At 44.9% G+C, this 72,089-nt stretch overlaps 3 protein-coding genes across 6 annotated transcripts in view; 1 reads left to right on the top strand and 2 right to left on the bottom strand.

Moving 5' to 3' along the window:
* CHST15 (carbohydrate sulfotransferase 15) overlaps window positions 1–11,508 on the top strand; it is a 17,820-nt gene extending 6,312 nt beyond the window's left edge. For all 3 annotated transcript variants that reach the window (XM_061553020.1, XM_061553021.1, XM_061553022.1), the window contains 7 exons: window positions 1,010–1,606; window positions 1,768–2,131; window positions 3,701–3,844; window positions 4,402–4,558; window positions 7,105–7,261; window positions 8,101–8,248; window positions 10,367–11,508. In XM_061553020.1, coding sequence (XP_061409004.1) covers window positions 1,208–1,606; window positions 1,768–2,131; window positions 3,701–3,844; window positions 4,402–4,558; window positions 7,105–7,261; window positions 8,101–8,248; window positions 10,367–10,554 — 1,557 coding nt within the window. In that variant the 5' untranslated portion in view covers window positions 1,010–1,207 and the 3' untranslated portion in view covers window positions 10,555–11,508. The remainder of the gene's footprint in view (window positions 1–1,009; window positions 1,607–1,767; window positions 2,132–3,700; window positions 3,845–4,401; window positions 4,559–7,104; window positions 7,262–8,100; window positions 8,249–10,366) is intronic.
* A 3,313-nt stretch (window positions 11,509–14,821) lies between these two features.
* Window positions 14,822–35,631, bottom strand: LOC133343426 (inactive carboxypeptidase-like protein X2). 2 transcript variants are annotated; one of them, XM_061553018.1, is made up of 14 exons: window positions 35,130–35,631; window positions 34,695–34,745; window positions 34,143–34,252; window positions 31,964–32,103; window positions 28,979–29,063; window positions 26,162–26,306; window positions 25,088–25,176; window positions 24,663–24,786; window positions 23,391–23,587; window positions 21,315–21,494; window positions 18,498–18,798; window positions 17,979–18,118; window positions 16,857–16,956; window positions 14,822–16,538 (listed from the first exon to the last, which is right to left on the bottom strand). In XM_061553018.1, the coding sequence occupies exons 1-14, from the start codon at window positions 35,611–35,613 to the stop codon at window positions 16,288–16,290; spliced, it is 2,397 nt and encodes a 798-aa protein (XP_061409002.1). In that variant the 5' UTR covers window positions 35,614–35,631; the 3' UTR covers window positions 14,822–16,287. The 2 variants fall into 2 exon arrangements, with proteins under 2 accessions (XP_061409002.1, XP_061409003.1); XM_061553019.1 differs by having other exon boundaries at window positions 18,498–18,795.
* A 4,746-nt stretch (window positions 35,632–40,377) lies between these two features.
* LOC133343425 (G-protein coupled receptor 26-like) lies at window positions 40,378–48,604 on the bottom strand. The gene is made up of 3 exons (XM_061553014.1): window positions 47,392–48,604; window positions 45,777–45,890; window positions 40,378–43,387 (listed from the first exon to the last, which is right to left on the bottom strand). Exons 1-3 carry the CDS (start codon window positions 48,054–48,056, stop codon window positions 43,150–43,152), a joined length of 1,017 nt encoding a protein of 338 aa, XP_061408998.1. The 5' UTR covers window positions 48,057–48,604; the 3' UTR covers window positions 40,378–43,149.
* Window positions 48,605–72,089: the final 23,485 nt, after the last annotated feature.

The following is a 72,089-nucleotide window of genomic DNA, read 5'->3' as shown; positions in this document are numbered from 1 at the left end:
TCTACACGTCACGATCATTTTAACGTATCCTTGCACCACAAGTAACTTGGAATGACCGTTGTTCACTTTTAATTAAATTGTGCATGGTGGGACTTGGCTATTCCCTGCCATGAGTGTCCTCGGTTTGTAATAACGCGTTAAAGGACATCAAACAAACCACTGTAGTAGTCAGTGCATGCAAATCACCATCTCCTAATAACATATTACACCCTCATATGACAATATTAATACCATGGCTGGAGTGCAGTGGTTAGCACACTGCGCTTTGAACATGGTGATCTTGCCTTGATTCCCTGCCACGGTGAACATCAGTGACGAGTGATATTCTGAGTTCTCCATTGCCCCCACTCCCCCTTGCAGCTTACCTTCACTAGCCACACTGACCAGCATAGTCCAACAACCCCTCTGCTTTGCCATGTGTATCATACACGCAGTGTATACTTTGGCAAAATCAGGCGATTATGTAGTCACATCAGGGTTAAAATTTGCAAAATGTAATAATGATTACCTGTAAATTACTTAATGGGGATTATGCATGACAATCATCGCCCCTCGCTACTTGCAGGCCGTGTTCTGAGTTACCTTGTGCCTAACACAGGGAGAGCTGCCACCGGGGGTGCCCTGTGATGTAAAGCGCTTTGAGACGCCCCGCTGTATATACGGCTCTGTATCAAAAACAAATCATTATTATTTGAATGAATATTATGAATTATTATTCCCGCAATAATTTCGTTAGGGGTCATATGTGTGCTTCGTATAATAAATTGTGAACGTTACAAAAAGTTGCGATGTTGCGGACACGCTGATGGAACTCTAGAATTGACTTAATAGCACTATAGTGAACAGAGATTAAAATTACACTTTCCTCTAATGGGTTTCTCAAAGCAAGCACTTATTAGTAAACTTTGTTGCTGTGGTGTCAGATACTTCTAGAGATAATGATGTCTGCAATGTCTCCTTTTTTAAAAACGTTGTTTATTCCTGTCCCTTCTCGTTTTTTGTCTTGCAGATCATGCAACAATGAATTTCATCAACGTAACGAGGATGAATCGAGATGACGAATGTTGATGAGAACAATCCAATTCCCAATCGCAAAGTATTAGTGGCATTTACACATGTCGTACACATTTAATGCTAATTGCTGGTGTGTCACAGTGGCTGCGCAGGCCCATGCGAGCATTAACCAATTACCCTTCTAGCAGAATTGATGGAATCATATGTGCAGTGTCCGTCACAAAATGGAAACAGCATCGCGATGCGTGGAAACCTCTGCATAAAACGAGTATGCTTCATGTTGTCAGCGCTCGTGTGCATCTGGATTTTGTTGGCATCATACCCTCTCAGTGGGAAGAACGGATTGTCCATTTTCTCTCTCCTAAATCAAAATCGACATTTTGTAATCAACGAACACCACAGCGACACCACCGTCCCACCGTGCTCTTTAGCAGCTGATCAACAACAGGGTGCCCCTGCTGCTGGCAACAGCCGGCGGATTAACTTCAAAGACATTCATTTTGTCGTGACCTTTGATAATTATACTCAGGATATTGTTTATACTGCACGAAATCTGCCGAATAAGGAAGAACTCTTGAGATACGCGAGGAAGGTAATTTTCCAAACAACAACAGCAGCATCATCATCATCATACCCAAACCTGTAGATTTACAGCCTTGGTGGCTTAAATTTGAGCCTTTGTATTTGGCTTCATTTCACATTTTTTGTGTGTGTTTTTAAATATATATAACATTTTGAACCTTCCCTCTGCAGACATTTTCTTCCGCCCCCAGCGACTTCCTGCTGAACTTCAAAAACCCGTGCTGGTGGCAGCCGTACGATAGGAGCACGGGCAGTGGCAGTGGCGGCGGTGGCAGCAAGAACCCGTACATCACCAATGTCTACTACGTCCTCGCCGTTCACCTGCGACCGTTCTTCCGCCAGCTCTTTCAGACATTCGACAGGCACCTGCTGCAGCAGGGCAAGCGCCTGTACAGGATGCGCTGCCTGCCTTACTTCTACATCATCGGGCAGCCCAAATGCGGGACGACGGACCTCTACGAGCGCCTCAAGATGCACCCAGAGGTGACGTTTGCGATACGGAAGGAGCCACACTGGTGGTCGAGAAACCAATACGGTGAGCACGTGCTTTCGTTACCTCCTTTTTTCTCCTGTTGTAGTTGTCGAGGGTGCGATTGACCGGTTGTGCCGGACTTGTAATCGCGGGGTCGCTGGTTCGATTTGATTTGATGTTCCGGTTGCGGCAGTTGAAACAACGGGTGAGTTTCTTAAATCCTGTCCGCTTCCGGGGTGAAATGTGGGCATGCTTGTGTGTGTTTTGAACTTCTTTTGCACCGTATGTAGTCAACCGTGCTAATCGGAGGTGCAGGGGAAGTAAAACAAATATAAGCACAAAAAGCAGTTCTGAAGAAACGAGTTTTAAAATACATTTTGTAATCAACAAAATGGATACTCCTACCTCGCCAAAGACATCTGGCCAGGGTGAAATAATAGGCCAATTACCTCCTACATAGGCTCTGTTGAGTACCATCTCTGTGGTGGCCCTTTTGGCAGAGGTGATTTGACCGATAAGTTGCAGGGCTGCATCTTTACCGTTTACGTCGAGGCTACTGCAAGTATCCCTGAGCCAGATAATCACTTTTTACGTCAAACGCTCTGACATGTAGTCATTTTAATGTCTTCCTCGCATTCCTTCCTGTCTCCGAGTGCATTGCTGCGCCTCGAGACGTCACTACGTTGCGGGCGCGTTGCATATCCTCGTTGTTGTTACAGCGAGAAGAGTGGCAACAGGGGGGCTGCCACACTTTGTAAGTTGGCGTTGTGCGATGAGTGAGGGAATGGTTCCCGGTGGTTAGTGGTTCGATTACAGATATGATCCGCCGAGCTCTTCCCCCCACTTCGTTTGTGTGTTAAACTTCTTTTGCACCCTACATAGCCAACCGTGCTAATCGGAGGTGCGAGGGAATGGCAACAAACTAAACACAGAAAGCAGCTCGAGAGAAATGAGCTTTCATTCTAGATTTAAAAGTGCATAGCTCCAGTGGCTTTCTCATATCGGAAGGAAGAGCGTTCTAGATGACCACAGAAGGCCATCTGAAAGCGTGCGATGCAGTGACCGTCTGTGTTTTGATGGCTACTTTGTTGTGGATAAGAGACAGCTGAATGAACACCTCCCCAATCCGACACCACCCCTCGCGATAACGATATACAAAAATCTGCTTGCAACTGACTCAGTAATGACCCGGCTGTTGGTTCGTGCGATTACGGTGCATTTAAAGGATTCGTCATCAGCATAATCAGCTATTACATCCCCTTGCCGACGGGAGAAAAATGTGGACTAACAAAAGAACTGCACGGTGAATATTTTGTCCCACATTTTGTGGGACCCTCTAGGCCTTATTAAGAAATGTTGGGGGTGTTACCCCCACGACTCCCACTGTGGCTGCAGCCCCAGGCTGGCAGAGCTGTAATATAAACCACGGCAGGAGCGGTGGCAGCAACCATTCTTTTTGAATTCACGAGAAGTGTCACACCTATACTTTATTAAGTGTACGTTTGCATCGTCATGTGCGAAACTTGCTTGTAAGGGTTTTGTTCGATCGCATAAATGTGTCGCTTTTATCGGTGCTGTCTTTTTCGAATAATTTTATGTATGTGTGCGTGCGTGCGTATGTGCTTCTTACAGGGTACGTAAATAAGCACGATCTTCCAAACATGCAGTACAAGTGCACATTTGAAGATTACTTGGATCTGTTTGACAATGCAACGCGCCGAATCAAAGACACTTTTACCGAAGAAAACGGATATACGTACCACAGAATCATTAATGGTAAAGCCACGCTCATAGTAGCAATGCATTGCAATTGAGACGCCTTGCAGGGTCATTTTAACATACCACTCGCACATAATTTTTTATGACCGAAAAGTCAATATGAGTTTTATTCTAACCTAAGTGATTCTTTACATCTATGCGACATATGTGGATCACATTCTCGAGACACCTACATTATAATAGTGATCATTTACATTTGTAAGGTGCATTAAATCCGTAGCTCCCAATGCACTAAGTTACATTCCAAGATTGGGATACCATTTCTTTTTTACTTTATTCGTGTGCGTATATATATGTAAAAAAAATATCTCAATTCTATCTCGATTGTGCTATCAGCATCATGTCACGTGTTTGAGAACAGCCCACAGAATAGAATATTACAGAACTTCCTCCGAGATCTGCGCATTTTGATGCTCTCCATATTTTGTCGAAAGCAACCGGAGATTTTCTCTGTTCATCTACACAAATGTATCGTTTTTTTTTCATGATAATCTCCAGATGTATTTTCTGCTACCAAGAATGCAGAAATAAACGCTAACGTTTGGCTATTCCAGGGGAAGCCAGTGCTTCTACAATGTGGGATAACAATGCATGGGAAACTGCATTTGGAAACACATCAGATGGAGAACCGCCGTTTCTGGTCCAGGATTTCATCCATGCGGTGCAGCCCGAAGCCAAACTCATAGTAATGCTGAGGAATCCCACGGAAAGGTAATTCCTTGCAGCTGAGAGATCATTACTCCAATGTGTGCCGCTAGTTACCATCATGTCCCATGTATGTGTGTGTGTATGTACGTGTTGAACTTCTTTCGAAGCGTACATAGCCAACCGTGCTCGTCGAAGGTGCGGGGAAAGGAGAACAAACTGAACACAAAAAGCAGTTCTAAAGAAATGTAGTCTTCAATCTTGATGCTTTAAAAGTGCATAGCTATAGTGGCTTCCTAATATCGGAAGAAGAGCGTTCCAGACGGCCGCAGAAGTGCATCTGAAAGAACGCAATGCAGTACGTGTCTTTGTTCGATTGCTAGCCATGATCTATACACTGCTGGATTAAGGCATTACCAACCGTTTGTCATCTCTCACAATCTCAGCATGCAATTATCTATCTGTATTTTGCACGCATGTTTATTCAATAGAAGTGCCCTGCCCAAGCAAACTTACTATTCTTAACAGGCAAACATTATTTATTTAATGTGTATGCGCTTTAATCCACGTGTTCATCTTCCTCCGTTTCGGTGTAGCTCCAAGCATCCGGCTATTCATGCAGAGCTGTTTCTTACCATCACACGTAATATGGGAACATTAATCACAGCTCCTTGTAAATGACCATCCACTACTAAAGACCTCCCCACACCGTTGGTCATGGGGGTTGTTTGACCAAGGGTGGCGAAATGTTAACCACCTCGCCTGGTATACAGGAGGTCGTGGGATCTATCTCGACCCTGACACCTGTATATTTGGAGTTTGCATGTTCTCCCCGTGGTCGCGTGGATTTTCTCCGGGTCCTCCGGTTTTTACCTCCACATTTAGAAACGTGAGTTTAGAGTACTTGGCTGCTATGCGTTTTCACGTGATAAGCCACTTTATTGAGCTATCATTTGTACTCTTTGGTTCTTTCGGTAAAGTCATGTAGGTAGAAAGAAAATAAAACAAATCACGACCTTTCGATCGCAACACGAGCAATCCTCATCAGTTGGAACAACCACAGCAAGACAAATGCTGAAGTAGGCGAGAGAGCTACCGTGGCAAGAGGTTATATAGGTAAGAAAGGGGGAGGAGCAAGGGGGGGGAGAAAGAGAGGGGGGGATAGGGGGCTGCGTGAGCGCTTGGGGGAGAAGAAGTGAGGCTGGGGGAGTAGGCGGGGCTAGAAGTGGGAAGCTGAGCGTGGGACACGGGGGGAAAGTCACTCGGAAAACTCTACTATGATGGAAACAACCACAACCAGTTCAGGCTTTAGCTGGTTAATAACATCCTTCCAAAGATTGCTCAATTTGTATCATTTGTAGCCAGTTCACTTCTGAAAAAAGAGCTGCATAGCTCAGTGGGCCTTACCTGGTAAAATGGAACATTGTTAGTGATAGTATATTTCATGACACTGGTCAGTGTGGGCTGATGAATTAGTGTGGGGAGGCTCCCAGGACCAGTTCAGATATCACTTATCATTGATGTTAACCGTGGCTGGGAATCAACTTCAGGAAATTGTGTTGACAGTGTAGGCACTGACCACTATATCACCGTTCCATTTCCTTACCAGTAATTGGTTTTAATGTGTGATTCTTCCAGACTGTGTTCTCTGTGATTGTTGCTCAGGCTGTATCTCGTACACTTATATTTCAATTACAAAACAGTGCATGCAATGGCGAAGCCAGAATTTTCAGGTAGGGGAACTCCTCCAGCAATGAAAAATGATGAGTTGTTAGTAAGTAAGGACTTGTCCCTTGCTTTTTATTCGACGCGTGTGCGGCGATGGCGCAGCCATCGATCGAGGGTCGAATTCGAACCGCGTTGTGTGATCGGCATCGCGCTCGCTGGAGGTGTTGATGCCTTCAGGGAAGTCGTGTACTGTATACGCAACTGCGCACAATTATGTGAGTCACTAATAACTGCTTTGCCGTTACTTATTGCCAATTATGAACTCAGAGTATTGTCCTATCATCTCATAGAGTCCCTGCTACACAGTGACAGTGGGGGCCGCAAAATTCCAATTTATCAATAATAAACACCAATGATCCGATGTAAATTCGGGATTTAGATCGAATCATTGGGGGGGGGGGCACGTGCCGTTACGCTTCATGTATACTCCATCATACACATGTATGTACAGTATATGAGTGCAATGTTTATGACCAGACCACCACCCAGAATGCCCCTATCTCGTCGGATCTCAGACGCTATGTAGGATTCAGCCTCGATAGTTCATGGATGGGCGATCAACATGCATTCACATTCTTACAGGCTATGGGGCTATGCGGTGAGCATCGGAGGGCAATGCACAAACTTCCATTGTTCTACTATACTTCTATGTTCCTGTGTCTATACACACCACCGTCACCGACCCGTTGTGACTAGCGTGGGTAAGTATGGCCAAAATAGACCCCACGACCCTCACAGAGTGGGGAGGCCTCCTGTGCAGCAGTAGTTGTTAGCGACTGAGTGTTGCGCGTTGTTACACATTGACGTGAACGCTATACTAATGGCGTTTATTATGATGTTTGCGGGGTATAATCACGTGTAATGGGTTTGTTTGTCCCTTGCAGGCTGTATTCAGATTACTTATACTTCATGGAGACGAACAAGTCAGCGGAGGCATTCCATGAGAAAGTCGTGGAGTCTGTGGAGCTATTTTTGGCATGTGCACAATCTATCTCGTTCAGGGCGTGCTTATACAACTATGACCTCAGCCTCGCCATGCCGGTACCTGCAATTTCTCTACAGATTCCACGAATGTGTTTTAATTTTTAGCACGATATGTTGGTCCTTGCCAAACTTAAAATGTTTTCAAAAATAAACTTTAAAATAGCCAAAGGATTTTGTTTTCTCCCACATTGCTGCAATGATGTGTAATTATTAGTATGCTAATTTTATTACATTTACAATCGTGTTCATTGCACTGATTTTTTATGGCCTCTCAAAAAGCTACGGTTCTAAATGTCCCCGAATTTTTCTCCCCTAATATATTTTGCTTATCCTCGTGCGTGCACGTGCAGTTCTGCAGTCAGAATCACCATTAATGTCATTCCAGTGAGTGTGATAATAAGGTGCACTGTCCCATCGGTCCGCAGAAAGCCAACTCCCATGTGGCACTCTTTACAAGACCAGGCTGTCGAATGCTGTCATGGACACATTAATTTATTAAAATAATTATTTGAAGTGATTTGTCAGTCCACTGCTGAATGGTCGCCTCTCCATGCCATGTTGCTCACGGGGTTTTGTTTCGTCATATTTAACCGCACTGGTCAGTGCAGATTGGTGAAGTGGGAGGAAAATGGCTTAGGATGATTTCAGATATCATTCGCCAATGATGTTAGCCATGGTCGGTATTTGAACTCAAGACGCAGAGTTCATAGCGCAGTGCACAAACTGCTGCACCACCACTCCCCCTTATGAATGCATTAAAAAAACATACAAAACAGCACAATAAAAACACGTACTCTATTATACTGCACACAGCATAATAGAGTATGCTGCAGCCTGGAATGCAGGGTTCTGCAGGGAGCATTGTGAACGGGACGCGATTGTGTGTGCCTTTACAGGTGCGGCTGAGGATAGGCTTCTACGTGGTGTACCTGCTGGAGTGGCTGAGCGTTTTCAGGCAGGACCAGATCCTCATCCTCAAGCTGGAGGACCACGCTCGGCATCCGAGCGTCACGATGGAGAAGGTCTTCTCTTTCCTGGGGCTCGGTGAGTCCACCCCCATGTTCATGTGGGCGCTGAGAATGATTTGCTTGTACAACAACGACGATCGTGACCAACTGAGTTACGTACACTTACAGGCATTGGTCAATCCACTGCTGGATGAGGGCCCCCTCCGCACATGCAGTGCGGGACGTAGAGGTGGTTTTGACTACATTTCACGGCGCCGGTCAGCGCCGGTCGGTAAGGGAGGAACCATGAGCGGTTCGGATGTCGCTCGCTACTGTTACTCGTAACCAGGAATCACACGTAGGTATACAGGTTTAAAGCGTGATTATTGTGCTCACCGCTACACCACCGCTACATCTTGGCTGAGTGAGTGATTGATGTAAATTATAATGATGCTCTGCAAGGATTTTTAAGGTGAAATTTGGCCCAAATGTATATTTGAGTCTTCTTATAACTAAAAATGTCCGAAAGCCAACATTTTCAATTTGGTTGCCCAAAAATGATGGTCCAGAGGTTAGTTGTTTCATTCATTGGGCAGCGTCAGGTTAATGTCCTACTTTACTTGACTGCACACGCTAAACACTTAATAATATATTATCCCCATCTTCGGTGAACCAAGTAATTTGCCTTTTATGAGATGTGATACTTAAGCAAATGGAATGCAAGCAAAGTTTTTATTCAAATGTTTTATCTCCGTGATGTGATTGTGTAAATGCGTGCATGAGAGGTTTGGGTCGAGTGGATATTGCACTGTGGCCCGAGTTCAATTCTCGGTCACGGTTAACAGTAGTGGTGAGCAATATCAGAACTGGTCTTGAGCCTACTCAGCCTTAAATGAGTACTTGGTGTGGACCATATAACATCAGCACTGGGGAGACAAAGGCTTTGTACATGCTGCCCCCATGACCCCCTCGTGTGTTGTGCTGGCCTTAATGGCTATCCTGTAACAGCACTTGCCGTAACAGCACTTGCCGTAACAGTCTGCTGAAGGCTATACGGGAGATCTTTATTTTTGCCTTTTAGGCATAAGACTGATCAAATGCGCCGTCATTATTTTTTTGGCACTAACGATGCTAAGCAATTCATCGCAGCACATTTAAACATTGCACGCATGTCCTAACTAACAGAGGCATGCAGCTGAACCGAAAACACATAAAATGTGAAATTGAAAATAAAGATTATAAATAATGCGAGAATTATTTTCTTCTTGTTCGCTCTGGATCTTCAGGTGATTAAACATGATTTCAGAGAATGTGCTGTTCTTTTGCCATCACAGCCTATTTCTGGAGTGTTACAAATGAGCTTGCTTGGTCCATTGTTTATGCATCGTCAGTGGATGCTGCCGTGGTTGTAATGGTTACCACACTGCATTTGGAATCTTAGAGTGCACCGGTTCGATTTCATACCCAGGTGTGGCAGGTGAAAAAACAAGTTCATCAAATCTCCACCACCACCCTTCCATCCATCCTCGAGTATAAATGGGTACATCACACTGAGTCAATCGGCAGTCTGCTTGTGGTGGGGTGAAGCGTGGGTACTCCCACTTGTGTGCACGTATGTTGTCCTTATTTTGCACCGTACGTAGCCAACCGAGTTAATCAGAGCTGCGGGGGAAGGACAATAAACTAAATACAAAAAGCAGTTCTAAAGAATTTCGATTTAAAGCTTTCGTGACTGCAGGGATTCATCTTCTTGGTTCTTTCGGTAAAGTCACGTGACTTTACCGAAAGAACCAAGAAGACAGTTCTAAAGAAATTTTTTTTCAACCCTGATTTCAAATGTGCGTAGCTCCAGCAACTTCCTAATACTGGAAGGAGCATTCGAGACGGTCGCAGACATGCATCTGAAAGTGCCACGCGACGCAGTAACCATCTTTGTTCAATGGCTAGCCGTGATCTATACACTCGTGGATGAAGGCATTCCCAAACCTTCGTCAATCTCTCACAATCTTCCAAGATTTCTGGCAAGCGTGGAAGACGAGGCCAAATACCTCCTGGAGAAGACCTCTGGAATTCCCTTAGTGGAGGCACTTCTTACTGACGGCAGTGATGGGGGGGCATTAATTGCGCAGCTGCACCTTTGCCTTTGACGTGTTGTCGCAATGTTTGATGTTTCTTCCTCCTCCTCCTCCTCCCTCCTCCCTCCTCCCTCCTCCAGGGGCAGTACCCAAGCACATCGAGGCAGCAATGTTCGCGAGCCCGCCGTACAACTCGAGGCGTCTGTCTGACAAAATCCTGGGTCCCATGCTGCCAGCCACGAGGCTGATCCTTAATGCCGTGTATGCCCCCTTCAACAAGAAACTGGCAGAGCTCCAAAACGATAACTCTTTCCTATGGGAAAACTGATGTGAAAAAAAAACTTTAGCTTTTTTGAGCTAAACGATGGTTTAATGGTTATTGAATTTTTTTTCTTTATTTTAAATGATTACGAAAAAAACACTTCTCTCGCAAGTCTACTGTGCAGTGGCGTAGCTGACGAGTGTGCAGGCAGTGCAGCAGCATCGGGGACCATTGGCCTGAGGGGCCCACATGTCAGGCTGCCAAGAGAGGGTGGAGGGCAGTTGCATCGGGCTCCCAATTTCTAAAACTATACGAAACATTTTTTTTTATATTACCACATAAGGCCCGCTGAGCTATATAGCTCTTTTTCAGAAGTGAGCCGACCACAAATTAAAGCTCAATGAATTGGCCTATCACTACGTGGAAATATACCGCAGCCACATACTAATAAACGCATGTCGATTTTAAATGTGGAGGGAAAACCCGGAGGACGTGGAGAAAATCTACTGCCACCACGGTGAGAAGATGCAAACTCCAAATAGAACAGCAGGCATCAGGGGTCAGGATCGAACCCACGAACTCATGACCTCCTGCTTATCATGCGAGGTAGTGAACATCATGCCAACTGCGCTACACTTCTGCTACTGTGTAAATACAGCATGGTTCATCGGTCATTAACTTTTGTTACCTGTTGGGATATGTTCTTATTCTTTATTACACTTGTGCTTGCACTATTGGAACACGATTCCTTTGAAATGCTTTTTTGTTCAAGTTGTTAGAAGAAATTAATGCAATGTTGATAATTGGCGAGTGCAAAAAGGAGAAGTATTCTCTTCATTGTTTGACAGTTGAGGTTGATTGTTTTGTATTGAGATGTATTTATTGTGGGATCGTGAGCCTGCAGTGCCTTTTGGGGGATTGTTGTGTACTTGTTGACCACGAGAAGCAGGCTTGTAATGCGACGTGGCTTGTCCAAATCCCTGTGCCACCAACTGTGTAACATTCAGCTCTTCAAATAAATCGTCCCTTGCCTATTTCATTGCATGTGCTCACATTCAACGATTCATCATCACCAACATCATTGATAATATACAACCCTTTTACAATTCACTGATGGATGAAGGCCTCCCGACGTCGAATCGGTCGTGGAGGTTACGTGACAACTCTCACCGCGCTGAACAACAAGGGGTGGGGGGGGGGAGTGGGGGGAGTGGGGGCTCATGGATGGTTCAGGTTCAGATAAAACTCGCTACTGATGTGAGCTGTGGATGGGAATTAAACACTGGTCGCTGGATGCATAGCTCAGCGAACTACCCATCGCATCACCACCACTCCACCAATCATCATCATTCCTGTGTTATAAAAAATAATCAGTGAATATTTTATTAATGTTTCATCCCGTTCGCAACTGTTAATGATATTTCCCTTCCCCTGCACTTCAAACCTGTCCCACGTGACCGAACTTTCGAATCACCAACCAGAAAAAATACTGCAGTGTTCCTTCAGCTTCAGCTGTCCATAACGCCTCTTCGATCGCTTTGCGTGTCGAACCCTGCACACTGTGGCGTAGCTACAGAGGGTGGAGGGGGTGAAACTGCACCGGGGACCATGGACCAGAGGGCCACACCTCAGGCAATGCGCTATGAAGAGGAGGGGAGGTGAAATTTGATCGCAAGCCCCCATTTCATTCATTAAACTAAACCTTTAAATTAAACATTTTTATTTCTACTGGTAGGAACCTCCTGGTTACACCAGCCCACAGGGGATTATTGTGTCCGTCGTGCAGGGAGGGGCTGGGTGGGGATGGGAGGGTGGGGAGGGGCTGGGTGGGGAGGGGCTGGGTGGGGAGGGTGGGGCTGGGTGGGGCTGGGTGGGGGGTGGGAGGGGTGGGGCTGGGTGGGGAGGGGCTGGTCACCCCGTGGTGTCCTTATAAAACTCAACGTTTAACCGACTCACGCCGGCTTGTGCCCGCCCTCTCAGTCGGGCATATTTGCGGAATACACCACGCCGCCGTTTACCCTGGCCATTGACCGAGCAACCCAACGTTCCTACCAGCTCCCTCCGCAGGAGGAATGTGTTTTAACCAGCTTAAGGCTCACTGAGCTATGTGGCTCTTTTTCAAAAGCGACCTGGTCAAAAATTCTAGTTCAACGAAGTGGCTTATGTGGAAATGTATTGCAGCCAAATACTCTAAACGCATGTCTCTAAATGAGGGAACAACCGGTGGACCCGGAGAAAAATCCACGCGACCACAGGGAGAACATGCGAACAGGCGTTAGGGTCAGGATCGAACCCACAACCTCCTGTACACCAGGTGAGCTAGTTAACATCTCGCTACCGTGTCAATATGTTATTTGCACAATGGCTCGTGCCAACCACATTGCACCACTGGGCTGTGCGTGGTCTTGTTTTGTTTTTGTTGATCATCTGAAAGGTCAGGATGTCCCCGCTTGTGTGCCTGCGAAGTGTACCAACATGCACGGAGGACACATGGGAAATGTGCTGATGAAATGGTTACTGTGATTTGTTTTAATCAGGGAGGATAAATGAATTTAATTACTGTGGTTTCATTACCTTGCGTGACACGCTCCATAAAGTACCGGCACACTGTGGAATGCAGCAGCGTGATAAAATCTGAAAAGTAAAATATTCGTTTTCCTTCATTTCATTAAAAATTAAACTTTCTTTACTTCCTGATACAAAACATAATGCATTGGAAGGTGTACATAGGAGACAATATCCTGCTTTGAGAACAGGATATTAAAAGTTTGAGCAGATTTGTAGTTATTTATTTTCAATATAGAATCCCCCGCAACTTCCATGCACATATTTTATGTTTAATGCATGAGAATGAGGCTTCTAAGTAAAACCTTACGGTGCATCTGAGCGACTTTTAATAACATTTCTAAAGCCTGTATGCTCTCCTTATTCTTGCCGAATTGAAAAGAAACACACATTGTATTACTTATGTTTTTTTTGAAAAGCTTAATGAACACAATATCTCAGCCAGCCATTGTATCATCAGCATATCAATCACCTCCGGTGAAAGCTGTAGGAAGCCAATTGTAATTAGCATTTGTTTTATTCCTTGGCAATATAGTAGAAGATAACTTGCCAATAATACCCGAGTAGGCGTTTGGCTCCATGCCTGATCTGAGCCCTGAGTTCTGCTGTCAGAGTGCTAAGCAGGCTGGAGGACGATGAGACTCATTGTAGCAGCAGCGTCTCCTCCCAATGCACGGAATGGAAAGCCAAGGTCGAGGTGAACCCATTTATGAACGTGAAAATTTGCCTTGGAACACGCTGCACTCAAAAGAGAATGGCTCTCGGCTTTGTTCTCGTCAATGATGTGGACAATAAACAGCCCCTTTTGTCAAACCACTTCTGGAGGAGGATCTATCTGCCTCAAGCTGCGTGGGTCGTGGGTGTCATACGAACACAGCTCGCTGGTCAGTCCAACGTTGAGATTTGTCCTCTGCTCAAAACCACGTAGGACAGTCCCACAGCCTATGACAGATATGATGATTTCGATTTAAAGCTTTCGTGACTGCAGGGATTCATCTCCTTGGTTCTTTCGGTAAAGTCACGTAGAAGGGAAGTAATAACATAATAAAAATAAAACATAATAAAACAATTCTCACGACGTTTCGGCCACAACGCAACCAGCCGTCCTCAGGTGAAAACCAGGTCTGTCGAGGCGACGCTGGCCAAAACGTCGTGAGAATAATTTTATTATGTTTTATTTTTATTATTTTATTGCTTCCCTTCTACGTGACTTTACCGAAAGAACCAAGAAGAGATATGTTGATGACAATGATGATTATACTGGAGGATCAGTTTAACATGTAGGTTTTCGCGACCAATATTATCAATAAGATAGATTTTGGGTTATATTGTGTCGTTAAACCCACCACTTCCCGACATAGCCAATGGCTTTCGCACCTGTTTCGCTTACAAGTGTCGACATCACATGTGTCCCTCTATTTAAGACCGAAACAGGAGGTTTTCTCTACAACTCTGGCTGTCGCCTGATGATGCTCGTTGTAATTCCTGGCGAAATGTCGTACTCGATTTGTAAATGTTGTGGGTTTACTCTCCAACACACCGGTGTGCTGTACTAGTAACGATTTGACACGTTTTGTTAACGTGACAAACCTTACTAATTGGCTGTGTTGGGTGATGGTGGGTTGAACGACACATATTGTTCGCTATTATGGATACTTGAGGATGTCACTCGGTACTAAGTGAGAGTAATTATGTTAAGCGCTGTGGTGCATTAACGAATGTGAAAGAGAAAATCTCGCGCTGTGCACTTTTGCTTTCTTTTCATTGGCTCCTTAGTGCCCATTTCGTTTTTAAGAGGCCTCGTTAATCGCGGAAGAGAGGATACACGTTTAACAAGTGGGATATATATTGCGGCGTATTCACAAACACAACAGTTTTATACTTCGCTTTTGCACTATGTAAAAAAAAAAACTGTTAGCAGTCAGAATAAGTTTCGTACATCCTAAAAACACACAATGCGAGAAATAACAGTCTGCCTGATAGAGACATGTTGGAGTAAGTGTTCCACCAGCGGAACATATATCCTTTTATTGTTGCTTTTCTTCAAAACAAGGCATCAGGGTACAATTGGCTCATCAACATGGAAGGTGTTTTGTAAAAGCCCTCTGTTGCTGTGCGCTTAGTAGAATGTGGACAATTAACTCGGCTAGTTCATAAAATACAGTATCAAATGCCAACCGGGACTGGTTAATAAAGTGAAAAACAACCGTGCTCTGCATCTTCGTGTTGCCTGCTGCTGCTGCTGCTGTGTGTGCTGAGCTCAGGTGTTTCCTTGTTCCAGATCTATGTGCAAGTGAAACGATAGAAATCCCGTTGCTGGTGTAATGGAGATTTATGTCTGAGATAAAATATTGATGTAAAAAACACCATCAATCATCTCCTATGCATTTATTTGAATTATTTATAATAGGCGGCATTATACCGATATCTTGGTTGTTGTTGTGTTGTTGTGTGTTTTATTCTGACAAACTCCTGTTCTGTTCTACCCAATGTGTGTGCGTGTGTGCATGGTGCTGGCCTCTCATCCCTTCGTGTGCCGTACCAGCCTTCATTGCTGCTCGCTAACAGCACTTGCCCTAAAAGTCTGTTAAGGCTATACGGAGCATATTTGTCTTGCTTGTTTGTATATATACACACACACAGAGGGTGATCCAATTATCCAATTATAGATACCCCACTGAGATATAAATTGACCTCAGCTTACACATCATTGGATGCTGTGAGCATATCACATCGGCTGTGTTGGACAATGTATGCCAGGCAAGAGTTAAATTACTTAATAAGTGGATTGGGATTGGTGGGAGACAAGAAGATGCTTTAAATTTTAAATGTTTTTTGTATGATGTCTCCCTGTTAGTAAAGCAGGGCATCTATAAATATATCACCCAGGGTATACATATAGTATGCTATTTGGTAGTATATGCATTATATATGCACACATTTAAATACCAGGATTTTAAAACAAGGATAAAGAGGAGGATTTTAATCTTAATTTGAAGGATTTTCATTCATAGAACGCCGGCAACTAACAGACACAGCAAGAAGCAAGCAAATCTCTCCGTACAGACGCTGTCCCGATCCTTCCTACCTCCGAGCTACAACTTGGCTTGCTTCACCTTGTATACCCGGAGCAGCCAAACTTGTTCAAAGGAGGGGCCCCCCCACCCTAGCCGGCCACAGCGGGGAAGCGAGCAACTGTATTGTCGTTTTTGTTTGACGTAATGCCAACCGTGTTTACGTTCGCGACGTCCGTTTTACTTGCGAGCTGAACCTTCTGTTGGGGCCGCGTGGCGACGATTTCCCGAAGAGCTCGGCCAGGTCGCGAATGCGCTGCCGGTTGGTCTTGTGCAGCGTGAAGTTGCAGCGAGTGGCGCCCATGTCGTACCCCACTTGGCAGTTCTGTGCGGCTGGCACGAAACCCTCTTTACGCGCCGTCACGCGGTACTCCCCTGGGTTCAGTAGCCGCCAGTAATCCCCTCCGCTCGCTTCGAGTTTCAGTTGAAAGATTCGGTTTTGGCGGTTTTAGGAGAGAGGGAGAGAAAAAAGAATTACGACTATTAAAAAATATTACGTTGAATTAATAAAACAAAAAAATCTGGGCTCTTTCATTGTCATGCCCATAAATGTTATCTCTGGAGCTTTAACCGTTGTGGTGCACAGGAAGATATATATATGAAAAGCTGCTCGCACACTATTGACATGCATCCCATGAGAATACAGATGCAATATTTAATGACTTGCTCAAAGCGAATGTGTGATATCTCAATGGAGTGAATAAGATATTAATGTCGTGCCCTCACTACCTGTTGTCACATCATGGTTGATTTCGTCCACCGAGATGATGGCATTGGGGATTCCTTCACCATCGGCATCTGTGACGATCCCCTTGATTCCCCGGTGGACCTTGCGTGCAGAGAAAAACAAACAGCTTCACGAGCAAGACCGAAATCGGAGCTCGGGTTCGCTGTGCATCGACGGGGCATTGGGCATTGTCTAAGCAAGACAGCACCAGAGAGGGGCAAAACGCATTGCATGTGCTGCTTTTTGTTACAACATATAATACAACATAGCATATCCGTTCTAGATTTGAAGCTTTCGTGACTGTAAGGATTCATATTCTTAGGTTTTTTCGGTAAAGTCACGTAAGTAAAATTTTTTTAATAAAAGTAAAATAAAAATAAAATACCTACGTGACTTTACCGAAAAAAAAAAACCCTAAGAATATGTAGTATATCCGACCATCGCACATTTGCCTTGACCAATGGACCACTGCAGTGTTTGTGAATGGAGTAACTGACAATTTAAATATACGTTCCCACCTTGCCTACACCTCAGTCCCCAACGAGTTCGATATGCGACGTCGTGTTGTATTGTTAAGTGGTGCAGTGGTTCGTGCACCGAACAATGCACTTGGCACCCTGAGTTCGATTCCCGGCCAAGGCTAACATACAGTGGTGAGGTATATATGAATCGGTCCTGGGTCTCACCCACCTCCCTCTTAGCCAACATGCACTGACCAGTGTGGTATATTGTAGTCTAGTGTGGTATGGTCAAACAGCTCCCCGCTGGCTGTCAGCACGGCGTAGAGAGGCCTTACATCCGGCAGTGGATTGGCAAACGTCTATAAATTGTGAAATTAGGGGGTGGCTTTGTCCATTGACGCAATTGGCAGTTTTCTTCATGCCTTTAGTTTGGCAGACAGAGTGTGAGCTACTCTGCGGCCTTGTTGGCACGTTCAGGGCATAATGGACAATGCACAGGGGGGGGGGGGGGGAGGAGGATCAGCTTCTGTCACTCAGCGCACATTTTGCACCACTGATTTTATGTCACGGTCTGGATGGCGTGCGTCGACGGTTAAACGTGTTCATGGGCGGAATGCAAATGTCAAGAATTGACTGTGTGGGAGGCACGAACAAAGCTTGTACCTGCTCTAAGAATACAAGAAGGGCCTCGCGGTTGTTCTCCCATTCCTGGGGCAGTTCCGTCTCGTGGGGGAACTTGTCACAACTCAGCTCCATCGTGACCTCAAAACAGTTGGTGTGCAAGTAACTAAAGTCGCCCATACCTGTTAAAAACACGATACAACATTTCAGACTCGTGAGAATAAAAAATACATCACATTGACACCATTTTCTACGACCACTTTTTCTACAAGGGCATCATTTCAGCTGGGCGCGTCCGGGTTGGCAAACCGTAAAATTAATTCCATCCCCGGCACACCCCATTCAGTATGCCTCTCGCTACGGCTGTGGCTACTAGTCACGGGCCACACACTCGATTCTATCAACGGGCCCATAAAATATCCAGTGGAAGAAATTAAGCCCACGGCAGTCAGTAGCAGCACGTTGTGAAAAATCGGTCCTTGGGTTAAAAACTATGAGACACGGCAGCCCGACCGAGTTGCCGCCCTTTGGTGGGTGACATTAACGTCGTGAGCGACTCACTGCCGGTGACGGCGTGCCAATTGGCCCCATTGACAACGCCCTCGTCCTTGGTGAAGTCCTGGCCGTGGCAGACGCGGCGGTTGGCGTCGGTCATAGTGCGGTGCGTGGACGCGTAGAGGAAGGCGAGCCAGCGGAAGATCTGCTCGTCGGGAGTGGCGCTGGGCTCGCGCGCGCGCCACGGCGAACGCGCTGCGTCGAAGGGGTACGTGACGACCAGCTCGCCGCCGTGCAGGTTCCCGCCGAGGACAAACGGGATCTTCTCCATCCAGGAAACAACCGCTCGCGTTTCCACAGCCACCTGCTGCGGCAGGACCGAGACGTCGCACCTCTCCTTGAGCGAGTTCCGCCACGCGCTCGCTTTTACCCGACATCTGTGAGTCTCGATTTAAAGCTTTCGTGACTGCAGGGATTCATCTTCTTGGTTCTTTCGGTAAAGTCACGTAGAATGGAGTAGATTGACTCTGTCTACTCGACAGACCTGCTCTCCACCTGAGGACGGCTGCTTGCGTTGTGGCCGAAACGTCGTGAGAATTATTTTATTATGTTTTACTTTTATTATTTTATTATTTCCATTCTACGTGACTTTACCGAAAGAACCAAGAAGATCTGTGAGTCTATTCAACTGCATACTCCAGGGCAGTTATTGAATGCGGAAATCAAGAGGCAGACGAGAACTGGTTGGAGTGCTTTTGGAAATCATGGCCGACGGTTCGAGACTGATGATGGAGTGGCAGCCAAAGAAGGCGTTGGCGAGTTTCTCAAGGAGCTGCATCATTTAAAGTAAACGTGACACCAGATAAATGGCCGTTGCTTAGTGAGGCTTTCATCCAGCAGTGGAGAGGTCATGGCTGATGATAACGATGATTGGTGAGCAACTCATTCTCCCAATATCATGGTAATTTTAGAAAACACCTGATTAACTGAAATCAGAAAAAACCCTTTATATTTTAGTGTTTCCAATTATACTACCAGTACTTTTATAGAGGTGGTTGTTTTATTGCAGTTGCACATACAGTAGCTGCCACACTAAGTTAAACCGATAAAAATACAATGTTTTAATTTTGCATCATAAATACAGATTGAGCAATGTGCCGAGATTGTGTTGCTAAGTTCGCTTAATTACACAAAATGCATATATTGTCATATATATCACGAGTGCAAATTTTATGCAAACAGATAGACACGGTGACATCACAACATATATACTCACCGGTTATATTTTGCTAATAAATTCGCACAATGTAAGAGCATCTCCAAGGATCCCCATGCACCTATTTCGGAAGGCAACTCCAAGGATCACCGGTAATTGATTATATTAATGTCTTTAATATCTGTTTATCCTAATGGCCACTTAATTTTGCATCCATATTATGGGATGTAATTGCTTTCTCATTAGCTGTCCAAGGTGCAAGGACGACATGGCGCTGAAGTAATGTATGTTTAAAATGCATACCTTAACTTTGATGCATCGTTCATCCTGCTGAGTGTCTGGATAATATGTATGCGTGTTTTGCACGTTAGTGGCTTAAATTAAAATACTGTCGTTCACTTGTGCAATAACATAGTAAATTAAGTCTCAATTTGAGTAAATGGTTACATCTGTAAAATACATGATAATTTAATTGACAGGACTGGCTAATTAGCAGCGCTTCGACATTTATCGTTGCGAATTAAAAGGGAAATATACGAATGAAACGATTGATGATGATGATGATGATGGACAATGATTGATGATTGTTTACTAATGGCGATTGTCAGTTGATGATTATTGATGGTGACCATGATTGATGTTGGTGATTGATGACTGGACAATGATTCATGATTATGTATTCATGGTGATTGATGATGATGATTATGCTTCCAAATACAAGTATTTGAGGAGTTGACAAATGTGTGGTGAACAGAGATCGACAATTAAAAACACAATGAGCCAAAACGCCTAAATATGTCTCTGTGATATTGCCGCTAGTTAATTGGATCGTGTCGAATGGGGCTCATTGTCTTCTTCCAGCCCGGGCTCATCACGGCAAGTAGCAGACATCGGTGCGCTGTGGACCCCCCTGGAAAGCCGAGTTCTGTCTCATGCATTTATCAAGATAATACAGGACTCTCTAATACTCATCATTTCATCGCTCCATCTCCTCGGTGGACGTTCTCTCTGAGGAAATCAAGCGATGAAATCGGTTCGCGTGCAGGTGCTAGGTGGATTGTTACATCGCTGGATCGTAAGAGGTGGCGGCGGGTTGGAGAGGATTTCGTCCAGCAGTGGATTTTTCAAGGCTGATGATGATAATGGCAGGATGGATAGAATTAGTTTTTAACATTTTCCAACAAAGGTTCAAAGCAGACATGCATTAGTTCTGTCTGTCTGGATATATAGGTACCTACTGGGCGGGAGGGCACGATAACCTTCTTAAATCTAACCCAATATGAAATAAGCCAGAGTATAAAGTTGTGTTGCTATTAGGGACTTGCCCTATTTAAAAACGGTCAAATTGATAAAAGGTTTGCGAGAGAACTTGGAGACACAAACCAGAGCTAAAAACCCCCCACTGTTTTCAGATATGCAAATGAATAATTCGTTTCATACAGCGAATGAAACATATCCAAAAATAAATGCATTTCGGGATTAATTACATAATCCACGCAAATTCACAACTATTCCTAATGTATTTAAATATAACATATCTTTCCTAAAAAAAAGAAGGACCATTTCCCAAAACGTCACCCAATGTTTATTTTGTAGTGCTCGTGCACGGCTGCAAAATGCAGTGCCATGGTTGTTTTGCGTTCTTTATCTGCACGTTGATATCCCACCGTGGCGTTGCGGCGATGGAACCAGTCCGGCAGAGGAAGGTGATGATTCGTCACCCTGCGCGCCACGTGCCCTCGCTTCTCTGCGTCCCAGAGCACCGAGTTCAGATCCGGAAAGTTGTGGTTGAGATCGATCCCATTGCGAGTCCAACGGCCGAAGGTCCAGCCGGAGAGCTCGGAGCCCTGGTTGGGGGCGACGGCGCACATCGCACGCTGGCGTCACGCACCGCTACACATCCCATCGTTGCTCAACGGAGCGCGATGCCACGCGCCGTATATCACGCACCACGTGTCACACACTGATCGTAAGTGCGCACCAGCCCGCCTAGGCAATTGATTAAAGGTGGGAAAGGTGAATTTCTTACAGAATTAAATATTTGACTTTTTTTTTTACTCATGGATTTATTGATTTCAAATTTAATACAATTTACAGCCCTTTGTCAAATCACGGTGAGATGAAGGCTACCTCCAAAGCTATGTAAGTCATGGGGGATGCTGGACCAACACTTCACTGCACTGACAAGGGGTCCAGGACCAGTGCGGATGTCACTCATCGCTAATGATAGCCGTGGCTGGGAATCAATCCAAATTGCTGGGGGTTTTTTAGCATTGTTGGAGGTTGTTTGACCATACTTCACTCTGCTGGTCAGTGCTCTTTGTATTTCTATTGCTTTACCATTAGTACTTACAGCATATCATCAGAAATAGAAAAATTATCCAGAATCGGGGGAGAGCGATAGTTCAGCTGTTCGCACACTGCGACACTACCGAGTTCGATTCCTGGGCACGGCTCGCATCAGTGGCGAGGGATATTAGAATCGGTCTCGAGCCGGTACGCTACCAACTCGCACTGACCAGATTGATCGTTTTCGGTGAACCGCCCCCAACGACTGGCACGGCATAGTAGGAACCCCTTCACCCCGCTATGAACCGATAATGGATTGTAAATTATTAAGTATAATCTATAATGCAGCACATTGTTGTGAAATGTATGTGTATATATAAATAGGCTGACAAGTTTACACAGGGACACACGTTATAATGGAAAAAAACCCCACTTCCTTTTATCTAGTTTTAACTAAATTGGACCAGTTCAATGATTGTAGCTGTTGTATTCAATGAGTTCAGAAAATAAAACAATGGCTTCAGCCACATTTGAAAACCTCACTAAAAACGTTTGCGCTGCCGGATGTTCAATCTTTGATTTGAAGGGGGTGTTCTTTTTTACATACATTTCTTGGAGATGGCTGGGAGGATCAGGGGATCAGACAAGTGGGGCGATCCTGTGTTCGAATGGAGGCAGCCTCTCATGGTTAGATAAGGTTCGCAGGTGAAGCGAGTTGATCGTCTCATCCCGGTTCACCAATGACACGAATAAAATCATACTAAATTTTTTTTTTCTCTCTCCAATTCATTTGGCCTATGTCAGCAACAGTCTTTGCGCGTGACACTACAATGTATGGACACTAGTGCAGATAAGGAGGCCGATTGAAAATATTTCAGACCTATTTCTGTCACATCTTTTGGGGGCAATTATTTAATTCTAGATTTGAAGCTTTTTATTTCTATTATTTCTTCTATTATTTTTATGATGTATCTTTCATTATTTATTTATTTTACCTACGTGACTTTACCGAAAAAACCTAAGAGTATGGCAATTCTTTACTCTAACACAGGGTGATGCACTACCCTCTGCAAGAGTTAAAATAACAAATAATGAAATGACAGCACAATTGGAGTATAGTTGGGCGTGGGGGGGGGGGAAGCATAACATGCAATAAAATACAATGCTGACCAGTCACATAGCGGGCTCGGCATGAGCCCTCTGGCGCAGGAAATAAAATCCCCACTCGCCAAATGTTCTCTCCTCTTCGTTGCCCAGCACCTGGGCTTCTCGGTCCTGTCACCGCCTGTACACTCGATAGCCAAGCCACCGATGACGACTTCTGTCGACGTTTTAAATACACGCGTTTGGAGGAGTACGCAGTGTGCTTAATTTCAGCCAGGTCTGCCCGGGTTTGGCGACCTGGAATGCCACATCGAGTACACCTCTCATCGCGACTGCCATTTCGTACGCACCGCTTCGTACGCCTTCTCATAGCCATCGGGGTTAACCGACGGCAGGAGGTGAATCCGGGTCTCTTCCACGAGCCTCCTGATGCGTGGATTGCCCCTGTTGTACTCGTGGCAGAGGAACTCCATAAGGAAGAGGGTGAGCTCCCTCCCGAGGGCCTCGTTGCCGTGTAGACCCGCCACGTAGCGGAACTCCGGCTCGCCTGCGGATTTCCACGGAGGGCGATAAACGAGTGGCGGAGGGCTCGCGACGCCCGTTCGCAGATGCGCTTCCTCCTAGTTTAGTGCAGGTTGTGCAGGTGGCGTGCTTAATTGAATTCAATAAAGGAACTGATTGATTGGAATACGATGGCGGTGGCTCCGCCAGCGCTGGCTGTTTCGTACGTGCCTCATTTAGCGGTTGGGGCAGCCGTCCAAACGAACAGGCTTTCTTTGTGGGAGCCCAAGCTACAGTGCATGATATATCACCATCACTGTCCAATTAAGCAATTAACCTGTGTATCCCACCGACCATTGAAAATGGGAAAATTGTGAGCAGAGTCACGGCATTGGCGCTGCAATTTTATAACGGGCAGTGTCCTAAAATATTTTCTTAAGCTTTGCAAGTGCCCCTCAAAAGCCATCATCCAAAGGGCTTCGCCAAAAAAAAAGAATGTCACTGCACGCAACCGTCCTATCTCCTTGAGCACAACAAATGAATATCGACTTCATGCTTGGTGGGGCTTGGCTGTCACTTTTCTTCAGCTCGAGAAGCATAAATTATTCGGCCTAATGGTTACAGTGCAAGCCGGGCGGGGCGCATTGAGCTCAGCGCTCAGCCACTTACGCAGAAGCTCCGTCGGCACGCACACCTCACCAACAGCTCCACCGCACTGATTATAATATTCACTTAATTCTAGATTTGAAGCTTTCGTGACTGCAAGGATTCATACTCCTAGGTTTTTTCGGTAAAGTCACGTAGGTAAAACATCAAAATTAATAAAGATAAAATAAAATAAAGATAACGACTTGTGTTGCCTCCGAAACGTCGTAATCTTTATTTTATTTTTATTAATTTTGATGTTTTACCTACGTGACTTTAACGAAAAAACCTAGGAGTATAATATTCACGTTCACGCGGTGAAATGGCCTCTCAAGGAATGCGGCCACCACCGGCCCTTTTGTGATGCACTACCGGCCCTTTTGTGATGCACTACCGGCCCTTTTGTGATGCACTACCGGCCCTTTTGTGATGCACTACCGGCGGCGTTGCACGTTTCGCGTGGCGTGAACTCGTACCGAGCTCGTGTGTGCCCGGGTTGTCCGATATCTCCATGGCGTACAGCTTGAGTCCCTCGTAGCTCTTTCCGATGTTGTAAATTCTGGTGACGTTGGGGCATTTCTCGTTGACGATCTTCATCAACTAATGCAAGACAAGGGCGCAATTTATTAGACGGGTGCATTAGCGGTGTTTTATTTTTCAAAGTTATCGCGCCCGTGGTTTTTTATTATTATTATTAAATACAGTGATTTAATGAGAAACGTCTTTTATTTATTAATCTAATATTCTATCGAGTAATTAATGTGGCAAATTAAAGATCGTTCGTGACAAACGATGTTTAATGGATCACGCACGCATTATCAGCATTTGTTTTACAATTTTCTATGTGATTGAATTACTGAAACAATTCGTAATTTTAATTACTCTTTGGCAAGCAACTCACAAGCCTCATATCTTTATAGTTGTGGTGTCTGAAGTCAAGGTTATCTGTGGTGGTGACTTCATTTCTTCGGTGGTAATAATTGTTGGGATCTGTTGCACACATGTCAGAACACATTACATTTATAGAGTGTATACTTTGCCTAATGCACAAATTAATTTAATATGGTTCAGCCAAAAACATTATTTCTTCGAGCTAATGTTCTTGTTGAAGCCTATCCAATAAACATGTTATAATCCCCACTGAAAATTGGTCTGAAAGGGGGTATTCAACCCATTTAGCATAACTCCTCCATTCAAGTCAGTATGCCAAAGTCATAAACTCACAACATTTGTAAAAAAAAAGTATTTGCATCTGGCAATATAATATAAAGCATTCACTTTCATGGAGAATTTTAAGGCATTTCAAGGGAATCGTTATTTCCAGTTTTTTTCTTGGATTTAAGTTTTTTCCATTTTGAAATATGTCTGGGCGCGCTGCAGGTATTTTCATAGCAACGAATGGCACACATTATAATTTGTAATACTACAAATCCCCCAGACACCTTTTCCACATTATTCCATGTTTCCTTTTAGCGATTTTGAGACTTTACATGTCACGAAGAATTTGCAATAATTTATGTCTCAATTGTTTAAAATATGCAATACAATGTTTTTTTGTTATATAAATGTACTGTGGTGTACGACCCGATTGCCTGCAATGCGTACTATTCAGGTCTTAGCCTGGATAGTACTTGGATGGGTAACCACTATGCACAAAAAGGTTGTTATCGGCTGTGGGGACTACATTTTGGCAGCCAAGTTGGGGATTGCATTAACATCGCTTGTGGCAACGTACTACTGTTCTCCAATGTTCCAATGTGTATGTTCCCCACAATCTGCACTGCCCAGCGTATTGAAGAACGGTCAAATAACTCCCATGGTCCCAAACAGTGTGGGGAGGTGATTACCCATCAGTGAATTGATAAAAGAGCTGAACATGTAAATATATACGTGGTTCAATCGGTACTACACTCCCATAATGAATATAGAAAAAGGAGAGATTTTTTTTCAAAAGTGAAATGTGTGCAAACATCACCTTTCATGGGGCAGCCTAATACCTCCAGCCTCATACAGATGTCTCCGTGCCATGTAATGGGATTGATGCGGATGTACCTGGCCACCACAGCTATCTCCAGCTCATTCACCACTGGCGTCTCCTGGTCATGGTTGGCTTCAAAGAGCTAAAAAAAAAGCACAAAAACATTAACATGCTCAGACCTCGTACAGACCTTAGCAAGTTTAACACGTAGGCTTTCGCGACCAATATTATTCATAATAAAGGTTTTTTTGCTGGGTGTAATTACCAGCGAAACGTCGTACTCAAATTATTAATGTTGTGGATTTACTCTCCAACACACCGGTGGGCTAAAGTAGTAACTATTTTGCGTCTTGTTTACGTGACAAATCCCTTACTAATTGGCTGTGTCGGATGGTGGAGGGTTTCGACGCATTTATACTTACGCAATTAAACCAAAAAACCTTTATTATGTAGACCTTAGCAATTTTTTTGCTCATAAAATAGATCTCTATTTCATTTCACTCTCGGAGCAGACGAAGGAGAGGCACAATTGTTCCCTCTCGGCCAGCGTTTCTCAAACTTGTTTGCCCGTGGACCACTCAGCCGATGCAAACATTTCCACGGACCCCCCCCCCCCCGCCCCAACCCTGGTGACAAAAGGCATTCGCCTATCTCTAAATACCAGCTATACAAAATTATTAATGTTACCGGAACATAGAAAAGGTTTTGTCGTAAACGCAGCGAAAAGGTTATTTTTTTCAGGGGTGGCCTCTAGATGTTAGGCTCAGGGTAGTTTATCTGACTTATTTTGTTGAATTATATATCATCGTAGGTAAAATATTAATTAATGTCCGAAACAAAAGGTATAATAAAGGTTGTCAGCATTGTCCGGATCAACCTTCATTTGCATCACAGTCCCGTGGACCACCTGGTGGTCACAGGTCCCACACTCTGACAACCACTGCCCTCGATAATGCATGACCTTGACTCAAGTCATGCTTCGATTTAAAGCTTTCGTGACTGCAGGGATTCATCTTCTTGGTTTTTTCGGTAAAGTCGTCACGTAGAAGGGAAGTAATAAAATAATAAAAATAAAACATAATAAAATAATTCTCACGACGTTTCGGCCACAACGCAAGCAGCCGTCCTCAGGTGAAGACCAGGTTTGTCGGGGAGACAGCTTCATTCATTCATGAATGAAGCATTCAGACGCTGTCATGAATAAATGAAGCATTCAGACGCTGTCTCCCCGACATACCTGGTCTTCACCTGAGGACGGCTGCTTGCGCTGTGGCCGAAACGTCGTGAGAATTATTTTATTATGTTTTATTTTTATTATTTTATTACTTCCCTTCTACGTGACTTTACCGAAAGAACCAAGAAGATCAAGTCATGCTCTCATTTTCTATCACAATCTGGAGAGAAAAAATACGTTAGTTCAGCTTATATAACATCTGTGGACTGTATTTCTTCTGTGGAATATTTCTGTGTTTGGGCATACATATGCAGAGAGATTGCATGGATAGGAAATAATACAAGTAGAAAAAAAACATTTTTAGCGGTGTTATTTATGAAACAGCGTGTGACCTTATAAATCAGAGCTCTCATTGCGGCAGCACACTATTTTAGAACAGATGTGACGTGTCGGTCTTCAAGGTCTGCGATTGGCACTGTCCAGCGACTGAACTGTATTTTTTTGAGTTTCACGAAAAAGTTATGGAAATATTTATGCAGTGGAATTTACAGCACGGCGTCGTGGCAGGCATGGCGATTTTTTTTATTTTTCTATTTGCCACAAAAAACATGCACACGCGCCTGATTTGCATTTGCCATTTTGCAGATATAACCTCTTGAGAATGTAAATTTTCATACACTGTGTCATTTTGTCTCAGCCAGTCTAAGCAAATACGGCATAATGATGGAGCACACATAAAGAGCCAGCGCTGAAGTTTGTTTTTTAAGAGATAAAAAAAACATAAATACTGGCTACTGAAGCAAATGCACGGACAGTATTGCACTCAGGCACATGGGAGAGTGGATATGTTGTTTAAAATTCGTGTTATGTACTTTTGAGTGAAGTTGTGAAATGGATATGCTGATTGCTGGCGATTGAACGAAAAGGGATCTTTTTAAAATTCATGTTGATATTGCAGGTGATGTGGCAGTTGATGTTGTGCAGGAATAACCGTGATGCATGCATGATTTGAATGTATAATTATTCTATTCACTGAACGCATTTGCATATCAATGCCAGGCATCTCATACCTGCCAACATGGATTCAAGAGCAGTTGAACCATATGCAGTGCCTGATATTATTTCTGATATAATAATCATCATCATCATCAGCAGCCATCATGTATCCATTGCTCGATGAAGGCATCTCCAAGCCACTGTCATTCTTCACAGTCTAACGATGCAACAATCTATCTTGCGTATGCGCTACGCGTGGATTCTATCGCTCCATCTCTTTGCACGATGTCCTCTCGGGCAAGTTTATTCCTTTGTCTGCCACTCCGCAGTTCGCCTCAACGACTGTCCAACAACGCTTGGAGCGACGTGTCCTGCCCAGGAACACTCACCCTGATTTACACTCAATATTGATGTCTCTAACTTGTGTCTGCTGTCTGATGTACACGTGCCTCATTCCGTCTGCAATTCCAAGCACGCCACCTTCTCTGATGTAACAGCAGCAAGTGTTGGAGCGTGCGTGAATCCGTGTATTCGGAGACAATACAATGATAGTTCCGTTTGGAAATGTGTCAAAAGCGAAGTCTAAATGACTGCCACTTTTTTGCATTAATGCGGTGGGTGTCAAAAAGGTTCAATACCCTTACCCTTTCGTCTGTGCCGTTCTGGTATGTGATCCACGAGTGACTGTCATTGCTGAACATCACTTTATAGGACGTGATCCAAGCGTGCCTGATTATAATTGGGGGGGAAGAATTGGCATAACATACATACACTGCACAACAACGATTGATGATTACTAAAATAGCAATGCACAGCCCTTCATCCTGTCCCCTAACGAGGGTTGTTTGACCATACTTCACCACCACGATGGTCAGTGCGGGTTGTCAGCTGTAGCCTCCATACGCTATATAAGCCACTGTAGAATACATGTGTCAAAATGCATTCGTCAACAACACGGCCTTAAAAGGAATAATTATATTAGGCGACGTTTCAGTCATATGACCTCTTCATAGCGCATACATTATATATAGTGTATACAGTTAAGCATGCGATGCACACCACGTGACAATCCTTAAGAAATGTGCATATGTGAATGTAAACAGCACATTGTAAATATGCATCGTCAACTGGCCTTAAATATCCACGGGATTAATACAATAACCACTGTTCAAAGTGCCACTATACGCAAAGTGAAAATACGATTTATGTTAACAGTAACGGTGATTTAAAAAAAATAATAATGCAAGCGAAGCATTGACAGCAGTGGGATGGCACTCTGAGGAGGTATTGATTTACATAGACTCCTACAATTTTTAACGACGTAGAAATTAACCTAACGCGCTACTAAAACAAACGTCGTTAGGACGCGCTCCCGTTTTATTGGCGTGGTAGGATTCATGAACTCCAGTGGCCACGTTATCCACAAGGGCAGCAGCGCCACGTGGTGGTTACATCGCTTCACTGCATACAGCTGCAAGCAATTTAATTTGCCCATAATACAGTTTTTTTGGGTGGGGGTTAGATCGCGTAAATATATAAATGTGTCGTTAAACCCGCCAATTAGTAAGGTTTGTCACGTAAATAGAACATGCCAATTCGTTACGAGTACAGCACTGACCGGTGTGTTGGAGAGCAAACCTGTAGTGTGGAGGATATTGGTCGCGAAAGCCTACGCGTTAAAGCAATCTAATTTGCTTTACAGCGTCTTCCCAACTCCGGTGTCGGGCGTAGAACGTCGTTCTGACCATACTTCACCATTTCTGGTCAGTGTGGGTTGCAGCCAAAATCAATCAACCCTTCATTGAATGTCGAGCTCGTCACAATAAAATTGTCTTCACGAGTAAGCACATCGCATTACATCAATACAATTTAAGTCACACAACAGAAAATGTATACACATTAGTTGAAATTCACGAGAATAGATTTCACGAATGCACGTACACCCCATCGCCAACACGCACGATTTGCCACGTGCATAGTTTCGTGAATCAGCGAGTGAAAGCAATAAAGTGACTTTTAAGTAATAGGTCATCTGATTGATATATATAAACAAATTGAAACCAAGTTGAACCAATTTAAAAGCAGAAGATGTGAACCCGGGTCAAATTCACGGCCACGGATAAGATCGGTGGATCAGAGCGATATCTCTGTACCGGTCATGCCCTCACCCCCGTCCTTCTTGGTATCAATCGCCACGGTCCCACGTGGTGACAGATGGCAACATCCTCACGACTGAATGCGGTCACGGCAGAGGGAGGCTCTCTTGCCGAATTGTATTGACAAATAATTGCATTGTTATAATGTATAGACGTGTAATTTGTTAATGGCATACATTTAAATGAGCTAAAGAAGATTAACCAGCTATTTTTTCTCCCCCGGTATAATATGCTCATTAAACGAGACAAAAAATACCCGTGGTTAATCCTGAAGGTTTTAGTGAATTCCGTGAAATTCCAAATACGTTTCACTGCCAAGTGCATAGCACACACACAAGCCAATTAAATAACGAATGGTAATGCAGGGAGCACCCCCCCTCCCCTCTCTCTCTTTGAAACTGCTCCTGGGTGAAGGCTTCTCCACCCAACCACCCACCCATGTGTCTGTCAAGTCATGTATATTATGGCTGGTTTTTTTTGCCATACTTTTTCACGCACGTCTATCTGGGTTGGTGAAAAGGGGGTGGCAGACACGAGACAGGACAGGTTCAGGTGTCACTCGCCACTGATGCTGGCCGGATCGTGGGTGTTTAATGCGCCGTGAGCAGTATGCACTTCATGTATGGAATTTACAAGGTTACCATTAAGGTATAGACAACGTTGAAGTCTAAATTTCGATTTAAAGCTTTCGTGACTGCAGGGATTCATCTTCTTGGTTCTTTCGGTAAAGTCACGTAGAATGTCTTCTCGACAGACATGTTCTACACCTGAGGACGGCTGCTTGCGTTGTGGCCGAAACGTCGTGAGAATTATTTTATTATGTTTTATTTTTATTATTTTATTATTTCCATTCTACGTGACTTTACCGAAAGAATCAATAAAACGTTGAAGTGTGTATAAAATGCGTGTAAAATGAGCATGATGGGCGTATGACCAGTAATTATATTCGATGACCTGGCACGCTTAGGGGTAACGATTCAATTCACACATTGATTCGTTTGGTTGGCGTGTACTGCATGGACCGTGTCTCGCATGTACTGTCTGTACTGTGTCTCGCGTGTACTGTCTGTACTGTGTCTCGCGTGTACTGTTTGTACTGTGTCTCGCGTGTACTGTCTGTACTGTGTCTCGCGTGTACTGTCTGTACTGTGTCTCGCGTGTACTGCCTGTACTGTGTCTCGTGTGTACTGTCTGTACTGTGTCTCGCGTGTACTGTCTGTACTGTGTCTCGCGTGTACTGTTTGTACTGTGTCTCGCGTGTACTGTCTGTACTGTGTCTCGCGTGTACTGTCTGTACTGTGTCTCGCGTGTACTGCCTGTACTGTGTCTCGCGTGTACTGCCTGTACTCTGTCTCGCGTGTACTGTCTGTACTGTGTCTCGCGTGTACTGCCTGTACTGTGTCTCGCGTGTACTGCCTGTACTGTGTCTCGCGTGTACTGTCTGTACTGTGTCTCGGGCAGTGCTGTCCTCACGTCTGCTGGGAGTTGCGTCCCTGCGTAATGATGCCAGTGAAGTTGGTGATGCGACGCGCGTCCACCTCCATCCACTGCTGCGCGTCGTGGCGACCCGCGCACCAAGCCCCGTCGTACTGATCATCCTCCAGCATGCCAGCCTGCGCATCAGCAGCAGCAGCACGCCAGCGATGAGGATCATGATGATGATGATGTGCATGATGATGATGATGCCCGTGACCAGGATGATCATTCGTGGCGATGTGCGTGATGATGTCAGCGATGAGGATCATGATGATGATGATGTGCATGATGATGATGCCCGTGACCAGGATGATCATTCGTGGCGATGTGCATGATGATGTCAGCGATGAGGATCATGATGATGATAATGTGCATGATGATGATGATGCCCGTGACCAGGATGATCATTCGTGTCGATGTGCATGATGATGTCAGCGATGAGGATCATGATGATGATGATGCCCGTGACCAGGATGATTATTCGTGTCGATGTGCATAATGATGTCAGCGATGAGGATGATGGTGATGTGCGTGATTATGGTTTCAGCGACGAGGATGTTGATGATGTTGGGGGTGGTGGCGACGATGAGCATGATGAAGATGTCATACGCATCGTGGTGGTGGTGATGATGTGGATGATGATGCTAGCGACGAAGATTAAAATGATGGTGTGCATGATAATGATGTGATATGCATGATGATGGTGGTTGTGGTGGTGATGTTCATGATGACGCCAGCGACGAGGATGATCATGATGGTCATGTGCATGATGATGATGATGATCTATTTGTCATTAGTACAATAATGATCATACCAACAATTTACAGTTCCTTGTCACATCGCAGCGGTGTCGCTATTGATCATACTTCCCCATACGTTCTCCACACCGATCAGTGTGGGTTGTTGGTGGGGAGGGGCAAGGACTTTGTTGAGTATTGTCAGGGCCGGTCAGTCGCCACTGATGTTAGCCGTGACAAAGAATTGAACTCCTCAAGGCGGGCCGGGGTTCGTAGTGCAGTGCGCTAACTGCACCCACCCTCCCCGTTGTCATTCTTAACGGTGCATACAAATATTTAAATCATTTTGATGAGCAATATCATTTCTGACGTGACCCAAGAAAATCACCAATGATGCTGTATTTCTCTTCGTCATCGTCATGAAGCGTGATTATTATGTGCATCATCATGCACGGCACATCGCCATAACGTGAGATGGATAGCTTACAATCAAATTCAAGTCCTTATTCCTCAACCGTGCAATTTTGCCACTCATTGCATAAAACATCACCATACGTTACATTGAAGTGTCATTTATAGGAATAAAAGTACAATGTTAATATTTAAAAACGATCACTGCAAGTTGACTTACGCAACTGATACATTGCGTCACGTGAATAACATTTAAACACTAACACATGCATATATTCTCAATATCAATACACACGCTCTTCCACTGCCTCATAATCTGGACTCCCTTCCCCAACCACCCGTGCTGTCGACTCCCTGTCAATGTCCAAATCCAGATTTAAACGCGGTTATATTCAGACGCCATACGTATAAATCCAACTAGTTAATCGCGACCTAGTCCAGAGTGCTAGGGCATGATACTTTGAGGCAATCCTCACGGAGGAGTCATGGACTCGCTCGCGATGAACACATTCCTCCTGCGGAGGGAGCTGGTAGGAACATTGGGTCAACGGCGGCGTGGTGTATTCCGCAAATATGCCCGACTGTGAGGGCGGGCACAAGCCGGCGTGAGTAGGTTAAACGTTGAGTTTTATAAGGGCACCACGAGGTGACCAGCCCCTCCCCACCCAGCCCCACCCCTCCCACCGCTCCCACCCCCCACCCAGCCCCACCCTCTACCACCCAACCCCTCCCCACCCTCCCCATCCAGCCCCTCCCCACCAGCCCCACCCTCACCACCCATCCTCTCCCCACCCTCCCCTCCCCACCCAGCCCCTCCCTCCCCACCCGGCCCCTCCCCACCCTCTCCACCCAGCCCCACCCCTCCCATTTTTGGATGCACGACGGACGGACACAATAATCCCCTGTGGGCTGGTGGAACCAGGAGGTTCCTACCAGCAATATTCCCACCCATTGAAATCGTGGCCACATCACCCTCCCCCCACCGTGAGCACGTGTGCGCCCAGTGCCGGTGGTGCGAGAGGGCGCACCTGGATATTGAGCCTGCCTCTGTGAGCCCCCAGGCCGTAACGACTGATGGTTGACGCGTGGATCTGGAAATCATCAATCCGCATGGACTCCATCCCGAGCGGCGGGCACGCTTCAGTCGGAAGAGAAGAGAGAGAGAGATCAATGGGAGATATACACACATTATATATATAGTGTAGGAGTTATAATATAATGTTTTCTTCCCGCTACGTACTTTATTTGACGATAAGCAGCAGGACAAAAATAACTCGGTGTTAAAATGTTTTTTTTTTGCAGGGGTATATATATATATTAAAAAAATAATGTTTAATAGAGATTAAATATCGTGTCACGCTTGCATAGAGACACGTACAAGGCGGGCAGGCTATTTTTGAAGACGGTACAAGCCATTACAATCTTGTGATTCATTGTCATGTTAAGTGATTTTGGTGAAGGCGTACCACGGCTTTCATAAATAAGTAAGTACGAGCACGAATATAATGGGTCATATCTTCTCACTATAAATACAATGGAGAGTGTGGGCTGCACGTGTGTGTGTGTTTTGCATCACTTACAGGTGGGTGGTGCAGGTTTCGAAGTCGTTTGCCTTTTAGCCGCATCTTTCCCTACGAACAAACAATTGTCATTTGCACTTTAAAACAATGCTAACTTTCTATAAACGCTCTCAACTGCAGCGTCTAACCCCTGAGCACACACGGCCACATTATGATGTGGTAACACTTTGCCAAAGACGCACGGTGAATTGTTGCATCGCGGGACGTGCAAGTGGTGGCAATGGCTTGGGGAAGAGATCCACTCAGCAGGAGATTGATGCATGTATGTTAAACTATCTTTCGCACCGTACGTAGCCAAATCGTGCTACGTAGCAGCCAGCCATTGATCACGGCAGCTAATGCTGTTTACGATGATGATGCTGCGAATATCTAAACAAAACGAGCACAACAACTGAAATGGCTTATCCGCACCGCACGCCACGCTCCTCCACCTACCCTTCTTGATGGCTTTCACAACCTCCACTCCCAGGGCGCCCGCGCGCCGCCTGGCCGGACTTTCTGCCGCAGGACGCGCCGCTTTAATTGTGTACAGATCGTGCCGCTCTCTGGCCACGTTGGCACCACCGATCACGGCGCTTTGCCGCGCCTCTGCGGGCCAACGCGAGGCGCCGTCTCGGATCCCCGTGGATGTGGCAGCCGCGGTAATGAGATCCTCCTGGCCGGAGCTGATTGCGCCCCGGGAGGCCGCGCGTCCTCGCAGGGAGTTGTCACTTGTCTCCCGCACGGGCGCGTAGTAATGCTCCCTGTTGCGGATCTCCTGCAGGTAGTAGTCAAAGTGCTCGTCCGCGGGGGAAGCAACGGCGAGGTGCGGCAGCAGCAGGAGCAGCTGCAGTGGCAGAAGGAGCAGAGCTCGGGTCGCGCTGCAGGCCGCGTTCGCGTTAAGGGGCAGCAGGCTCGTGGTGATGGCCCGTTTGGGCATCTTGTGCTCGCCTCTCTCGGTGTCCTGTAAGCTAATGCCCGTTTCGAACAGCTTGGAACAGAAGCCACCACCGTATTCATGCAAACCACCGCGGTCATATGGCACTAATAGGCTATTGTGCGGCACGTAAGCAGTGTCACACATTGCCAAGAACCAAACCTTATTTTTTTTACGTTCCATTAAGACACTTGGCTCGGCGCAAGACCTAACGTGCTTCATATGTTAATGGCCCATTTTGCTTTGATGTTGCACGTGCGCCTGCCCATTGCATTCTACCCGCGGATTGGGTTTAATCAAAGCCGTGCGTTGGAAATTACACGCATCGTTTTCAGGAGGGTATGCGGATTTTTTTTTTAAAGCGGAATTTTTTTTTCTCCATACAGGAACCGTTTCAAAGTGTCAAACGCACAATGCAAACTTTGACTTTTATTCGCCTTAACGTTTCACGGCTGGCCAGGTTCAGAAGGCGTGCTGATGAAAGACTTTCCCCCCTAAGGCAATTCACCCTATCATCTGCAATATTAAAGTGTGTAAAGCGTGGCTCTCCACCGAACCCTCAAAGGTCAAGGCTGTCGAGTAACACATGTCAATCCACTGCTGGATGAAGTCCTCCCAACACCGCGCCGTTTGTGTGTGCTGGTTATTTGACCATACTTCACCACGCCGGTTAACACAGATTGGTCAAGATGGGGGGGGCATAGACGGGAGAGGATAGAGTTACCGTACAACATTTTTTATTCTTGAATTGTCCCCTGTTGATCACCACGTCGCATAACCCCGCGAACCAGGAGCCGCCTATGACAACTTGGCATGCATTGCGCTCACACATCTACACACCGCACAGGCATCAGCCTGCTTAGCTGTCGAGCTCGGGTGAATTATGGCTCGTTTGGTCATAAACGTAGCGGTAGAATACAGAACAAATAAATGTGCCCTCTTAGTCGTGATTACTCACAGACCCTATGATCGTGGAGGAGGCTCGGTTCGTTTTGGAAACACGTTGTTTGTGTTGTAGAGCCACGGTGACTGTTTTAGCCATTATGTTAAATTACACTGAATTGCAAGCAATTAAACCGCGAGAAAATAGGTGGTGCAGAATAAGTATTATAATACGTTTCTGTGCTGTAATGTTTAAGATTAATAAGCTGAACATGGAATATCACGGGATGTGCACCAATATTTTAAAACCTGTGGTTGTTTACATAAAGCGACACACTGGACAGCTTTACTCGATTTCCAAGCATGTCCTGCTCATGTGAAAAATATTGTTTTTAATTACAAAAATCACAGCTCGTTGTCAGTAGACTGTTGGTTGAAAACCTCCCTAGGTCAAGCAACCAGTTGCTTGACCGAGGGAGGTTTTCAACCAACAACCAGTTGCTTGACCTCCCTAGGTCAAGCAACTGGTTACCATTCTGATCAGTGCGCTTAGTGAAGTGGCGGGAGGGGGAGCAAAATATCGATTCAGATGTCACTCACTCCTGATATTAGCCGTGGCCGGGTTAACGAGTTCAGGTTGCCTGGTTTATTAGCTTGTAAACCACCGGGCCGCGTACAATCTGCATACTCTATCTTTCAGATTTGATACTATAACGAGATCCAGCCCTTTTCCATTACGAATCCCCGTTCAGATCCGAACAAGATAAACCGTTGTCTGTCGGGCCGCTTCTCATCCGACCACAACAAGCTGTGTGAACGTCCCCTGCTGCAATGCAGCCGTTCAATTGGATCGTCTCTACACATTATTGGGTGTCAAAGTAACCTGATAATGAAGCGCACGTGCCACCTGTGGGAGCCGCAGCGTATTTATGCGTCTATTTAAATCCATCGAAAACCATTTCAGCTCAAAACTTCCATGTGTGGTTGGGGGGAGGGGTCGCGTATTGAGCCGCCTGCTCCGCTTCGAGAAATCGAGCGGTTTCGTGCCGTTGCGATGGGGCGCCGCGGGTTTGGTGGGCGACACATTTCGCCGTTATCCGTACGACGGACACCATTCGTTGCTGCTCCTGTAGATAAGCCTGACGATGGGGGTCTATTCCCGATGAGTTCTGCTGCATGATGTTTCCTTGCAGGTGCCGTGTGGGGAGTGATAGAGCGGTAGTGCAGCGGTTAGCGCTACGAACCCGTCGAGCCGAGTTCAATTCCCGCTCACGGCCAACACCAGTGACGATTATCTGAGCCGGTCCTGGGTCATCCACAGGTCTACTCGGCCTCGTGCTGTATGAGTACTACGTTTTGCCAGTGATTATAACTCGCTTGGTGTATGCTGGACTAGTAATGAATTGGCATGTTCTGTTTACGTGACAACCCTTAATAATTTACTTTTGTCGGGTGGTGGTGGGTTTAACGACACATATTTACGGGATCTAACCCCAAAATAAACCTGTATTATGGATGCTATTGTTCGGGAAAGGCTATGCGTAAAACTGGGATTTGCCGTTTTTTACGTTGGTGTAACATCACCCTTCGACCTTTTTGCTTTGGCTCCTGGGACCAACTGCAGAAGTGACGCTGGTCTCCCAAACAGCTGCGTTACGAGTCTCAACTCTGGTGCCATCGTCGTGAAACCGGGCAGAGAAAGGGGGGTTTGGGGGGGGTCACGACACAACGACCGGGTTCACCCCCCCACCCAGCACCACTTAACACGTGAGCCCGTTCGCGACCCAAGAACCAACAGGGTTAGTTGGAAGGTATCGCCCTGGGGTAATGCGCACCATTGACAGTGTCCAGTGGGCAGCAATCTTTACGTATATTCCAATATATACGCAATACTTTCAGTTTGTATATGCACACTTTTCAACATTATACTCCACATGTTTTTTTTATACAAGGTAATTCTTTTTGTTCAAAAACCATATTCTTTCAATGCCATTTGTGTTTTTTTTATCACAAAGCAGCTGTCATGATGACCTTGCTATCGTACATGGTTGTGATCTAGAGGTACAATTTTTTTTTTAAAGAGAATCACTGTAAGCATTCGTCACTCTGGGTTCTACCCATAATCCTGTTATTGGGCCAATGGCTCGAGGATTTAAGAGCAGCACTGCGAGCTTGTCTGCAGACGATCGTGTGCACTTGCAGCATACGGGAACGATTAGGCACGCGTCAAGAGGGGGGCCCTCTGGTTGTGAATGGCTGTGCGGGTGAAACACACGGGCCTTCCGGCGCTGCGGCCATTCCAAACATATAACAGCACCACGACCAAGAAGCGAAACCCTTTTGAATGCCTTCATTTGGCTACTGCGGGATGTTGCCGTGGTGTCACGGCTGGCGCACTGGGCTCGCAATTGCCGGAGAAATATCCTGGCGAGCTCGTTGAAACGATGGGCACGTTACCCCCCTCCCTCCTCCTTTCTCCCCCTCTCATCCTTCCCCCCCCCCACTATCCTGACCAGCCCACCTCCCCGCCAGTAAGTCAATCTGGTCGCGAGTGGGAGCTGGTAGAATAAAGTGTGGGTACTGGAGTGGGAGCTGTTGGGGTGAAGTGTGGGTATTGGAGTGGGAGCTGGTAGGGTAAAGTGTGGGTACTGGCACCTACCCAATGTCTGCCTATACTATAGGTGAGCTCTAGACGGCCCCTTTATTTATATGCTGCCTACGAGTGTTTCTTAGGCAGAGAAGCACTTTTGATCTGACGTGTTCTGGCATGCAGTGAATTTTACATGTCGAGTTTAACACTGTGTGACGTCGCTGAGAGCTGGCTTTAAAATGTCCTCCCTGTGAACCGTGTAGGATTTGTTTTTTTTTCCCCCCTTCTTTTTGGCGACCGCTCTTCTAAGCCCCCTGCTGTGCATTGCGTGTCAAGTCCAAGTATTCGCGAGAGGTTGTGTCCATGCCATCGCGAAGGATTCCTACTCCGTCGGCCGTCCGTCCGTCTGCGACGGGTGGAAATATGTCGAGCAATGGCATATCAATGTCTAGACAAGTCTTGTCTGCGTCCAATGAATAAACAACGGTATGCCATTAGCGCGTCGGACTTCGTACGCCGACCGTCGAAGGACGTGACCTGGGCGAGACGCTTCGTCGTCGGAAGGGCCTCCTTTTAGACGACGGAGGAGAGCGAGAGAATGAGCGACAGAACGAGCGAGAGAGAGAGCGAGTGAGAGAGTGAGCAAGAGAGCGAGAGAGCCAGGGTTACATAAAGCCCCGTTTAAAAAAAAAGAAAAAAAATTACGAAATGATGAACGAAGCAAAGTGCCGAATACACCGAGCATCTTCTTGTTTCCACTGATCGTAAAAAAAAGAGAGAGAGCGAGAGAGCGAGCGAGCGAGAGCGAGCGAGCGAGAGAGCGAGCGAGCGAGAGAGGGGGTTACATAAAGCCCAGTTAAAAAAAAAAAGTTTACGAAATGATGAACGAAGCAAAGTACCGAATACACCGAGCATCTTGTTTCCACTGATCGTAAAAAAAAGAGAGCCAGGGGAGGAATTGCCCCCGAGAGGACGACCACCGCGGTTCGCGTGCGAGGCTGAGATGGATCGTGTGGCATCGGAGGAACCGCCGTGCAGGTTGAGGACAGGGTGGGGATTGGCCTTCATCCAAACGGTGGATAGAGGCATGGCCGCGTGATGATGGGCATCGTGGACACATTTCAGCAGGGATTGGTTATTTAGACGACGAACTCAAAACAAAACGGTTCAGTCTCGAACAGATGTATGCTGCAAGGCGTTCGTTCAGAAAGCCAACGCGCTGGTGGCCTTGAAATGTGAATTTGTATTGGCACGTGGAAGAGAAGACTCGAAACTTTTTACGCAGCGCGTTTTATTCCGTGTCCATTTAGCCACACACAAACATCTCCATATATATATAAATACTGTACAGTAGTGAATGAGAATCCGAGCTTCGTACAGTTATACTTTTCGTAAAACATTTAATAATAGTAAGTCATTATTACTTTCAACGGTAGCGGTTAAAGAAAATAGTAGTTTATATAAAACTCCACGTAGAAACGACACCCATTTCGTATATATATATATATCTGCGCACGACGAAGATTGCACATTTTCCATGTAAAACGAGTAGTTCTGAAAGTTCAACACCGGTAACGACGACGATTAAACGACCAGTGTGGGAGTACCACGACATTTTCGTGCTCTGTGTGCACCTAGCCTGGCACAAGCGCAGTGGTTGACGTCATTCACTTAGTGTGGAATTACGGGGCTTGCGTTTTTTTCAAAAATAAGATCGACAACATTGACTGGCAATGCACAGCCAACCACCTTTGTGCTGTACAAAGCGACACTCCGACGCGTGTGAGTACACGAACCATATCGAGTTAGTACACCCCAAGGACTGGCTGCGCGTGTCCGTAACCCCCACAACCTCTAGCCCCCCCCCCCCCCCGGGTCCCCTACCCGCGGTCCCTAGTCAGTTAACTCGCTCCCCACCGACCAATCGGTTGGGTCGTCTTCCACGTGATGCCTATTGCTTGTATGTGTAATGTCTACTTGTAGTCTACTTGTGTGTCCGGGGCGTTTGTCAATCCGCTGCTTGATGAGGGACAGTGCTTGGTGGGGGTGAGGGGTTGTGGCGGGGGAGGAGGTGGTTCTTTGACCAAACTTCCCGACGATGGGTCGGTGCCGGATGGTGAAGAGGGGGGTGGGGCAGAGAGAGACATGGGAGCATAGAAGTACAGCAAACTTACGTGTTTTGTTGCACTGCACTCCACTGCCCACAATGGAGCAGCACGTGACGCATGTTTTATGCGCGGTGGTCACCGCTTCGTGATGTTGTTTTTTTATTTTTTATTTAATTTTTTATTTCGGACCACCGTTTCGTCTTCGCATGCATTGCGGTTCTTGAAATACTGAGCTTTTATTTTTGTCGTTGTTATTAAATTCGAAAAAAATGACTCGTCTTGTTATTGTGTTTTCCGACCTCCTCCTCCATCCTTATCCATGCACTATCCGGCTCAGCTCTGCGTCGGCTTCCGAGATGTGGCAAAGATCGGATGCATTCTGGGTAATTTGGTTTTCGGTATTGGGCGACATTGGCTATCTGGAAAAAAAAATATCCTTGGTACAAATTGCAAATTGGCCCAAGTCGTATTTTTGGAATGTTATGAAGTGGGGGGGGGGGGGGGGGAGGAGGTGGCGGTAGTTAATGTCTATTTCTAGGGCAGGATTTGGAACCATTTTGGCTCCGTGAAATCCGGCTTTCGGGAGCATGAAAACAAAAGGCGATCTAGCCGTCTAAATAATAAAATGTATATCATCTAGCAGGCAACGTCTTTATAAACTGATAGGAGCAGCAAAGCGTCGTGTCAAGTTGTGGTGATTGCATGGTCCAGCACCTCCCTTCCCCAGAAAGTCACTCAGTCCCAGGCTTGATTGCAAGGCTTTTTTGTGTGCGCACAAAACACCTCCCATAATCTCAATCGCACGTTGCCTGCAATCTGAGCCACGCGGTCACACGAATCGCGTGCCCCCTCTTTTGGCCATTACATGATACATTTCCTCTTCTTGGACGTGTGGTTTTTACAACATGAAGTCACCTGAATAACAGGGCTTAAGTTCATCCAGATCCGCCTGGGGCTGAGCCACGGAAAGTATCCCATGGGAAATTAAGCCCTTGTGTGTAACGTCCTCGGTAGACCTAATGCTGGGATCCAAACCAAGGCACATTCAACACACCAAGAGGTATACGCGTCACGCCTTAGCCCCTTGCACTACAGGGCGAGGGGCCAAAGCCCCGATAAATCATTCATTCATTCGGGTGGTGTGTGTGTGTGTGTAAATGATAATGCAAAGCCATCTTTGCCCACCAGTGCCACAGACCCATTTATGGACACTCGTTTACAGTGGGGTAGCGTGGTTGGTATGGGTTTTGGTGTGTAAAGGAATGAACGAGGGTGCATCCTGTCCCAATTTGACCTCTTCGTAACCCGACGTTCTCACGACCCTTCAGAGTCTTGAGCTCCGGTGCAATTGCGCTCGATAGCGATGCCACTGCCCATTCGGCATAATGCACGGAGGTGCGTGGCGTGCACTGATGTCCGTTTGTGATCCATCCATCGCCTGTAGTTCGCAGGTGCTATTCTACATCGCGGCGTCTCAAAACTTCGGTCGTCACGACCCTCCACGGTACCTCTTCACCTTGCCCTGCCTCTTCCGTCCAACTACAGAGACGACGTCTTTACACGCTGCACGCGTCTGATTTGGGCAAACAAGCGGATTCAAAACCAATATCGACCGTTATGCGTCTGTACGTGTGTCGCACGTGGTATCGAAATTACCGATAAAACACATCCTCATTTATTTGACGCGGCACGCTTCTCGTCACGTGCGCATCAATCATTTAACGTGGGGGCAGCTCGTAAACCACGTGCGTGCCGAGACGGGTCCCACGTGGCACAGCGCACGCACCCACGCGGTGATGGGTCGCGGGGACCCGAATATTGAGAAACCCTTGCTCCTCTACAATGTGTCATCATGGCACTGCAATTATCTTTGATCCTGACCCCCGCTCCCCCCACTCCAACCTATACATTATTCCCTTAAATATACTCTCTTTATATATAATAAAAAAATGCGTTATCTCAAGTTGCTCTTTGACAGGCGCTGTCGTTCTCCGTGTCCTGGGAGCTGGGATGCGCGTGGCATTTATGCCGCTCTCGCCTCAGAACTTTGTCGAGTGGCTTCTCCCACACCTTCCTGTACTGGCGGCGCAGCAGAGAGTAGACGTAGGGGTCTAGCGCCGCCTTGCTGTACGCCAGGCATCTGCTGAAGAGCGCCCAGTGGTGCCCCACTGTGACAGAGGGCGCGATCTCCACCAGCCTGCGGCGTGACCACAAAAGCAGCGACGGTACACAAGTCACAACGCGAACGTGCAGCCCGCAATGTCTTGCTCGCGTCACTGCTGGCGGAACGGGCCCTCCATCTAGAGGGGTTTGGCTTGGGTCGCGTGAATATAAATGTGCCGTGAAACCTGCCTACCACCCAACGCAAGCCAATTAGTAAGGGTTGTCACGTAAACAAACACGTGGCAATTCGTTTTTCTAGTGCAGCACACCGCCTGTGTGTTGGAGAGTAAACCCACACCATTGACAATTCGAGTACGGCGTTTCGTCGGTAATTACAACCAACATCCGCAGGTGATAGCCAAAGTTGTGGAGCAATCTTCAATAGAGGGATAAATGTGGTGGCGTCATTAGCGAGCTAACAAGGTGCGAGGACCAGGTGAGGTGGGGGGGGTGTAATCGATGCATATAAATTAAAATGGAAGTCTATTACCGGTTGGGTTATTAATAGGGTAATCAACATAAATATGAATAGGGTAATCAACATCAATAACATGCATGCACAACGCGCATGCGCGATGCACATACATTGGCATGTTTTGTTTACGTGACAAACCTTGCTAATTGTCTGTGTCGGGTGGTGGCGGGTTTAACGACACATTTATATTTACGCGATCTAACCCCCCCCAAAAAAGCTCTGTATAATATTGGTTGCGACAGACTACGTGTTTAAAGTGAGCTTCTCGTGGTCGCCTGAAAGATATGTGGAGTGTCCGGGGGGGGGCAGATGGGCGAGCAGGTGGGGGGGGGGGGGTGCCCAGGATGGGTTCCGTTGGGCCCAAGAGTGTCCGTTCAGTTGCCTCGCGTAGACATGAGGCCGCATCCATCCACCGCTGGGTCAGTCCACCAGGGAGACGCGTTGCAGTGATCTAATCTACACACGTGGCCAAATGCCCTCATTTCTATACCGTTCGCATTGTTATTGCAATACGAAAGAACACGCTATCGGGGTGATTTTTATTTTATTTTTGTATAGAACGCAGCCGATGACATTCATGCGAGCCCGAGTGATAACATTGACACGTTTATCGGTAAACAAAAAAAATCGTAAAGTTTGCAGCGATTAAATCGATCGCAGCAATGAATGTTCTCGCGGTTGAATTATTCATGACGCAACGACCAAAAACGTGCGATTGGGGAAGGAAACGTTTCCCCCCCCAGCACACGTGTACATCAGGCGGGTGGCCTCGCCGTGGGATTGCCAGCAGTGATGGAACGAAAAGCGGGACGCGTCGTGGAAAACGAGGATGTCTCACGACAGGGAGTGGGAAGAACCGCATCTAAAACAGGCATTGTCCTGAGTGTTGTACGATTTACGCGAACGACAAACGACTCAACGTCCCTGGAAGACTTGGGATGTTCCAGAAAAGCTCCCGCAAAATGACCAGTAACAAAACAACGCAACGCATTAGTCGATAGCGCTGCTCCTAAATGTTGCCTCATCTCCACACTTACGTCACTGACGGCATCATCCCTCCTTTCTCGTATCACGCATTAGCTAAAACTATTTTTTTTATTTCACCAGGTAAGGTCCACTGAGCTATATAGCTTTTTTTCGTAAGCTACCTGTTCATAAATGATAGCTCCAACGAAGTGGCTTATCACGTGGACATTTTTAGCAGCCAAATACTCGTTACGCATGTTGATTCTAAATGTGGAGGGAACCACTTGAGGGCCCGGAGAAAAATCCGCAACTCCGGGGAGAACATGCAGACTCTTAAAGAAATGTAATGCACTGTTGAGTACAATATATAATTTACGTACAGTGTTTTGGTGATTTTTAAAAATAATGTTACGTATGTTATTGTACCCTGTATAATGTGTGTTAAAGTTTACTGCTGTACACTAGCGTTGAGTACGGTATTTTTAGTCCTTTAATGTAACGTAGATACGGTTTGGATGACGATTACCCTCTGTTTTCTCGTGGAAATATGACTTTTATTTACGTCCATCCACTATTCGTCCCGCCTTTCAGGAACGCATCCTCAACGTAAACCGGTTTTTCCCCACACACATGATATATGTCCAATGAAGGGCCATTGCCGAAAACATCTATTAGACATATTTCCCCCTGTTAGGGCCGTGCTCTTGACGAATGTGTTTTTTGTCATTTGTGCTCATGCACCCCTGCCAATTAAAATATTACCCACAAAACGCTTCACATGAAACAAAAAAAGGAGTGAGGGTGGATGGGGTACGATCCTGGGAAAACCAGAACGGGTGGAAACCAATCACCCGTCGGCGATCGATATGCGTGGAGAAACGTGTACATGTACGTATGCTGAACTTCTTACGCGCCGTACGAAGCCACCAGTGCTCAGGGGGGTGGGTGGGGGGTGCGAAACGCAGTGTAAACTCGCGCTAACCTGGTGATCACGTAGGGCGCAAAGCAAAGGACGAACGTGCCGATGAAGGTGCTGACTTTCCTCGCCGCGCGCTGTCGTCGCTTCTTCTGCTCCACCAGGCAGCGCTGCTTCACACTGCGCACGCATTCAACCGTTAGCGCCCCCGCGCACACTCGCACGCGCGCACGGGCAGTCTCCTTCCCTCCCCCTCCCCCCCCACTCGTTTCTTGAACGCACTCTTAATCGCCCACCTGTTCGCTGTATTGAGAAATGTGAGGCTTGATAGACGAGTAGTGATTAACTGTTGGAACGCTGCCGTGGTTGTTGATGGCTGTGAACGTAATTAACGTGCAATTTGGAGTTCGCCAGTTTGATTCGTACTCCAGTCGCGGCGGTTATGATAATGTGTGTGTGTTTTTTGTTTGTTATCTACCACGCCTGTCCACCCAGCGGTATGAACGAGTTGGTCAATCGGTAGGTCGCGTAATGGAAATGGGGTAAATCGTGGGTTCTCCCACCTCCTTCCAAGACGTCTCTGGAAAGCGTGAAAGAGAAGGCCAAAGCTAAATATCCTCCACAGGGGAGCCCTAAAGAAGGATTATCGAGAGCTGGTTCCTAGAGCAGGCAAATGCAGGGCTCCACCTTTTTTTTTACCTGTTAACTAATTGATGTGCACCGTGACACTTGTTGTGAGATAACGCGTGATTGTGTTGTTTGTTTGTTCTGCCCGTGTATCTGCTTTCCTATCAAACTAAATCTAGCCGATGTAAGTTGACTTGCTGGTGACGTCGGTACGTGCACTTTGAAACGAAACCATGCGTTGAGTGAAACGTTGAATCCGACACAATGAGATCGACAAGGGAATTTGTTCGACCGCCAATCAAAGGGCATGTGTTTGGTCTCATACATACCGTCCAAGACTGAATATGTAATACTAAGTTAAATGACCGACGTAAATGTGTAACTTGATGTCAATGTTACTTATGGAATATCTATAAAGTGGTTAGTTGTGGCACATTATATGTATGCTAACTAGAAACATCCGAAAAGAAACCAAAAAATGCGTCGAACTTTTCCCTCCGAAAATTATGACCCGGAGGTTGATGGGTTTCGTTCAAAGTCTGCATTGCTTGAAGCCATGTGCTAACCCTCAAGTATACGTTCCCCGTAATCGGTGAAGAGGGTAATTTGTCTCCCGTGAAGCGTAAAGCTCAAGCCAATAAAAGTTGGTTAAGCCGGCTTTCGATGACATTTGTACTGCATCTTTAAAATCCCACATTATGCAATAATTGAGAGCATTTAAATAGTTGCACTGAAGGCCTATTTGCAGCATGCGGTTATTTTGCTTCTTACTGGAATGGAACCACGAAATGGGAGAATTGAATCGTCGTGACCGGTGTCGCGTCGGGTTGCACTCAATATTCAACAATGCGGCCCGCAAACAATGTCAACACGTTGTATAACACAGAAAACATTGACCCCAATACCAAACATCGCCTGGACGCGCGCGCACTTGGCGTTCGCTTGGGGTCGCGCGCGAGGTGGTGACTTGAGGTGACGTCCTCGCTGTATGATTACGCACGGTGGCTGGCTGGGTGGGTGGGAAGGAGGGGGGTGTGAATGGACGAGACGTTACCTGGGATGGATGTCCACCAGCAGCACGAGGGTCTGCATCGTGATGACGTCGATCCTCTTGCAGTGAAAGCGAGCCACTTTGAGCACCTTCATGTAGGTGACGCAGAGCACGAGCAGCGACAGCAGGAAGGTGGTGCCGTGGTACACCACCGTCATGGTCGAGAACGGCAGCCACTCGCTGTCTTTGGCCCACATGGTGCACGAGGCATAGTTCCGATGGTAGTCGAACCACTTGAAATACGTGGCCACCAAGGGAAAGCACAGCGAGTGGATCCACGTGTAGCTCATGATGACGGCCGCGTCCTTGTAGCTCATCTTGGTGGTGTAGCTCAGGGGGAAGACCACCGCGACCCAGCGGTCCAGGCTGAGCGCCGCCATGCTCAGCATGGTGTTCGTGGTCAGAAAGGTCTCTGTGAATCCCAGCACCTGGCACAGGCAGTCGTCGAACGGTTGTTCCTGAGTGATGACCCCGGCCAGTGTAAGCGGCATGTTGAAGAGCGTCATTATTAAGTTGCACGCGGTCAGGTTAATGGTGAATATGCTGGGCACTTGCCTGCGAATATCCGAGCTGTACACGTAGCACACCAACACAACCAGGTTCGACAGGAAAGACACGATCAGTACCACGACGATGAACAGCGACAGCAGGGTGTCCCCAACGTCCATGTCTCCTTATTTCTTTGGTCACAATTTCGAGGCGTAAATTCTCCGTTTTTTATATTTGCTTCATTGGCCACCACGGCACCGTTGTGATCATCGTGAGAGCCTCGGTATGATTCGCGAGAAAAGATGAGCCGACGAGATGGTTAACGGCGTCGCTGAGCGCGTCTCGTCTCGAAATCGTAACACAATTCAGATGCACAGCGCCCTCCCAAAGAGGCAGGCATTCCGCGTGGTGGTCTCCAGCCAAACCGCCTGCAGTTGTCATCTCTGCTCGACGAATCGGTCCGCTGAGAGCCCCCTCTGCAGCGAGACGGCGTGCTTTTGCTTAAAAGCCAGGGCTTGTTGGCAGAGCGTCGCAGTTGACCGGCGTGGTTGTGGATGACGGTAGTGGCTGGTGGAGGTGATGGTTTATTGCAGAAGGCGAGGAGGTGGCCGTGTGGGAGGACGCGGTTGCTGTCACAGCGCAAGGGTCCAGTGGAGACTGCACACCCGCACACGGCCAACCCCTTAAATGCTGTTGCCTCTTTCTAGTCGCCGAGTCGCTGCTCCGGTTTTTTTTCTTCTTCCTCCCTCTGCTGCACTGCACAGTGACGTACGTGTTATCTGCTCGCTTTATAACCGCGGGCACACAGGCGTGCGTTGGGGAGAGCCTTTCTTTTCAAAAGCAACTGGGGTTGTTTACCACGATCTCATTATTGTTTTCCCACCAGCTCTGTACGTTAATGAATAATTTAAGATGCCAGCGGGTGTCAGATTTTGCTGGCGAGTCTCTGCACATTCGCATCTGGTCAATATTATTTTGCACCCCTATGGGTTAATATGTTAAAAGAAACAAATATCTGAAAACTAGCGTTCATAAGATTTTCACAGTTAATATAGTTTTTATAGGCTGTCACGTGTTTAATCCTCGTGTAATCTTGCACAAGTACTGCAGAACATATACAGAGGAAAACAAGTGTTCCATAATATGCAGATGTACCCTTTAAAAGTGTTCACGTCAACAACAACAAAATCAACATCATCATCATCAACAAGATTGTATTATGTTCTAATTAAACCGGAGTATACAAGAAATGTATCGAGTACGTGCGGTGTCTTATCGCTTCACTTTATTTCCACAATGCTTATGTAATGGCACATTGAGATGCGTTGGACATAGATGAATTTCTCTCACACGGCGTGTGAAAATGCATCCAAAGCCCTAAGAAATTCAGAGTGTGGGGGGCGCGGGGGTGGGGGGGAAGACGCGCGTTAGTTGTACATTTTAGAGGAACATTGAAAGTCCATTCGTTGAAATACGAAACGTTTGCCTGGGAGTCGCTTAGGCAAAGACGCGGTGCCTTGATGCGGTGCTAATGAGCTGTCCAGGGTGCTGAAACGCTGCCTGCGTAGTTGCGGTTTTAATTCCTGCACCCGCACTAATGAGCAGTTTACTAGGTAGGTTGGGGATAAACGCTTGGAAGAGTTGCACATCACACACGCGTTGCTAATAAGGCAGTGTCTTTCCACTAAAGCAATGCAATGGCAATAATTGGCATGCTATGCACTGTAAACGATAATAAATATATAAAGCGTGTTCAATGCTTTAAACACCCATTAAATGGTAGTGAGGAATGTGACCTTCTTGACTTAATAGTGTCGATACGTCAGCCTAAAAAAAGACTCCCACATGATCTAATTTGCCTATAAACTACAGCGATGTCTTCTTTGACATAAAGAGGACAGCGTGAGCTTCATATTTCTCAGGCAAGGGCATCGTATCAGATGTTAGATGACGGCGGTGCCGTTTTGATATTGTGTCGGCTACGTGTGGAGCTATCTGCGCCTCGTGACAGCTTGCGGTAACGATGAGCTCTGATTTCTAGCCCCTTCGTATCTCAGCTTTGCACAAACTGAGTTTATGCCTGTGGCAAGCTAGGCACAACCAATAAAATGCGATGCAATTAAACCACCCTGGGTTTTATTGTCCACAATCAATATAATGAACGGTTATCCAGGGGCAATGCACAAGTTGTCGTGTATGGAAATCTGGAGGTAAACACTGCACGTTGTTGCTTGCCCGCAGCTATCACGATATGAACGGGACTCTGCTTATTGTCAGTGTGTTTTTAAATATACATACGAGGCGTTCTTTGTTACACAGCCCTTTTCCACTCTGCTGGATTAAGGCCTCCCCACTTCGCATCGGTTATGGGGATTGTTTGACCACACTTCGCCACATTGGTCAGTGCGGGTTGATGAAAGGGTTGGAGCCAGAAGTGGTTCAGACTTCCGTCCACATTGAATTCAGGTCTCCAGGTTCACAGTGGAGTGCTCTTTTGTGCTGCGCCACTGGTCCACCGAACGAGATAAATGTAAAACATTGTTCCTTTTGTTCATAGTATAATTGGCTATTCTAACACTTGTGTGTAGAGAAAATGTCATGCTTTTTAAAATGATTTGGTCGGCAAGGTTATGATCAGGTTAATGTGTTTTATTACCGCATACGTATTCTTATCATTCAGTTCGTGTGCCTTTTGAGAGGGGGCAACCAGGACTGGTTGAGATATCGCCCACTAATCACTGCACCAAACTACAACTATTTAACTATAAACTATGTTATATCGTACCAGGTAAGGCCCATGTAGCTGTATTGCTCTTTTTCAGAAGCATCCTGGGCCACAAATAATAGCTCAACGAAGTGGCTTATGTGGAAATTGATAGCAGCCAAATTCTGTTAAAGCATGTTTCTAATGTGGAGGGGAAAACCTGGAGGACCGGGACAAAAATCCACGCCATCACGGGCAGAGCGATTTGCAAACTCCCAATGTACAGGCGTCAGTCGGGATCGAACTCGCGACCTGTTTACCAGGCAATGTATTTAACACCTCACCACCACAGCTCCCTCCTATACCAGACATTACTTATGAACATAGTGTTTGCATTTTAGAATTGTCTACTTACTCCTTTAGCATAGGGGAAATATAATTATTTTTACACAACGACGTGACAAGTCAATTACATCACTATGTGACACGTGAAATTAATGATTGGTGAACAAAAAAATACAACTATGCGTGGCAGCAAATGTAAAAAAAAAAATTTGCTGCATAAACACTCGTCCAAAGCGTAGAGCATATGAGCAAGAGCATATTAATAATTTAATTAAATCAACATCGGTTGCTTCAAAAATTGTAAACAGAATGTCACTTCACACATGAACTGTAGATATAATGTGTGGGTATGCCGTGTTAGTTTGCATGCATTACAGTGATTTGTGTGTAAAAAAAAAACATTAAAATAGGGAATAGTACAAGCTGTTGAACAGCTGGACCATTGATTTTTTTCTTTCCTGGCACAAATTTAATAATAGCAAATATTTACTTAACAATATTAAACGCTGATGCAGCCCCGTAGCAGTAACGATGAAAAATGTGTCTGTGGGCAAAAAGCCTTAGTCTCACACAAGCGCACATACTCTCATTTACAAACCACTTCGTGTCGACTCTGGAAAATAACTTACAATGAGGCAATGCGAATGGGTTTTCATTAGTCGTAATTAAATGTACGTGTTCTTTGGGTCTTGTACATGTTTTTGGGTCTTTCGATAAAGTCACATAGATAGGTTCTTTGACTACGTGATTCTACCGAAAGACCCAAAAATATGAATTCCTGCAGTCACGAAAGCTTTAAGTCAAGATTTAAATGTACATGTTTTGAGCATGGGTTTTTGGGAGAACTTTTCGCTTCGCTGTAATTTAATCGTCAAGTTATGCTTTATTCATTGCTGATTTCGATGTTTTGGTGAGATGGATGGGGTGTAGCTAAGAGGACTAAAACTGTGTCAGAGCACTGAGCTGGCACCGGTGACATTGCGGGTTCAAATCTGGCAGTCATCTGTGATTGAACCGAGTTCTAAAGTTTGGTGGGTTTATGGTCTCAGCCCAGCCACAAGAATAAATGCAAAAAAATAACAAAATCATACTAGGGGTTTAACTGCATTCAACCTATGCCAGCTCAAAATATTTGGTATGATGAGAATATTGTTTCTTTACACACAAGAGGTTTATCCCTAGTACGTATAAATACGTTCTTCAAAGGCCATTCTGTGGCTCAATTTGATGTTCTCATGACTCCAATAGTTTCAAATACATTTTTTTGCCAATGCTGATAGCACAATTGTAATATTGTATAAAGTGCAACCCTGAAAGTGCCACTGTATTTGGCCTACTTTTTTCTTCACTGGCCAGATGTCTCAGAAGAGATCGGAGTACCCACACTTTACCCCATCAAGCCAATTACCGATCGACTACCTGTCATGTGTACATTTATACTCCCTGGGTGGACTGAGGTGGGTGGACTGAATAAACTTGTTCATTGTTTCAACGGCAACATTGCAAAATCGAGCGAACGTCCTCTAAATTGCAAGTCCAATGTGCTAACCATTACAAGGACCAAACACACTCCACACACGACCCTGTTGAGAAAAAAAATCCTTATTGTCAGATGATTAATATTATTACAAGATTGGTGAATTTGTTTTATACACGATGCCAACAGTGTATTGTTACAACGATATCTTTCTTGGCTCATGCAAAAATTCAGAAATATCTCTGCCACATGCTGTTGTGGAATTGCGGTAGCTTGAACAACTTCTCTCAGCCTCGTTGACTCACGTGTTGTCACTGCGAGCACCGCGCCTGCCAGGCATACCAGCCAATCTTTTGCCATGACTACCAGACAGAGGCGCGAGCTCGTCTCAAAGCTGCTATAATCCTCACTGTGCTTCTCTATGTAGCAGGATTGGTTGAATGCCATTTACTGGTCCAATAGAATTATTCGCATCATTCGTTAACATTATCAGCCACGATAAATCCACTGCTGGATGAAGGCCTCCTCAAGTGTGCCGCTATCCTTCACGGTTCCAGGATGCAAAAATCCACCAAGCACCTGCACAAAACGAGCCAATCTCAATGGCTAACGAGTCTCTTGGTGACAATCCTTCCTGCCCAAATCCACTTGCTGTTAACAATCAAATTTACGTTATCCAATCCATGTGTTCCTCTTTCGGGCACTCGGCATAATCCCAAGCGTGCATCTCTCCATGCATCTTGGAAACACTTCTGAGGTTCTTGTTCCACCCCCTTAATCAGTATCCACGTTTTGCTGATCCATAAGTCATAAGGTTGTGCACACTGATGAAACAATTGTCTCTTTAGACACATAAGGCCTATTTATAGTGTGCGCAGAATTCGTGCAGTGAGCCGTCAGAAGGGATGTTGCTTTTCGGTTTCGATCTCGAGATCTCGAGATCGAAAGCGTTAAATGAAAAAGGAAATGCAACCTTAACTTGCCTTCAGTAACTGTCCGAGGCATATCTGTTCTGCGGTCTTTCAGTTGTGTTCCTCTGTCAAACATATCTGTTTATCAGACGTGTTGTACGCCATTTTTGTTTATCTAATATTTCTGTATATAGTTTTCCGTGTTACGTTTGTCTAATATGAACAAGGCCGTTGCCTGAAATCCCGCGTAAGAAATATGCCCTTTTAAGTCCATGCTATTAACGAATTTGAGTTGTTTTTGTTTGTGCAAACACTGATCACTGTGTAACAAAAAAACTATTTTTTTGTTCCTGGGTAGTAAGTGTTATTTTCTAATTGCTTATGCCTCAAAAGTACAGAAAATGGCTATTATTCCCCACAAACTTTGCTTTGTGACCAGGATAGTGATATTTTTAGGTACCTATTTTCAATGCGAAAACGTGTACATTTGTGTCAATCCTTCACGTAAAGTCCTTGTCACGAAAGCAATGTTTGTGGGGAATAATAGCCATTTCTATACTCTTATGCTTTTTTCGGTAAAGTCACGTAGGTAAAAAATAAAAATAAAATTAATTAAAGTAATAATAGAAATAAAATAATAAATCACGACGTTTCGGAGGCAACACAAGTCTCCGTCATCAGGTGGGACCGTCACAGCTAAAATTACTGCATCAAGCGAGGAAAAAATCCAAAAGACCAGCCCATAAATACAAGTTAATGGGGGAGGGGCTTATCTGAATGTGGTAACGAGGGAATGGAACGTGGGGGTGGTGGGCGGGGCTACAAGAGAAATTGGCCAACGTCATCATGTGCAAGAGAACAATCGGTGTACCTCGACCTAAACCAGTGTTGGTTGAGAATCCAAATACAAACAAGCAGTAACGTTGGGGATGTTAACACTCGGTAAAGTAGAAATGTACCTGTCAAATAAGATGGTACAAATATGTGTAGTTAAATCTTTTTTACATGGTTAATAATCCTTGCAGTCACGAAAGCTTCAAATCTAGAAGCCATTTCTATACTTTTGCGGCATAAGCAATTGGAAAAGAACACTTACTACTCAGGAACAAAAATCGTGTTACATACCAAATAAGTTGTTGACATTTCCTATACTTCATTCCCAGTGGACAATGTCATGACCATGTCATCAGCAAATCTGTTTACCCAATACGATGTTTTAAAGCACTTTCCAGTGTCATTGTGAATAACTTTGAAAGCTTGTCCCCTTGTTTGACTTCCCTTTTTTAAATATGCATTTTCGTAGTTTTTTTGTTCAGTCTCAGTGTGACGGTTTCAATTAGGTAAACTTTTTTTTAAAAATAATTTCTAAATGTGTGTTTATTTAGACCTTGGTTTGTGAGAGCTTGCAATGACTGCATTCATTTCTAATGAGCCAAATGCTTGTTTTCATCAGCTACAAAGACCAGGCTCAGTGGTGTTTTAAATTCATGAGTCTTTTTTTTCTCCAGAATCTGATCAATAAATATGTATGTGGTTATTGGTTTTTTACCCTTCTATCTGGCCAGATAGAAGGGTAAAAAACCAATTATCATATTTTTACTGGTAAATGAGGTTCCAATGGTGTAAATGCTTACCCCGAGCTCTCATACTCTGATGGTGCATTGTCTTTGAGTTGTGCGCCTTTTGGCGTCATCTGGTCCAACCCATGTGAGACTAGGCTCTAAGGAAAGCTGTCTCGGGTGTGGACCAATCAACTTCAAGGACAGTGCACATTATCAGAGTTATGTTTTTGTTTGCATTATGACTGCAGGTATTGTGGTCTCCTTGTAAAAAAAGGTGTCAGTTTTTGTTGCCAGATAGAAGGGTAAAAAACCAATTATCATATTTTTACTGGCAAATGAGGTTCCAATGATGTATGTGGTTGATAGTAGAGAAAGATTTCTAAACCCTGCTTGCTCCCGCGATTTGGTTGGCCCTCTACATTTTGCATGATTCCGGGTACAATTGCTTTCGTGAACATGGTATACACTCACGATACCAGACTAATAATGAAATGGTCCGTAGTTACAGTCGGTGTAATCATTATCGTATATAGAATGTTTGAGGATTAATTCCATGATTGCTCTGTTTAATTTCCGTGTAAACTCGACTTAAAGCTTTCGTGACTGCAGAAATGCATATTCTTTCGGTCTTTCGGTAAAGCCACGCAGATAGATCAAATAAAAATAAAAATAATAACAATATCACGACGTTTCGATCGCAACACAAGCAATCGTCATCAGGTGAGAAATATTGCGGGAGAGCTGCTGAGAATATATGGTGGGAGCGCTGCTCAGGTAAGGAGTTATAAAGGTTTGGGATGGGTGTAGCCCAAGGGTCAGTGGGAGGGACTAGAGATGACATTTGCATGTAAATGTAAGATCGGGTAAAACTTTACAAACGAAGCTGTGGGGGTGGCCATTGTATTGTGAGAGATTAGCATGTCAATGTAAGAGAGATTAGCATGTCAATGTAAGAGAGATTAGCATGTCAATGTAAGAAATTTGCTTGTAAATGTGAGCTCGGCAAGACCATCGCCGCATGGAAGGACAAGGATGGCATACTCTTTGTTTTTTTCGGTAAAGTCACGTAGGTAAAAAATTTAAATAAATAAAATCACGACGTTTCGGGCGCAACACAAGCGTCCTTCTTCAGGTGGGGACAACTTGGCGAAAGCACAACCGCTTAAGTGTGTCTCAGAGGTGGCTGTGACGAGTCATTATATAGTCGCGGGGGGATGGGGGGAGAAGAAGGGGGCATGGTGGGTGGGGGGGGGGTGTGGGCTGGGAGGTAGCGTTGCGTACCCCGAGCAACGATTGGAGTTCAAACTGAGGCTTTTGTAATGTAGATGGTGGAAGTAGATAAGCCACCTTTTGTTATGCTGCCGGGTAAATTAGTAAAGCATAGAGTTCAAACTGAAATGTGCAGCCTATAAAACAACGTGTGGTAATGCGGGGTAACAGACTGGTAGCATGTGCTTTTACCATCTACATGGCAGAGGCTCGGTCTCATTAGCAGCAGTTGCACTTTAACAACTCTGGCACCCCCCCCCGCCTCTCAGCCAGTCTACATAACAAAGGCTCAGTCCTTTGTTATGTAGACTAGCCGTAGTCTCAAGCCGCACGCACCTTACCATAATGATAAAAAGGGGTCTTGTCCTGGCTCATCCCCCCCCCTCAACCAGTATATATACGGGGTAGTCGCTCTTGGAATTTCTCATTTACTTGATACAGCAAGCGTGCTGTGACGGTTCCACCTGAAGACGGAAGCTTGTGTTGCCTCCGAAACGTCGTGATTTTTATTTTATTTTTATTTTATTTTACTTTTATTGATTTTAATTTCTATTTTTTACCTACGTGACTTTACCGAAAAAAACCTAAGAATAATATGGATATGTTTATCAAATTAAATCTAAACTAGCTTACTAGCAGTAAACTGCACGGCAGCTAAAGTTTTAACTTGGTTAATTACATCATTCCACTAATTGCTCAATTTGAATCCATCATCTCGGTTGAAGTTACGCCTATGTTTGTGTATATAAGTGGCTTCATGGATGCACAAGCTAAGCTAAAGAAGACCAAAACAACAGCTTGTGGTAATGGCGGTGGTAGTGTGTGAAGCTGGGGTAACAGGCTGGGGATATGGATATGTTTATGACAATGAAATCTAAACTGGCTGTCCTTCCAAACTGAATCCATCATCTCGGTTGAAGTTATGTCTATGTTTGTATATCTGGATGGCTTCATGAACAAAGCTTTGGTAGTAACCTGGAGGTTTTACAGAGTACCTTGGGTATCGGAGAACACAATGTCATGAGAACCAGTAGTATTACAACAATGGTCAGCTACGGCCTGAAGAAATCGTTCTGCCATGTTTCAAATCCGACTTGTGCTCACGAATGCGATCAGAAACATGTCGTTTCGTTTCCCCGATGTAACAATCCCCACAAGTGCAACTCAGTTTGTAGACACCAGGGTACTGTAAGTCAGGAATGACATCCTTTACGGATGAGATCAGATCACGGATCTTGTGTACTGTACTGAATCAAACCTGGATCTTGTATTTGTTTAGAATTTTGGAAATCTTTTTGGTCACGCCTGCTATGTATGGCAACGTAATGATCTTGGTCGGAGTCTCAGGGGGTTATTTCTCCACGGTGGGAGAAACAGCCTTGCGGTTAGCACGGTCCGAGTATCCGTTCATCTTGAAGGCACGATGTACATGTTCCAATTCACTGGCCAGGTGGTGTTGGTCAGAGATGCAGTGGGCCCTATGGTATAGGGTTTTGATGAGGGAATTCTTCTGTGCCGGATGGTGGTTGGAATCAGGTTTCAGGTAGGAATCCGTGTGGGTGGCCTTCGTGTAGACAGAATGTCCCAAAGAGCCATTGGGTCTCTCAAACAAAACATCCAGGGATGGTAGCTTACCATCCTTCTCCACTTTCATGGTGAATTTGATGGATGGGTGCATGGAGTTGATGTGATCTAGAAATTGGTTCAATGCTGGGAGGCCATGTGGCCAAATGACGAAAGTATCATCCACGTATCTCTTACACAGGGAAGGACGCAGAGTGGATGTCTGGATGGCATCTGCTTCAAATTTCTCCATGAAAACATTGGCTATCATACTCTTAGGTTGTTTTGGTAAAGTCATGTAAGTAAAAAACTAAATAATAAAAAGAAATAATAAAAATAATAGAAAAAAATATAGAAATAAAATAATAAATCACGACGTTTCGGAGGCAACACATCTTCCGTCTTCAGGTGGAACCGTCAAAGCACAATTGCTGTATCAAGTAATTACTCAAGTAATTACTCAATTGTACTGTGACGGTTCCACCTGAAGACGGAAGCTTGTGTTGCCTCCGAAACATCGTGATTTATTATCTTATTTCTATTATTTCTTCTATTATTTTTATTATTTATTATTTATTTTTTTACCTACGTGACTTTACCGAAAAAACCTAAGAGTATGAATCCTTGCAGTCACGAAAGTTTCAAATCTAGAATTGGCTATCACTGGTGACAAGGGGGGAACCCATAGGGTTGCCCTCATTTTGTTTGTAGAAGGTACCATTCCAGGTGAAGTAAGTGTTGGTGAGGCAGTGCCTAACCAGCGCAGGGACATCAAGGTTCAGTCCATGTTGGACCAAGTCTTCAATTATTGCGAAGGTGTCAGGCACTGGAACCTTAGTGAACAGAGAGACCACATCACTGACGAGGACATCATCAGGGGAAAGTACAATGTCCTTGACAAGAGAGACCAAGTGAGTTGAGTTCAGTACTAATGAAGTGGTCTTGCCAGTGAAGGGAAGTAGAGTATCCGACAGAAAACGGGCCAGTTTGTAGGTAAGTGAGTTGATTGTGGACACGATGGGCCGTAGTGGGGTACCTTCTTTATGGATCTTGGGAAGCCCATAAAATCTGGAAGGTCTCGCAGCCGAGGGTTTCAGGGAGAGCCGTTTGCTTGGTTCAATTAGTGAAGTCGAACTCGTGATGATCTTGTTAGTTTTAGTAGTTAGGCTATTAGTCGGATCTCTATTGATTTTGGAGTAGCTGCCATCATTGAGCAGGTCCTGGATTTTGTGGTATTGCCCTTGTCGGCCGAGAGTGACTATATCATCCCTCTTCTTGTTTCTTTCGGTAAAGTCACGTAGAAGGGAAGTAATAAAATAATAAAAATAAAACATAATAAAACAATTCTCACGACGTTTCGGCTACAACGCAAGCAGCCGTCTTCAGGTGAAGAATGAGACACTACCAAACTAGGAGCTTATATATAAGCTGCATTGGGGGTTGAAGAGCGCCTTAACAAAAAGAATGTGCATGTGAAGAGGGATTTAGCATATTCATGGAAAATGCGTAGGCGTTGGGCGGGGGGGTGTCAAAGTCATATTATGCCCATGCATTATGCAGGATCAGCAGCAACCAAGGGGGGTGCAGGGATTAGCAGTAACAAAGGAAAGGAATGTTAATGATATGTAGCTGCAGTTACTCAACAACACGTAGAAAACTAAAGTATAAACTACATAAAAAACTAAAGTATAAACTGCATCGCACCATCAGTATACTTACTATACTCTATAATAAGCTGAGTTACTAACAGCAAGTAATACATTACAATTTTACCTCGTAAAAATTCTATAATATGCTTCCATCTAAACCTTATTCTCTTACATCACACGAGCATATACCGTACTATATACTGCCATAGATAAACCCAACATTAAATTATATACTGTATTGCTGTAAACCAACCTATATCTTATACATTTAATATCACACTATGTATTATTCTACACACCCTAATGTGTATCGAAATGGTTTATTACGTCCTTCCAATGATTGCTGAGCCAGAATCCATCTTCTCGGTTAAAGTTGTCTCTGTGTTTGTATATGTGGATCGCCTCATGAACGAATCTCTCATGATAGCCAGATGGCTTGCAGAGAACCTCTGTCTTGGAGAAGTCAATATCATGTGAGCCCACTGAGTTGTAACAGTGATCTGCCACGGCTGAGGTGTTAGTCCTACCGTGTTTCAGGTCAGCTTTATGTTCACGGATGCGGTCCGAGACATGTCGTTTGGTTTCCCCAATGTAACTGCTACCACAGAGGCAACTTAGTTTGTAGACGCCAGGGTACTGTATGTCTGGAACCACATCTTTTACAGACGGTACCAGATCACGGATTTTATGTACTGTGTTGAATCGGACCTGGATCTTGTGTTTAATCAGGATTTTGGAGATCTTTTTTGTGACCCCAGCAATGTAGGGTAAGGTGATGGTCTTGAAAGGCTCCTCAACAGGATCCTTCTTGATGGTTGGAGTGATGGCTTTGCGGATTGTATAGTCGGAGTAACCATTTGCCTTAAGAGCTTGGCGTACGTGTTTGAGTTCACTGGAAATGTGTTCATGGTCGGAGATGCATTGGGCTCTATGATATAGAGTCTTGATGAGGGAATTCTTCTGAGATGGATGGTGGTGGGAATCCGGTTTTAGATAAGCATCCGTGTGGGTGGCTTTCCTGTAGACAGAGTGGCTCATTGAACCATCAGGTCTCCTTTTGATTAGGACATCCAAAAAGGGTAGCTTGCCATCATTTTCGACTTCCATGGTGAATCAGATGGCTGGGTGTATGGAATTGATGTGGTCGAGAAATTGGTCTAGAGCAGGCCGGCCATGTGGCCAGATGACAAAAGTGTCGTCTACGTACCTCTTCCATAAGGTCGGGCGTAGAGTGGCAGTCTGGATGGCGTCCGTCTCAAATTTCTCCATGAAGATGTTGGCTACAACCGGAGATAGGGGGGAGCCCATTGGGGTGCCCTCAATTTGCTTGTAGAAGGTTCCATTCCAGGTGAAGTATGTATTGGTTAAGCAGTGTCTCACCAGGGGGGGTACCCCAGCATTCAGTCCTTGATGAACCAAGTCTTCAATGATTGCGATGGTGTCAGGCACAGGTACCTTGGTGAACAAGGAAACCACATCAAAACTGACAAGCAGGTCGTCTGGGGACAGGGCAATCCCCTTGATTGTCGATACCAGGTCAGTAGAGTTTAGTACTGCAGAGGTGGTTTTTCCAGTGAAAGGCCGTAGGATTTCGGACAAAAAACGAGCCAGTTTGTAAGTGGGGGAGTTGATAGTAGAGACAATGGGACGAAGAGGTGTATCTTCTTTATGTATCTTTGGCAAGCCGTACAATCTTGGTGGTCTGGCTGCAGAAGGTTTCAACGAGAACTGTTTGGTCTGATCAATTAATGCGGTTGAAGCAGAAATGATGTTGTTGGTTTTGGAGACGAGGCTGTTGGTGGGGTCTCTTTTTATTTTTGTATAGCTGCCATCGTTTAGTAGTTCTTGAATTTTGTTGTTGTATTCTATTTTGTCCATGATGACAGTGGCATTGCCTTTGTCGGCTGAGAGGATGACAATGTCATCCCTCTTTTTTAATTGAGCTAATTCAAAACGCTCCTCTTTGCTGATGTTGCTAGCTGGCATCTTAGCGTTTTTGAGGGTTACAGAGATTTCGGATCTTGCTACGTCTGCAGCGATGTGACTCAAGCCCTTGAGAGCTACATCTACTCGAGCAATTATATCATTAACTGGTATGTGTCTAGGTGTGACTGCAAAGTTTAGTCCTTTAGCTAAAACGGATTTCAAACCTTCAGAAATAGGACTGTTACTGCGATTAATTACGACTTTGTTAATATCTAGCTTTTCAATGTGTGGGTCCGGTTTCTTGTTTGAGAGGCGATTGAATTTGGAAATCAAGTTGTCCTTACATTTAGTCGACATAGCGGCAGCTGAAGAGGCAGTCATTTTTTCCACATGTTCCCAATCCGATGTGGACATTGTTACACTCAAAGATAAGTGTGATTTGTAGAGTGTCTTGTCTAACTGATCTAGTTCGGTGCGCGTAAGTCTGATTTTCTCTGAGATAAGAGCTAAGCTAGTTCTAGACAGAATTCGTTTCGCATTAGAAGAAGTTACAGCAGCAGATGTTAGTGTAAATGCGTTTGGTATTACCTTAGAGTCGCGGCATCTCTTCAGAAAGGTGAGAGACTCGATTAGCTGAGCCTTCTTATCCCGGAGCTTGTTGAAGGATCTCAAAGTTATGTGGAAACCCTCCCCGTAGAGGCGGTTAAATTTCGATTTAAAGCTTTCGTGACTGCAGGGATTCATCTTCTTGTTTCTTTCGGTAAAGTCACGTAGAAGGGAAGTAATAAAATAATAAAAATAAAACATAATAAAACAATTCTCACGACGTTTCGGCTACAACGCAAGCAGCCGTCTTCAGGTGAAGAATGAGACACTACCAAACTAGGAGCTTATATATAAGCTGCATTGGGGGTTGAAGAGCGCCTTAACAAAAAGAATGTGCATGTGAAGAGGGATTTAGCATATTCATGGAAAATGCGTAGGCGTTGGGCGGGGGGGTGTCAAAGTCATATTATGCCCATGCATTATGCAGGATCAGCAGCAACCAAGGGGGGTGCAGGGATTAGCAGTAACAAAGGAAAGGAATGTTAATGATATGTAGCTGCAGTTACTCAACAACACGTAGAAAACTAAAGTATAAACTACATAAAAAACTAAAGTATAAACTGCATCGCACCATCAGTATACTTACTATACTCTATAATAAGCTGAGTTACTAACAGCAAGTAATACATTACAATTTTACCTCGTAAAAATTCTATAATATGCTTCCATCTAAACCTTATTCTCTTACATCACACGAGCATATACCGTACTATATACTGCCATAGATAAACCCAACATTAAATTATATACTGTATTGCTGTAAACCAACCTATATCTTATACATTTAATATCACACTATGTATTATTCTACACACCCTAATGTGTATCGAAATGGTTTATTACGTCCTTCCAATGATTGCTGAGCCATTGGAAGGACGTAATAAACCATTTCGATACACATTAGGGTGTGTAGAATAATACATAGTGTGATATTAAATGTATAAGATATAGGTTGGTTTACAGCAATACAGTATATAATTTAATGTTGGGTTTATCTATGGCAGTATATAGTACGGTATATGCTCGTGTGATGTAAGAGAATAAGGTTTAGATGGAAGCATATTATAGAATTTTTAGGAGGTAAAATTGTAATGTATTACTTGCTGTTAGTAACTCAGCTTATTATAGAGTATAGTAAGTATACTGATGGTGCGATGCAGTTTATACTTTAGTTTTTTATGTAGTTTATACTTTAGTTTTCTACGTGTTGTTGAGTAACTGCAGCTACATATCATTAACATTCCTTTCCTTTGTTACTGCTAATCCCTGCACCCCCCTTGGTTGCTGCTGATCCTGCATAATGCATGGGCATAATATGACTTTGACACCCCCCCGCCCAACGCCTACGCATTTTCCATGAATATGCTAAATCCCTCTTCACATGCACATTCTTTTTGTTAAGGCGCTCTTCAACCCCCAATGCAGCTTATATATAAGCTCCTAGTTTGGTAGTGTCTCATTCTTCACCTGAAGACGGCTGCTTGCGTTGTAGCCGAAACGTCGTGAGAATTGTTTTATTATGTTTTATTTTTATTATTTTATTACTTCCCTTCTACGTGACTTTACCGAAAGAAACAAGAAGATGAATCCCTGCAGTCACGAAAGCTTTAAATCGAAATTTAACCGCCTCTACGGGGAGGGTTTCCACATAACTTTGAGATCCTTCAACAAGCTCCGGGATAAGAAGGCTCAGCTAATCGAGTCTCTCACCTTTCTGAAGAGATGCCGCGACTCTAAGGTAATACCAAACGCATTTACACTAACATCTGCTGCTGTAACTTCTTCTAATGCGAAACGAATTCTGTCTAGAACTAGCTTAGCTCTTATCTCAGAAAAAATCAGACTTACGCGCACCGAACTAGATCAGTTAGACAAGACACTCTACAAATCACACTTATCTTTGAGTGTAACAATGTCCACATCGGATTGGGAACATGTGGAAAAAATGACTGCCTCTTCAGCTGCCGCTATGTCGACTAAATGTAAGGACAACTTGATTTCCAAATTCAATCGCCTCTCAAACAAGAAACCGGACCCACACATTGAAAAGCTAGATATTAACAAAGTCGTAATTAATCGCAGTAACAGTCCTATTTCTGAAGGTTTGAAATCCGTTTTAGCTAAAGGACTAAACTTTGCAGTCACACCTAGACACATACCAGTTAATGATATAATTGCTCGAGTAGATGTAGCTCTCAAGGGCTTGAGTCACATCGCTGCAGACGTAGCAAGATCCGAAATCTCTGTAACCCTCAAAAACGCTAAGATGCCAGCTAGCAACATCAGCAAAGAGGAGCGTTTTGAATTAGCTCAATAAAAAAGAGGGATGACATTGTCATCCTCTCAGCCGACAAAGGCAATGCCACTGTCATCATGGACAAAATAGAATACAACAACAAAATTCAAGAACTACTAAACGATGGCAGCTATACAAAAATAAAAAGAGACCCCACCAACAGCCTCGTCTCCAAAACCAACAACATCATTTCTGCTTCAACCGCATTAATTGATCAGACCAAACAGTTCTCGTTGAAACCTTCTGCAGCCAGACCACCAAGATTGTACGGCTTGCCAAAGATACATAAAGAAGATACACCTCTTCGTCCCATTGTCTCTACTATCAACTCCCCCACTTACAAACTGGCTCGTTTTTTGTCCGAAATCCTACGGCCTTTCACTGGAAAAACCACCTCTGCAGTACTAAACTCTACTGACCTGGTATCGACAATCAAGGGGATTGCCCTGTCCCCAGACGACCTGCTTGTCAGTTTTGATGTGGTTTCCTTGTTCACCAAGGTACCTGTGCCTGACACCATCGCAATCATTGAAGACTTGGTTCATCAAGGACTGAATGCTGGGGTACCCCCCCTGGTGAGACACTGCTTAACCAATACATACTTCACCTGGAATGGAACCTTCTACAAGCAAATTGAGGGCACCCCAATGGGCTCCCCCCTATCTCCGGTTGTAGCCAACATCTTCATGGAGAAATTTGAGACGGACGCCATCCAGACTGCCACTCTACGCCCGACCTTATGGAAGAGGTACGTAGACGACACTTTTGTCATCTGGCCACATGGCCGGCCTGCTCTAGACCAATTTCTCGACCACATCAATTCCATACACCCAGCCATCAGATTCACCATGGAAGTCGAAAATGATGGCAAGCTACCCTTTTTGGATGTCCTAATCAAAAGGAGACCTGATGGTTCAATGAGCCACTCTGTCTACAGGAAAGCCACCCACACGGATGCTTATCTAAAACCGGATTCCCACCACCATCCATCTCAGAAGAATTCCCTCATCAAGACTCTATATCATAGAGCCCAATGCATCTCCGACCATGAACACATTTCCAGTGAACTCAAACACGTACGCCAAGCTCTTAAGGCAAATGGTTACTCCGACTATACAATCCGCAAAGCCATCACTCCAACCATCAAGAAGGATCCTGTTGAGGAGCCTTTCAAGACCATCACCTTACCCTACATTGCTGGGGTCACAAAAAAGATCTCCAAAATCCTGATTAAACACAAGATCCAGGTCCGATTCAACACAGTACATAAAATCCGTGATCTGGTACCGTCTGTAAAAGATGTGGTTCCAGACATACAGTACCCTGGCGTCTACAAACTAAGTTGCCTCTGTGGTAGCAGTTACATTGGGGAAACCAAACGACATGTCTCGGACCGCATCCGTGAACATAAAGCTGACCTGAAACACGGTAGGACTAACACCTCAGCCGTGGCAGATCACTGTTACAACTCAGTGGGCTCACATGATATTGACTTCTCCAAGACAGAGGTTCTCTGCAAGCCATCTGGCTATCATGAGAGATTCGTTCATGAGGCGATCCACATATACAAACACAGAGACAACTTTAACCGAGAAGATGGATTCTGGCTCAGCAATCATTGGAAGGACGTAATAAACCATTTCGATACACATTAGGGTGTGTAGAATAATACATAGTGTGATATTAAATGTATAAGATATAGGTTGGTTTACAGCAATACAGTATATAATTTAATGTTGGGTTTATCTATGGCAGTATATAGTACGGTATATGCTCGTGTGATGTAAGAGAGCATATTATAGAATTTTTACGAGGTAAAATTGTAATGTATTACTTGCTGTTAGTAACTCAGCTTATTATAGAGTATAGTAAGTATACTGATGGTGCGATGCAGTTTATACTTTAGTTTTTTATGTAGTTTATACTTTAGTTTTCTACGTGTTGTTGAGTAACTGCAGCTACATATCATTAACATTCCTTTCCTTTGTTACTGCTAATCCCTGCACCCCCCTTGGTTGCTGCTGATCCTGCATAATGCATGGGCATAATATGACTTTGACACCCCCCCGCCCAACGCCTACGCATTTTCCATGAATATGCTAAATCCCTCTTCACATGCACATTCTTTTTGTTAAGGCGCTCTTCAACCCCCAATGCAGCTTATATATAAGCTCCTAGTTTGGTAGTGTCTCATTCTTCACCTGAAGACGGCTGCTTGCGTTGTAGCCGAAACGTCGTGAGAATTGTTTTATTATGTTTTATTTTTATTATTTTATTACTTCCCTTCTACGTGACTTTACCGAAAGAAACAAGAAGATGAATCCCTGCAGTCACGAAAGCTTTAAATCGAAATTTAACCGCCTCTACGGGGAGGGTTTCCACATAACTTTGAGATCCTTCAACAAGCTCCGGGATAAGAAGGCTCAGCTAATCGAGTCTCTCACCTTTCTGAAGAGATGCCGCGACTCTAAGGTAATACCAAACGCATTTACACTAACATCTGCTGCTGTAACTTCTTCTAATGCGAAACGAATTCTGTCTAGAACTAGCTTAGCTCTTATCTCAGAGAAAATCAGACTTACGCGCACCGAACTAGATCAGTTAGACAAGACACTCTACAAATCACACTTATCTTTGAGTGTAACAATGTCCACATCGGATTGGGAACATGTGGAAAAAATGACTGCCTCTTCAGCTGCCGCTATGTCGACTAAATGTAAGGACAACTTGATTTCCAAATTCAATCGCCTCTCAAACAAGAAACCGGACCCACACATTGAAAAGCTAGATATTAACAAAGTCGTAATTAATCGCAGTAACAGTCCTATTTCTGAAGGTTTGAAATCCGTTTTAGCTAAAGGACTAAACTTTGCAGTCACACCTAGACACATACCAGTTAATGATATAATTGCTCGAGTAGATGTAGCTCTCAAGGGCTTGAGTCACATCGCTGCAGACGTAGCAAGATCCGAAATCTCTGTAACCCTCAAAAACGCTAAGATGCCAGCTAGCAACATCAGCAAAGAGGAGCGTTTTGAATTAGCTCAATTAAAAAAGAGGGATGACATTGTCATCCTCTCAGCCGACAAAGGCAATGCCACTGTCATCATGGACAAAATAGAATACAACAACAAAATTCAAGAACTACTAAACGATGGCAGCTATACAAAAATAAAAAGAGACCCCACCAACAGCCTCGTCTCCAAAACCAACAACATCATTTCTGCTTCAACCGCATTAATTGATCAGACCAAACAGTTCTCGTTGAAACCTTCTGCAGCCAGACCACCAAGATTGTACGGCTTGCCAAAGATACATAAAGAAGATACACCTCTTCGTCCCATTGTCTCTACTATCAACTCCCCCACTTACAAACTGGCTCGTTTTTTGTCCGAAATCCTACGGCCTTTCACTGGAAAAACCACCTCTGCAGTACTAAACTCTACTGACCTGGTATCGACAATCAAGGGGATTGCCCTGTCCCCAGACGACCTGCTTGTCAGTTTTGATGTGGTTTCCTTGTTCACCAAGGTACCTGTGCCTGACACCATCGCAATCATTGAAGACTTGGTTCATCAAGGACTGAATGCTGGGGTACCCCCCCTGGTGAGACACTGCTTAACCAATACATACTTCACCTGGAATGGAACCTTCTACAAGCAAATTGAGGGCACCCCAATGGGCTCCCCCCTATCTCCGGTTGTAGCCAACATCTTCATGGAGAAATTTGAGACGGACGCCATCCAGACTGCCACTCTACGCCCGACCTTATGGAAGAGGTACGTAGACGACACTTTTGTCATCTGGCCACATGGCCGGCCTGCTCTAGACCAATTTCTCGACCACATCAATTCCATACACCCAGCCATCAGATTCACCATGGAAGTCGAAAATGATGGCAAGCTACCCTTTTTGGATGTCCTAATCAAAAGGAGACCTGATGGTTCAATGAGCCACTCTGTCTACAGGAAAGCCACCCACACGGATGCTTATCTAAAACCGGATTCCCACCACCATCCATCTCAGAAGAATTCCCTCATCAAGACTCTATATCATAGAGCCCAATGCATCTCCGACCATGAACACATTTCCAGTGAACTCAAACACGTACGCCAAGCTCTTAAGGCAAATGGTTACTCCGACTATACAATCCGCAAAGCCATCACTCCAACCATCAAGAAGGATCCTGTTGAGGAGCCTTTCAAGACCATCACCTTACCCTACATTGCTGGGGTCACAAAAAAGATCTCCAAAATCCTGATTAAACACAAGATCCAGGTCCGATTCAACACAGTACATAAAATCCGTGATCTGGTACCGTCTGTAAAAGATGTGGTTCCAGACATACAGTACCCTGGCGTCTACAAACTAAGTTGCCTCTGTGGTAGCAGTTACATTGGGGAAACCAAACGACATGTCTCGGACCGCATCCGTGAACATAAAGCTGACCTGAAACACGGTAGGACTAACACCTCAGCCGTGGCAGATCACTGTTACAACTCAGTGGGCTCACATGATATTGACTTCTCCAAGACAGAGGTTCTCTGCAAGCCATCTGGCTATCATGAGAGATTCGTTCATGAGGCGATCCACATATACAAACACAGAGACAACTTTAACCGAGAAGATGGATTCTGGCTCAGCAATCATTGGAAGGACGTAATAAACCATTTCGATACACATTAGGGTGTGTAGAATAATACATAGTGTGATATTAAATGTATAAGATATAGGTTGGTTTACAGCAATACAGTATATAATTTAATGTTGGGTTTATCTATGGCAGTATATAGTACGGTATATGCTCGTGTGATGTAAGAGAATAAGGTTTAGATGGAAGCATATTATAGAATTTTTACGAGGTAAAATTGTAATGTATTACTTGCTGTTAGTAACTCAGCTTATTATAGAGTATAGTAAGTATACTGATGGTGCGATGCAGTTTATACTTTAGTTTTTTATGTAGTTTATACTTTAGTTTTCTACGTGTTGTTGAGTAACTGCAGCTACATATCATTAACATTCCTTTCCTTTGTTACTGCTAATCCCTGCACCCCCCTTGGTTGCTGCTGATCCTGCATAATGCATGGGCATAATATGACTTTGACACCCCCCCGCCCAACGCCTACGCATTTTCCATGAATATGCTAAATCCCTCTTCACATGCACATTCTTTTTGTTAAGGCGCTCTTCAACCCCCAATGCAGCTTATATATAAGCTCCTAGTTTGGTAGTGTCTCATTCTTCACCTGAAGACGGCTGCTTGCGTTGTAGCCGAAACGTCGTGAGAATTGTTTTATTATGTTTTATTTTTATTATTTTATTACTTCCCTTCTACGTGACTTTACCGAAAGAAACAAGAAGATGAATCCCTGCAGTCACGAAAGCTTTAAATCGAAATTTAACCGCCTCTACGGGGAGGGTTTCCACATAACTTTGAGATCCTTCAACAAGCTCCGGGATAAGAAGGCTCAGCTAATCGAGTCTCTCACCTTTCTGAAGAGATGCCGCGACTCTAAGGTAATACCAAACGCATTTACACTAACATCTGCTGCTGTAACTTCTTCTAATGCGAAACGAATTCTGTCTAGAACTAGCTTAGCTCTTATCTCAGAGAAAATCAGACTTACGCGCACCGAACTAGATCAGTTAGACAAGACACTCTACAAATCACACTTATCTTTGAGTGTAACAATGTCCACATCGGATTGGGAACATGTGGAAAAAATGACTGCCTCTTCAGCTGCCGCTATGTCGACTAAATGTAAGGACAACTTGATTTCCAAATTCAATCGCCTCTCAAACAAGAAACCGGACCCACACATTGAAAAGCTAGATATTAACAAAGTCGTAATTAATCGCAGTAACAGTCCTATTTCTGAAGGTTTGAAATCCGTTTTAGCTAAAGGACTAAACTTTGCAGTCACACCTAGACACATACCAGTTAATGATATAATTGCTCGAGTAGATGTAGCTCTCAAGGGCTTGAGTCACATCGCTGCAGACGTAGCAAGATCCGAAATCTCTGTAACCCTCAAAAACGCTAAGATGCCAGCTAGCAACATCAGCAAAGAGGAGCGTTTTGAATTAGCTCAATTAAAAAAGAGGGATGACATTGTCATCCTCTCAGCCGACAAAGGCAATGCCACTGTCATCATGGACAAAATAGAATACAACAACAAAATTCAAGAACTACTAAACGATGGCAGCTATACAAAAATAAAAAGAGACCCCACCAACAGCCTCGTCTCCAAAACCAACAACATCATTTCTGCTTCAACCGCATTAATTGATCAGACCAAACAGTTCTCGTTGAAACCTTCTGCAGCCAGACCACCAAGATTGTACGGCTTGCCAAAGATACATAAAGAAGATACACCTCTTCGTCCCATTGTCTCTACTATCAACTCCCCCACTTACAAACTGGCTCGTTTTTTGTCCGAAATCCTACGGCCTTTCACTGGAAAAACCACCTCTGCAGTACTAAACTCTACTGACCTGGTATCGACAATCAAGGGGATTGCCCTGTCCCCAGACGACCTGCTTGTCAGTTTTGATGTGGTTTCCTTGTTCACCAAGGTACCTGTGCCTGACACCATCGCAATCATTGAAGACTTGGTTCATCAAGGACTGAATGCTGGGGTACCCCCCCTGGTGAGACACTGCTTAACCAATACATACTTCACCTGGAATGGAACCTTCTACAAGCAAATTGAGGGCACCCCAATGGGCTCCCCCCTATCTCCGGTTGTAGCCAACATCTTCATGGAGAAATTTGAGACGGACGCCATCCAGACTGCCACTCTACGCCCGACCTTATGGAAGAGGTACGTAGACGACACTTTTGTCATCTGGCCACATGGCCGGCCTGCTCTAGACCAATTTCTCGACCACATCAATTCCATACACCCAGCCATCAGATTCACCATGGAAGTCGAAAATGATGGCAAGCTACCCTTTTTGGATGTCCTAATCAAAAGGAGACCTGATGGTTCAATGAGCCACTCTGTCTACAGGAAAGCCACCCACACGGATGCTTATCTAAAACCGGATTCCCACCACCATCCATCTCAGAAGAATTCCCTCATCAAGACTCTATATCATAGAGCCCAATGCATCTCCGACCATGAACACATTTCCAGTGAACTCAAACACGTACGCCAAGCTCTTAAGGCAAATGGTTACTCCGACTATACAATCCGCAAAGCCATCACTCCAACCATCAAGAAGGATCCTGTTGAGGAGCCTTTCAAGACCATCACCTTACCCTACATTGCTGGGGTCACAAAAAAGATCTCCAAAATCCTGATTAAACACAAGATCCAGGTCCGATTCAACACAGTACATAAAATCCGTGATCTGGTACCGTCTGTAAAAGATGTGGTTCCAGACATACAGTACCCTGGCGTCTACAAACTAAGTTGCCTCTGTGGTAGCAGTTACATTGGGGAAACCAAACGACATGTCTCGGACCGCATCCGTGAACATAAAGCTGACCTGAAACACGGTAGGACTAACACCTCAGCCGTGGCAGATCACTGTTACAACTCAGTGGGCTCACATGATATTGACTTCTCCAAGACAGAGGTTCTCTGCAAGCCATCTGGCTATCATGAGAGATTCGTTCATGAGGCGATCCACATATACAAACACAGAGACAACTTTAACCGAGAAGATGGATTCTGGCTCAGCAATCATTGGAAGGACGTAATAAACCATTTCGATACACATTAGGGTGTGTAGAATAATACATAGTGTGATATTAAATGTATAAGATATAGGTTGGTTTACAGCAATACAGTATATAATTTAATGTTGGGTTTATCTATGGCAGTATATAGTACGGTATATGCTCGTGTGATGTAAGAGAATAAGGTTTAGATGGAAGCATATTATAGAATTTT

This window comes from Lethenteron reissneri, chromosome 17, assembly GCF_015708825.2.
Source record: "Lethenteron reissneri isolate LAM-NWPU_2019-01 chromosome 17, ASM1570882v1, whole genome shotgun sequence".
Lineage (NCBI taxonomy): Eukaryota > Metazoa > Chordata > Hyperoartia > Petromyzontiformes > Petromyzontidae > Lethenteron > Lethenteron reissneri.
This window is presented reverse-complemented; position numbering and strand designations above follow the sequence as displayed.

Coding starts and splice junctions, on each gene's coding strand:
- LOC133343426 (XM_061553018.1), bottom strand. CDS start 35,613: ATGCCCAAACGGGCCATCACCACGAGCCTGCTGCCCCTTAACGCGAAC. Junction 34,253..34,694: donor GAAACCTGCACCACCCACCT/GTAAGTGATGCA, acceptor TTCCGACTGAAG/CGTGCCCGCCGCTCGGGATG. Junction 26,307..28,978: donor AGAACGGCACAGACGAAAGG/GTAAGGGTATTG, acceptor CTTTTTTTTTAG/CTCTTTGAAGCCAACCATGA.
- LOC133343425 (XM_061553014.1), bottom strand. CDS start 48,056: ATGGACGTTGGGGACACCCTGCTGTCGCTGTTCATCGTCGTGGTACTG. Junction 45,891..47,391: donor CTGGTGGACATCCATCCCAG/GTAACGTCTCGT, acceptor ATGCGTGCGCAG/TGTGAAGCAGCGCTGCCTGG. Junction 43,388..45,776: donor GCGCCCTACGTGATCACCAG/GTTAGCGCGAGT, acceptor GTCACGCCGCAG/GCTGGTGGAGATCGCGCCCT.